Below are 69598 nucleotides of genomic sequence, written 5' to 3'. Positions count from 1 at the left end.
CGCGATCGGCTGTTAACCGAAAGGTTGGAGGTTCGAGCCCACCCGGTGGTGGTGCGGCGCTATTTTTCTTTGCGCTGATAGCTTTGAAGATATGTTCTGATGGTGGTGAGAGTGGAGCAAGACTGTCCCCGTGGAGCATTGGGTTAGCGCGATCGGCTGTTAACCGAAAGGTTGGAGGTTCGAGCCCACCCGGTGGTGGCGCGGCGCTTTTTTTCTTTGCGCTAATAGCTTTGAAGATATGTTCTGATGGTGGTGAGAGTGGAGCAGGACTGTCTCCGTGACGCAATTGGCTAGCGCGATTGGCTGTTAACCGAAAGGTTGGAGGTTCGAGCCCACCCGGTGGTGGTGCGGTGCTTTTTTTTCTTTGGGCTGATGGCTTTGAAGATATGTTCTGATGGTGGTGAGAGTGGAGCAGGACTGTCTCCATGGCGCAATTGGCTAGCGCGATCGGCTGTTAACCGAAAGGTTGGAGTTTCGAGCCTCCCCGGTGGTGGTGCGGCGCTTTTTTTCTTTGTGCTGATAGCTTTGAAGATATGTTCTGATGGTGGTGAGAGAGGAGCAGGACTGTTTCCGTGGCGCAATTGGCTAGCGCGATTGGCTGTTAAACGAAAGGTTGGAGGTTCGAGGCCACCCGGTGGTGGTGCGGTGCTTTTTTTTCTTTGGGCTGATAGCTTAAAGATATGTTCTGATGGTGGTGAGAGTGGAGCAGGACTGTCTCCCTGGCGCACTTGGCTAGCGCGATCGGCTGTTAACCGACAGGTTGGAGGTTCGAGCACACCCGGTGGTGGTGCGGCGCTTTTTTTTTTCTTTGCGCTGATAGCTTTGAAGATATGTTCTGATGGTGGTGAGGGTGGAGCAAGACTGTCCCCGTGGCGCAATGGGCAAGCGCGATCGGCTGTTAACCAAAAGGTTGGAATTTCGAGCCCACCCGGTGGTGGTGCTGCGCTTTTTTTCGCGCTGATAGTTTGAAGATATGTTCTGATGGTGGTGAGAGTAGAGCAAGGCTGTCTCCGTGGCGCAATGGGCTAGCGCGATCGGCTGTTAACCGAAAGGTTGGAATTTCGAGCCCTCCCGGGAGTGGTGTGTTGTTTTTTTCTTTGCGGTAGTAGCTTTGAAGATATGTTCTGATGGTGGTGAGAGTGCAGCAGGACTGTCTTCGTGGCGCAATTGGCTAGCGCGATCGGCTGTTAACCGAACGGTTGGAGGTTCGAGCCAACCCGGTGGTGTTGCGGCGCTTTTTTTTCTTTGTGGTAATAGCTTTGAAGATATGTTCTGATGGTGGTGAGAGTGGAGCAGGACTGTCTCCATGGCGCAATTGGCTAGCGCGATCGGCTGTTAACCGAAAGGTTGGAGTTTCGAGCCCACCCGGTGGTGGTGCGGCGCTTTTTTCTCTTTGTGCTGATAGCTTTAAGATATGTTCTGATGGTGGTGAGAGTGGAGCAGGACTGTCTCCGTGGCGCAATTGGCTAACGCGATTGGCTGTTAACCGAAAGGTTGGAGGTTCCAGCCCACCCGGTGGTGGTGCGGTGCTTTTTTTCTTTGGGCTGATAGCTTTGAAGATATGTTCTGATGGTGGTGAGAGTGGAGCAGGACTGTCTCTCTGGCGCAATTGGCTAGCGCGGTCGGCTGTTAACCGAAAAATTGGAGGTTCGAGCCCACCCGGTGGTGGTGCGGCGCTTTTTTTTCTTTGTGCTGATAGCTTTGAAGATATGTTCTGATGGTGGTGAGAGTGGAGCAAGACTGTCCCCGTGGCGCAATTGGCTAGCGCGATCGGCTGGTAACCGAAAGGTTGGAGGTTCGAGCCCGCCCGGTGGTGGTGCGGCGCTTTTTTTTCTTTGCACTTGTAGCTTTGAAGATATGTTCTGATGGTGTTGAGAGTGGAGCAAGACTGTCTCTGTGGCGCAACTGGCTAGCGCGATCGGCTGTTAACCGAAAGGTTGGAGGTTCAAGCCCACCCGGTGGTGGTGCGGCGCTTTTTTTCTTTGCGCTGATAGCTTTGAAGATATGTTCTGATAGTGGTGAGAGTGGAGCAAGACGGTCCCCGTGGCGCAATGGGTTAGCGCGATCGGCTGTTAACCGAAAGGTTGGAGGTTCGAGCCCACCCGGTGGTGGCGCTGCGCTTTTTTTCTTTGCGCTGATAGCTTTGAAGATATGTTCTGATGGTGGTGAGAGTGGAGCAGGACTGTCTCCGTGGCGCAATCGGCTAGCGCGATCGGCTGTTAACTGAAAGGTTGGAGGTTCGAGCCCACCCGGTGGGGTTGCAGCGCTTTTTTTTATTTGGGGTGATAGCTCTGAAGAAATGCTTTGACGGTGGTGAGTGTGGAGCAGGACTGTCTCCGTGGCGCAATTGGCTTGCGCGATCGGCTGTTAACCGAAAGGTTGGAGGTTCGAGCCCACCCGATGATGGTGTGGCGCTTTTTTTTCTTTGTGCTGATAGCTTTGAAGATATGTTCTGATGGTGGTGAGAGTGAAGCAGGACTGTCTCCGTGGCGCAATTGGCTAGCGCGATTGGCTGTTAACCGAAAGGTTGGAAGTTCGAGCCCACCCGGTGGTGTTGCGGTGCTTTTTTTCTTTAGGCTGATAGCTTTGAAGATATGTTCTGATGGTGGTGAGAGTGGAGCAGGACTGTCTCCATGGCGCAATTGGCTTGCGCAATCGGCTGTTAACCGAAAGGTTGGAGGTTCGAGCCCACCCGGTGGTGGTGCGGCGCTTTTTTTTCTTTGCGCTGATAGCTTTGAAGATATGTTCTGATAGTGGTGAGAGTGGAGCAAGACTGTCCCCGTGGCGCAATGGGTTAGCGCGATCGGCTGTTAACCGAAAGGTTGGAGGTTCGAGCCCACCCGTAGGTGGCGCGGCGCTTTTTTTCTTTGCGCTTATAGCTTTGAAGATATGTTCTGATGGTGGTGAGAGTGGAGCAGGACTGTCTCCCTGGCGCACTTGGCTAGCGCGATCGGCTGTTAACCGAAAGGTTGGAGGTTCCAGCCCACCCGGTGGTGGTGCGGTGCTTTTTTTCTTTGGGCTGATAGCTTTGAAGATAGGTTCTGATGGTGGTGAGAGTGGAGCAGGACTGTCTCCCTGGCGCAATTGGCTAGCGCGATCGGCTGTTAACCGAAAGGTTCGAGGTTCGAGCCCACCCGGTGGTGGTGCGGCGCTTTTTTTTCTTTGCGCTGATAGCTTTGAAAATATGTTCTGATGGTGGTGAGAGTGGAGCAAGACTGTTCCCGTGGCGCAATTGGCTAGCGCGATCGGCTTGTAACCGAAAGGTTGGAGGTTCGAGCCCACCCGGTGGTGGTGCGGCGCTTTTTTCTCTTTGTGCTGATAGCTTTGAAGATATGTTCTGATGGTGGTGAGAGTGGAGCAGGACTGTCTCTGTGGCGCTATTGGCTAGCGCGATCGGCTGTTAACCGAACGGTTGGAGGTTCGAGCCAACCCGGTGGTGTTGCGGCGCTTTTTTTTCTTTGTGGTAATAGCTTTGAAGATATGTTCTGATGGTGGTGAGAGTGGAGCAGGACTGTCTCCATGGCGCAATTGGCTAGCGCGATCGGCTGTTAACCGAAAGGTTGGAGTTTCGAGCCCACCCGGTGGTGGTGCGGCGCTTTTTTCTCTTTGTGCTGATAGCTTTAAGATATGTTCTGATGGTGGTGAGAGTGGAGCAGGACTGTCTCCGTGGCGCAATTGGCTAACGCGATTGGCTGTTAACCGAAAGGTTGGAGGTTCCAGCCCACCCGGTGGTGGTGCGGTGCTTTTTTTCTTTGGGCTGATAGCTTTGAAGATATGTTCTGATGGTGGTGAGAGTGGAGCAGGACTGTCTCTCTGGCGCAATTGGCTAGCGCGGTCGGCTGTTAACCGAAAAATTGGAGGTTCGAGCCCACCCGGTGGTGGTGCGGCGCTTTTTTTTCTTTGTGCTGATAGCTTTGAAGATATGTTCTGATGGTGGTGAGAGTGGAGCAAGACTGTCCCCGTGGCGCAATTGGCTAGCGCGATCGGCTGGTAACCGAAAGGTTGGAGGTTCGAGCCCGCCCGGTGGTGGTGCGGCGCTTTTTTTTCTTTGCACTTGTAGCTTTGAAGATATGTTCTGATGGTGTTGAGAGTGGAGCAAGACTGTCTCTGTGGCGCAACTGGCTAGCGCGATCGGCTGTTAACCGAAAGGTTGGAGGTTCAAGCCCACCCGGTGGTGGTGCGGCGCTTTTTTTCTTTGCGCTGATAGCTTTGAAGATATGTTCTGATAGTGGTGAGAGTGGAGCAAGACGGTCCCCGTGGCGCAATGGGTTAGCGCGATCGGCTGTTAACCGAAAGGTTGGAGGTTCGAGCCCACCCGGTGGTGGCGCTGCGCTTTTTTTCTTTGCGCTGATAGCTTTGAAGATATGTTCTGATGGTGGTGAGAGTGGAGCAGGACTGTCTCCGTGGCGCAATCGGCTAGCGCGATCGGCTGTTAACTGAAAGGTTGGAGGTTCGAGCCCACCCGGTGGGGTTGCAGCGCTTTTTTTTATTTGGGGTGATAGCTCTGAAGAAATGCTTTGACGGTGGTGAGTGTGGAGCAGGACTGTCTCCGTGGCGCAATTGGCTTGCGCGATCGGCTGTTAACCGAAAGGTTGGAGGTTCGAGCCCACCCGATGATGGTGTGGCGCTTTTTTTTCTTTGTGCTGATAGCTTTGAAGATATGTTCTGATGGTGGTGAGAGTGAAGCAGGACTGTCTCCGTGGCGCAATTGGCTAGCGCGATTGGCTGTTAACCGAAAGGTTGGAAGTTCGAGCCCACCCGGTGGTGTTGCGGTGCTTTTTTTCTTTAGGCTGATAGCTTTGAAGATATGTTCTGATGGTGGTGAGAGTGGAGCAGGACTGTCTCCATGGCGCAATTGGCTTGCGCAATCGGCTGTTAACCGAAAGGTTGGAGGTTCGAGCCCACCCGGTGGTGGTGCGGCGCTTTTTTTTCTTTGCGCTGATAGCTTTGAAGATATGTTCTGATAGTGGTGAGAGTGGAGCAAGACTGTCCCCGTGGCGCAATGGGTTAGCGCGATCGGCTGTTAACCGAAAGGTTGGAGGTTCGAGCCCACCCGTAGGTGGCGCGGCGCTTTTTTTCTTTGCGCTTATAGCTTTGAAGATATGTTCTGATGGTGGTGAGAGTGGAGCAGGACTGTCTCCCTGGCGCACTTGGCTAGCGCGATCGGCTGTTAACCGAAAGGTTGGAGGTTCCAGCCCACCCGGTGGTGGTGCGGTGCTTTTTTTCTTTGGGCTGATAGCTTTGAAGATAGGTTCTGATGGTGGTGAGAGTGGAGCAGGACTGTCTCCCTGGCGCAATTGGCTAGCGCGATCGGCTGTTAACCGAAAGGTTCGAGGTTCGAGCCCACCCGGTGGTGGTGCGGCGCTTTTTTTTCTTTGCGCTGATAGCTTTGAAAATATGTTCTGATGGTGGTGAGAGTGGAGCAAGACTGTTCCCGTGGCGCAATTGGCTAGCGCGATCGGCTTGTAACCGAAAGGTTGGAGGTTCGAGCCCACCCGGTGGTGGTGCGGCGCTTTTTTCTCTTTGTGCTGATAGCTTTGAAGATATGTTCTGATGGTGGTGAGAGTGGAGCAGGACTGTCTCTGTGGCGCTATTGGCTAACGCGATCGGCTGTTAACCGAAAGGTTGGAGGTTCGAGCCCACCCGGTGGTGGTGCGGCGCTTTTTTTTCTTTGCGCTTGTAGCTTTGAAGATATTATTAAAAACACAGCGCAAACAACGGCAGGAAGAAAGGAAGAGACAGGACAGAGCGCTGACTTACAACTGATCTTTATTAGGAAATGCGAACAAATATATATCATGGCAGGCAAATAACACGTGTCCACCACAATATCAAACAATTCGCACAAGCGTCACCATCACCATATCGCTACTGTCTCACCGCACACGTGTTCATCCTACAGATAAGAAGTCCATCTCTTTTTGAGAGAGGGTTACAGATGCCCTACTTACACATTGATCTTTCAGACGTGCAATTTCAGCCGCTTCCATTATCTCCCTAGTTTTTCTTTCTTTGTGCCTGGCTAGGATTTACAAGGGCAAACGTCGTTTACAAGGGCAAACGTCGACGGTGTCAAGACCCTCGGGGATGTGTCTCTTCCGGACGGCATTCGCAAAGTTCTGAACAAAGGACCGAAGTTCGCCATACAACCTGTAAAGACTGCGCCTGAACTGCTAACCTTGGTGAGACAAGTGTCTGAACTGGCTCCAGAGGCGGACGCTGACAGGTGCGTGTCTGAAGGTGTTGATGTATTGGTGAAGTGCGGTCAGAGGGAGAATGACTTTCGAGTTCGGCAGACGGTGTCCTTCTTGAGAACTAACGCTTTGGCTTTGTTACCGTCCGATAAAGAAGGTGGCTTCTTAGTTTTAAAGGAGGGCACGTTTATATCAAAAGCTGAGGTAGCGATATCTTCAGCTTTCACCTTAAAGGAAAATGTTTCCCTTCAGCAGGTTAAGTCAAAAGCCAAGAAGCTATGTAAAAAACTAAATCTTGAGAGCTTGGTGAAATCGATTGACAAAAGCAAAGGTGGGAGCTTGCATATGTTTTTCACTGCAAAAACCCATAAAGTGGACATGCCATTAAGGGTAATAGTATCGGAAAATGGTACGTGGCAGAAATGTTTGTCTTCGTTTCTGCAAGAAAAGTTAAGAAAATTGGAAGTAAATGACCCCTTTATTGTGCGAAAATCTGACGATGTGATTGCGTTTTTAGATACCTGTAACGACAAAAGCTACATGGCATGCTCATTGGATGTAAAGGACCTTTACTATTCTTTGCCTCATAGTCGACTTATGCTGTGTATTGAAGAGTGTATAGATAAGCATGGTGCAACCGCCTTTCAGAACGACACAGGGTTAGCGGTTGGCAGTTTTTTAGAGCTTTTAACCATGTACCTTAATTCGACTTTTACAACATGGAATGACAGGGTTTACATCCAGACAAATGGGGTCTGCATTGGATCTAGCATAGCTCCGATATTAAGTGATCTTTTCCTAGCGCATCTAGATAGGCAAGTGCACGACCACATGAATGTTTTAAGGCTGACCAAGGTCTTCCGCTACGTAGATGATTTCTTAGTTATTTTTCAGACGGACGAATCAGGCCTACAACCACTAATGTTAGAAGTGCTAAATGAATTTCGAAAGCATTTCCAGCCACTTGTTTTGACGCATGAATTACCAGTGGGGCAGGTCATTAGGTTTCTTGATCTAAAGCTTAAATTTGAAACAGATCACATTTGCTGGGAGTATGAGCCACGAGCCAGTAAACCATTGCTACCTTTTGATTCCTGCCATTCTAAATTGGTAAAGAGGTCTATTGCCACTACGTGCTTTACTAATGCCCTAAAGAAGTCTTGTCGCCACTTAATTTCAGAGAGCTTCAGTAAACAACTTGAACGCCTTAAGGCAGCAGCTTATCCATCACATCTGTTAATTTCTGTCGCAGAATCTATTTTAAAAAAGCTAAAGCATACCCAGGGCCGGCTATCGTTATCGGAGTGCAACAGAAATAAAAAGTGTACCGTTGTGCCGTATATGCATGGGATCGCACACAATTTGAAAAAGATAGGGAAGCATGCCAACGTCAGAGTGCTGTTCTCTGCGCCGATAAAGCTGTTGTCCATATGTGCGCAAGTGAATAAACCAGCAAGAGCACCGCAGCTCTGCGCAGTAAATCATAAATTTAGCTACATACTTTGCGCGGAAAATGTAGTTTATTCGATCCCGCTGTCCTGTGGAAGGATATACGTGGGCCAAACAGGAAGGTGCGTAAACACAAGATTGAAGGAGCACGAGTACAACGTGAAAAATACTATTAGCGGCCACCTTGGCATCCATTGTAGGGATTGTGGGTGCACACCGCAGTTTCGCGACACTAAAATCCTAGCCAGGCACAAAGAAAGAAAAACTAGGGAGATAATGGAAGCGGCTGAAATTGCACGTCTGAAAGATCAATGTGTAAGTAGGGCATCTGTAACCCTCTCTCAAAAAGAGATGGACTTCTTATCTGTAGGATGAACACGTGTGCGGTGAGACAGTAGCGATATGGTGATGGTGACGCTTGTGCGAATTGTTTGATATTGTGGTGGACACGTGTTATTTGCCTGCCATGATATATATTTGTTCGCATTTCCTAATAAAGATCAGTTGTAAGTCAGCGCTCTGTCCTGTCTCTTCCTTTCTTCCTGCCGTTGTTTGCGCTGTGTTTTTAATCATGTATTTGAACCAACTCGCCCAAGCTTTAACCTTTGAAGATATGTTCTGATGGTGTTGAGAGTGGAGCAAGACTGTCTCCGTGGCGCAATTGGCTAGCGCGATCGGCTGTTAACCGAAAGGTTGGAGGTTCGAGCCCACCCGGTGGTGGTGCGGCGCTATTTTTCTTTGCGCTGATAGCTTTGAAGATATGTTCTGATGGTGGTGAGAGTGGAGCAAGACTGTCGCCGTGGCGCATTGGGTTGGCGCGATCGGCTGTTAACCGAAAGGTTGGAGGTTCGAGCCCACCCGGTGGTGGCGCGGCGCTTTTTTTCTTTGCGCTAATAGCTTTGAAGATATGTTCTGATGGTGGTGAGAGTGGAGCAGGACTGTCTCCGTGGCGCAATTGGCTAGCGCGATTGGCTGTTAACCGAAAGGTTGGAGGTTCGAGCCCACCCGGTGGTGGTGCGGTGCTTTTTTTTCTTTGGGCTGATGGCTTTGAAGATATGTTCTGATGGTGGTGAGAGTGGAGCAGGACTGTCTCCATGGCGCAATTGGCTAGCGCGATCGGCTGTTAACCGAAAGGTTGGAGTTTCGAGCCTACCCGGTGGTGGTGCGGCGCTTTTTTTTCTTTGTGCTGATAGCTTTGAAGATATGTTCTGATGGTGGTGAGAGAGGAGCAGGACTGTTTCCGTGGCGCAATTGGCTAGCGCGATTGGCTGTTAAACGAAAGGTTGGAGGTTCGAGCCCACCCGGTGGTGGTGCGGTGCTTTTTTTTCTTTGGGCTGATAGCTTTGAAGATATGTTCTGATGGTGGTGAGAGTGGAGCAGGACTGTCTCCCTGGCGCACTTGGCTAGCGCGATCAGCTGTTAACCGAAAGGTTGGAGGTTCGAGCACACCCGGTGGTGGTGCGGCGCTTTTTTTTTCTTTGCGCTGATAGCTTTGAAGATATGTTCTGATTGTGGTGAGGGTGGAGCAAGACTGTCCCCGTGGCGCAATTGGCTAGCGCGATCGGCTGTTAACCGAAAGGTTGGAGGTTCGAGCCCACCCGGTGGTGGTGCAGCGCTTTTTTTTCATTGCGCTTGTAGCTTTGAAGATATGTTCTGATGGTGTTGAGAGTGGAGCAAGACTGTCTCTGTGGCGCAATTGGCTAACGCGATCGGCTGTTAACCGAAAGGTTGGAGGTTCGAGCCCACCCGGTGGTGGTGCGGCGCTTTTTTTTCTTTGCGCTGATAGCTTTGAAGATATGTTCTGATAGTGGTGAGAGTGGAGCAAGACTGTCCCCGTGGCGCAATGGGTTAGCGCGATCGGCTGTTAACCGAAAGGTTGGAGGTTCGAGCCCACCCGAAGGTGGCGCGGCGCTTTTTTTTGCGCTAATAGCTTTGAAGATATGTTCTGATGGTGGTGAGAGTGGAGCAGGACTGTCTCCATGGCGCAATTGGCCAGCGCGATCGGCTGTTAACCGAAAAGTTTGAGGTTCGAGCCCTCCCGGGAGTGGTGTGTTGCTTTTTTCTTTGTGCTGATAGCTTTGAAGATATGTTCTGATGGTGGTAAGAGTGGAGCACGACTGCCTCCGTGGCGCAGTTGGCTAGTGCGATCGGCTGTTAACCGAAAGGTTGAAGGTTCGAGCCCACCCGGTGGTGGTGCGGCGCTTTTTTTTCTTTGCGCTTGTAGGTTTGAAGATATGTTCTGATGGTGTTGAGAGTGGAGCAAGACTGTCTCTGTGGCGCAATTGGCTAGCGCGATCGGCTGTTAACCGAAAGGTTGGAGGTTCGAGCCCACCCGGTGGTGGTGCGGCGCTTTTTTTTCTTTGCGCTGATAGCTTTGAAGATATGTTCTGATAGTGGTGAGAGTGGAGCAAGACTGTCCCCGTGGCGCAATGGGTTAGCGCGATCGGCTGATAACCGAAAGGTTGGAGGTTCGAGCCCACCCGGTGGTGGCGCGGCGCTTTTTTTTCTTTGCGCTGATAGCTTTGAAGATATGTTCTGATGGTGGTGAGAGTGGAGCAGGACTGTCTCCCTGGCGCACTTGGCTAGCGCGATCGGCTGTTAACCGAAAGGTTGGAGGTTCCAGCCCACCCGGTGGTGGTGCGGTGCTTTTTTTCTTTGGGCTGATAGCTTTGAAGATAGGTTCTGATGGTGGTGAGAGTGGAGCAGGACTGTCTCCCTGGCGCAATTGGCTAGCGCGATCGGCTGTTAACCCAAAGGTTGGAGGTTCGAGCCCACCCGGTGGTGGTGCGGCGCTTTTTTTTCTTTGCGCTGATAGCTTTGAAGATATGTTCTGATGGTGGTGAGAGTAGAGCAAGACTGTCCCCGTGGCGCTATTGGCTAGCGCGATCGGCTTGTAACCGAAAGGTTGGAGGTTCGAGCCCACCCGGTGGTGGTGCGGCGCTTTTTTCTCTTTGTGCTGATAGCTTTGAAGATATGTTCTGATGGTGGTGAGAGTGGAGCAGGACTGTCTCTGTGGCGCTATTGGCTAACGCGATTGGCTGTTAACCGAAAGGTTGGAGGTTCGAGCCCACCCGGTGGTGGTGCGGCGCTTTTTTTTCTTTGCGCTTGTAGCTTTGAAGATATGTTCTGATGGTGTTGAGAGTGGAGCAAGACTGTCTCCGTGGCGCAATTGGCTAGCGCGATCGGCTGTTAACCGAAAGGTTGGAGGTTCGAGCCCACCCGGTGGTGGTGCGGCGCTATTTTTCTTTGCGCTGATAGCTTTGAAGATATGTTCTGATGGTGGTGAGAGTGGAGCAAGACTGTCCCCGTGGAGCATTGGGTTAGCGCGATCGGCTGTTAACCGAAAGGTTGGAGGTTCGAGCCCACCCGGTGGTGGCGCGGCGCTTTTTTTCTTTGCGCTAATAGCTTTGAAGATATGTTCTGATGGTGGTGAGAGTGGAGCAGGACTGTCTCCGTGACGCAATTGGCTAGCGCGATTGGCTGTTAACCGAAAGGTTGGAGGTTCGAGCCCACCCGGTGGTGGTGCGGTGCTTTTTTTTCTTTGGGCTGATGGCTTTGAAGATATGTTCTGATGGTGGTGAGAGTGGAGCAGGACTGTCTCCATGGCGCAATTGGCTAGCGCGATCGGCTGTTAACCGAAAGGTTGGAGTTTCGAGCCTCCCCGGTGGTGGTGCGGCGCTTTTTTTCTTTGTGCTGATAGCTTTGAAGATATGTTCTGATGGTGGTGAGAGAGGAGCAGGACTGTTTCCGTGGCGCAATTGGCTAGCGCGATTGGCTGTTAAACGAAAGGTTGGAGGTTCGAGGCCACCCGGTGGTGGTGCGGTGCTTTTTTTTCTTTGGGCTGATAGCTTAAAGATATGTTCTGATGGTGGTGAGAGTGGAGCAGGACTGTCTCCCTGGCGCACTTGGCTAGCGCGATCGGCTGTTAACCGACAGGTTGGAGGTTCGAGCACACCCGGTGGTGGTGCGGCGCTTTTTTTTTTCTTTGCGCTGATAGCTTTGAAGATATGTTCTGATGGTGGTGAGGGTGGAGCAAGACTGTCCCCGTGGTGCAATTGGCTAGCGCGATCGGCTGTTAACCGAAAGGTTGGAGGTTCGAGCCCACCCGGTGGTGGTGCAGCGCTTTTTTTTCTTTGCGCTTGTAGCTTTGAAGATATGTTCTGATGGTGTTGAGAGTGGAGCAAGACTGTCTCTGTGGCGCAATTGGCTAACGCGATCGGCTGTTAACCGAAAGGTTGGAGGTTCGAGCCCACCCGGTGGTGGTGCGGCGCTTTTTTTTCTTTGCGCTGATAGCTTTGAAGATATGTTCTGATAGTGGTGAGAGTGGAGCAAGACTGTCCCCGTGGCGCAATGGGTTAGCGCGATCGGCTGTTAACCGAAAGGTTGGAGGTTCGAGCCCACCCGAAGGTGGCGCGGCTCTTTTTTTTGCGCTAATAGCTTTGAAGATATGTTCTGATGGTGGTGAGAGTGGAGCAGGACTGTCTCCATGGCGCAATTGGCTAGCGCGATCGGCTGATAACCGAAAGGTTGGAGTTTCGAGCCCACCCGGTGGTGGTGCGGCGCTTTTTCTTCTTTGGGCTCATAGCTCTGAAGAAATGTTCTGACGGTGGTGAGAGTGGGGCAGGACTGTCTCCGTGGCGCAATTGGCTAGCGCGATCAACTTTACACCGAAAGGTTGGAGGTTCGAGCCCACCCGGTGGTGGTGCGGCGCTTTTTTTTCTTTGGGGCGATAGCTCTGAAGAAATGGTCTGACGGTGGTGAGAGTGAAGCACGACTGTCTCTGTGGCGCAATTGGCTAGCGCGATCGGCTGTTAACCGAAAGGTTGTAGGTTCGAGCCCACCCGGTGGTGGTGCGGCGCTTTTTTTTCTTTGCGCTGATAGCTTTGAAGATATGTTCTGATAGTGGTGAGAGTGGAGCAAGACTGTCCCCGTGGCGCAATGGGTTAGCGCGATCGGCTATTAACCAAAAAGTTGGAGGTTCGAGCCCTCCCGGGTGAGGTGTGTTGCTTTTTTCTTTGCGATGATAGCTTTGAAGATATTTTCTGATGGTGGTGAGCGTGGAGCACGATTGTCTCCGTGGCGCAATTGGCTAGCGCGATCGGCCGTTAACCAAAAGGTTGGAGGTTCGAGCCCATTCGGTGGTGGTGCGGCGCTTTTTTTTCTTTGGGCTGATAGCTTTAAAGATATGTTCTAATGGTGGTGAGAGTGGAGCAGGACTGTCTCCGTGGAGCAATTGGCCAGCGCGATCGGCTGTTAACCGAAACGTTTGAGGTTCGAGCCCTCCCGGGAGTGGTGTGTTGCTTTTTTCTTTGTGCTGATAGCTTTGAAGATATGTTCTGATGGTGGTAAGAGTGGAGCACGACTGCCTCCGTGGCGCAGTTGGCTAGTGCGATCGGCTGTTAACCGAAAGGTTGAAGGTTCGAGCCCACCCGATGATGGTGTGGCGCTTTTTTTTCTTTGTGCTGATAGCTTTGAAGATATGTTCTGATGGTGGTGAGAGTGAAGCAGGACTGTCTCCGTGGCGCAATTGGCTAGCGCGATTGGCTGTTAACCGAAAGGTTGGAAGTTCGAGCCCACCCGGTGGTGTTGCGGTGCTTTTTTTCTTTAGGCTGATAGCTTTGAAGATATGTTCTGATGGTGGTGAGAGTGGAGCAGGACTGTCTCCATGGCGCAATTGGCTTGCGCAATCGGCTGTTAACCGAAAGGTTGGAGGTTCGAGCCCACCCGGTGGTGGTGCGGCGCTTTTTTTTCTTTGCGCTGATAGCTTTGAAGATATGTTCTGATAGTGGTGAGAGTGGAGCAAGACTGTCCCCGTGGCGCAATGGGTTAGCGCGATCGGCTGTTAACCGAAAGGTTGGAGGTTCGAGCCCACCCGTAGGTGGCGCGGCGCTTTTTTTCTTTGCGCTAATAGCTTTGAAGATATGTTCTGATGGTGGTGAGAGTGGAGCAGGACTGTCTCCCTGGCGCACTTGGCTAGCGCGATCGGCTGTTAACCGAAAGGTTGGAGGTTCCAGCCCACCCGGTGGTGGTGCGGTGCTTTTTTTCTTTGGGCTGATAGCTTTGAAGATAGGTTCTGATGGTGGTGAGAGTGGAGCAGGACTGTCTCCCTGGCGCAATTGGCTAGCGCGATCGGCTGTTAACCGAAAGGTTCGAGGTTCGAGCCCACCCGGTGGTGGTGCGGCGCTTTTTTTTCTTTGCGCTGATAGCTTTGAAGATATGTTCTGATGGTGGTGAGAGTGGAGCAAGACTGTTCCCGTGGCGCAATTGGCTAGCGCGATCGGCTTGTAACCGAAAGGTTGGAGGTTCGAGCCCACCCGGTGGTGGTGCGGCGCTTTTTTCTCTTTGTGCTGATAGCTTTGAAGATATGTTCTGATGGTGGTGAGAGTGGAGCAGGACTGTCTCTGTGGCGCTATTGGCTAACGCGATTGGCTGTTAACCGAAAGGTTGGAGGTTCGAGCCCACCCGGTGGTGGTGCGGCGCTTTTTTTTCTTTGCGCTTGTAGCTTTGAAGATATGTTCTGATGGTGTTGAGAGTGGAGCAAGACTGTCTCCGTGGCGCAATTGGCTAGCGCGATCGGCTGTTAACCGAAAGGTTGGAGGTTCGAGCCCACCCGGTGGTGGTGCGGCGCTATTTTTCTTTGCGCTGATAGCTTTGAAGATATGTTCTGATGGTGGTGAGAGTGGAGCAAGACTGTCGCCGTGGCGCATTGGGTTGGCGCGATCGGCTGTTAACCGAAAGGTTGGAGGTTCGAGCCCACCCGGTGGTGGCGCGGCGCTTTTTTTCTTTGCGCTAATAGCTTTGAAGATATGTTCTGATGGTGGTGAGAGTGGAGCAGGACTGTCTCCGTGGCGCAATTGGCTAGCGCGATTGGCTGTTAACCGAAAGGTTGGAGGTGCGAGCCCACCCGGTGGTGGTGCGGTGCTTTTTTTTCTTTGGGCTGATGGCTTTGAAGATATGTTCTGATGGTGGTGAGAGTGGAGCAGGACTGTCTCCATGGCGCAATTGGCTAGCGCGATCGGCTGTTAACCGAAAGGTTGGAGTTTCGAGCCTACCCGGTGGTGGTGCGGCGCTTTTTTTTCTTTGTGCTGATAGCTTTGAAGATATGTTATGATGGTGGTGAGAGAGGAGCAGGACTGTTTCCGTGGCGCAATTGGCTAGCGCGATTGGCTGTTAAACGAAAGGTTGGAGGTTCGAGCCCACCCGGTGGTGGTGCGGTGCTTTTTTTTCTTTGGGCTGATAGCTTTGAAGATATGTTCTGATGGTGGTGAGAGTGGAGCAGGACTGTCTCCCTGGCGCACTTGGCTAGCGCGATCAGCTGTTAACCGAAAGGTTGGAGGTTCGAGCACACCCGGTGGTGGTGCGGCGCTTTTTTTTTCTTTGCGCTGATAGCTTTGAAGATATGTTCTGATTGTGGTGAGGGTGGAGCAAGACTGTCCCCGTGGCGCAATTGGCTAGCGCGATCGGCTGTTAACCGAAAGGTTGGAGGTTCGAGCCCACCCGGTGGTGGTGCAGCGCTTTTTTTTCGTTGCGCTTGTAGCTTTGAAGATATGTTCTGATGGTGTTGAGAGTGGAGCAAGACTGTCTCTGTGGCGCAATTGGCTAACGCGATCGGCTGTTAACCGAAAGGTTGGAGGTTCGAGCCCACCCGGTGGTGGTGCGGCGCTTTTTTTTCTTTGCGCTGATAGCTTTGAAGATATGTTCTGATAGTGGTGAGAGTGGAGCAAGACTGTCCCCGTGGCGCAATGGGTTAGCGCGATCGGCTGTTAACCGAAAGGTTGGAGGTTCGAGCCCACCCGAAGGTGGCGCGGCGCTTTTTTTTGCGCTAATAGCTTTGAAGATATGTTCTGATGGTGGTGAGAGTGGAGCTGGACTGTCTCCATGGCGCAATTGGCCAGCGCGATCGGCTGTTAACCGAAAAGTTTGAGGTTCGAGCCCTCCCGGGAGTGGTGTGTTGCTTTTTTCTTTGTGCTGATAGCTTTGAAGATATGTTCTGATGGTGGTAAGAGTGGAGCACGACTGCCTCCGTGGCGCAGTTGGCTAGTGCGATCGGCTGTTAACCGAAAGGTTGAAGGTTCGAGCCCACCCGGTGGTGGTGCGGCGCTTTTTTTTCTTTGCGCTTGTAGGTTTGAAGATATGTTCTGATGGTGTTGAGAGTGGAGCAAGACTGTCTCTGTGGCGCAATTGGCTAGCGCGATCGGCTGTGAACCGAAAGGTTGGAGGTTCGAGCCCACCCGGTGGTGGTGCGGCGCTTTTTTTTCTTTGCGCTGATAGCTTTGAAGATATGTTCTGATAGTGGTGAGAGTGGAGCAAGACTGTCCCCGTGGCGCAATGGGTTAGCGCGATCGGCTGATAACCGAAAGGTTGGAGGTTCGAGCCCACCCGGTGGTGGCGCGGCGCTTTTTTTTCTTTGCGCTGATAGCTTTGAAGATATGTTCTGATGGTGGTGAGAGTGGAGCAGGACTGTCTCCCTGGCGCACTTGGCTAGCGCGATCGGCTGTTAACCGAAAGGTTGGAGGTTCCAGCCCACCCGGTGGTGGTGCGGTGCTTTATTTCTTTGGGCTGATAGCTTTGAAGATAGGTTCTGATGGTGGTGAGAGTGGAGCAGGACTGTCTCCCTGGCGCAATTGGCTAGCGCGATCGGCTGTTAACCCAAAGGTTGGAGGTTCGAGCCCACCCGGTGGTGGTGCGGCGCTTTTTTTTCTTTGCGCTGATAGCTTTGAAGATATGTTCTGATGGTGGTGAGAGTGGAGCAAGACTGTCCCCGTGGCGCTATTGGCTAGCGCGATCGGCTTGTAACCGAAAGGTTGGAGGTTCGAGCCCACCCGGTGGTGGTGCGGCGCTTTTTTCTCTTTGTGCTGATAGCTTTGAAGATATGTTCTGATGGTGGTGAGAGTGGAGCAGGACTGTCTCTGTGGCGCTATTGGCTAACGCGATTGGCTGTTAACCGAAAGGTTGGAGGTTCGAGCCCACCCGGTGGTGGTGCGGCGCTTTTTTTTCTTTGCGCTTGTAGCTTTGAAGATATGTTCTGATGGTGTTGAGAGTGGAGCAAGACTGTCTCCGTGGCGCAATTGGCTAGCGCGATCGGCTGTTAACCGAAAGGTTGGAGGTTCGAGCCCACCCGGTGGTGGTGCGGCGCTATTTTTCTTTGCGCTGATAGCTTTGAAGATATGTTCTGATGGTGGTGAGAGTGGAGCAAGACTGTCCCCGTGGCGCATTGGGTTAGCGCGATCGGCTGTTAACCGAAAGGTTGGAGGTTCGAGCCCACCCGGTGGTGGCGCGGCGCTTTTTTTCTTTGCGCTAATAGCTTTGAAGATATGTTCTGATGGTGGTGAGAGTGGAGCAGGACTGTCTCCGTGACGCAATTGGCTAGCGCGATTGGCTGTTAACCGAAAGGTTGGAGGTTCGAGCCCACCCGGTGGTGGTGCGGTGCTTTTTTTTCTTTGGGCTGATGGCTTTGAAGATATGTTCTGATGGTGGTGAGAGTGGAGCAGGACTGTCTCCATGGCGCAATTGGCTAGCGCGATCGGCTGTTAACCGAAAGGTTGGAGTTTCGAGCCTCCCCGGTGGTGGTGCGGCGCTTTTTTTCTTTGTGCTGATAGCTTTGAAGATATGTTCTGATGGTGGTGAGAGAGGAGCAGGACTCTTTCCGTGGCGCAATTGGCTAGCGCGATTGGCTGTTAAACGAAAGGTTGGAGGTTCGAGGCCACCCGGTGGTGGTGCGGTGCTTTTTTTTCTTTGGGCTGATAGCTTTGAAGATATGTTCTGATGGTGGTGAGAGTGGAGCAGGACTGTCTCCCTGGCGCACTTGGCTAGCGCGATCGGCTGTTAACCGACAGGTTGGAGGTTCGAGCACACCCGGTGGTGGTGCGGCGCTTTTTTTTTCTTTGCGCTGATAGCTTTGAAGATATGTTCTGATGGTGGTGAGGGTGGAGCAAGACTGTCCCCGTGGTGCAATTGGCTAGCGCGATCGGCTGTTAACCGAAAGGTTGGAGGTTCGAGCCCACCCGGTGGTGGTGCAGCGCTTTTTTTTCTTTGCGCTTGTAGCTTTGAAGATATTGTTACGGAGCTCGCAAACACACGGAAGAGAGGAATGAGCGTATTTCCTATATTTACATGCCAAAGTGACGCTTCAGAGCTGCCAGTCTCTCGCGCGGCGAGTCCACTTCTTTTTCATCGAACTGTTGTCCACGACGGTAGAGCCATGCCCACTGCCTCGTAATATCACCCCCGGCGAACAAAGCGCCGTCACGGCGCCCCTAAGTCAATCAGGACTGGCAGTATAGTAGGGCTTTAGGCGCGACACATGAACAACATCAGTAGATGGTGTAGCAGAGGATGAGTGCGGTTGAACGGGAGTGATGAGGTAGTCGACGTCGGTGACCTTGCGGAGAACTTTGTAGGGTCCTGTGTATCGTGGGAGGAGCTTCTCGCACAAACCTTCACGTCGATACGGCGTCCAGAGTAGGACAAGAGAGTCATCAGGGTAGTCAACGTCGCGGTGCGAGTCATCGTAGCGGACTTTTTGTGCGGCCTGAGAAGCACTGAGCCGAGTGTGCGCGATTTGGCGAGCGACGCGGGCTCGAGAAGCAGCGTCCTGCGCATACACCGTTGGTTGGATAGTAGCAGAAGGAAGGAGTGTGTCGAATGGCAACGCAGGGTTGCAGCCGTACAAAAGAAAGAATGGAGAGTAGCCGGCGGTGTCATGTCTTGACGAATTATATGCAAATGTAACGTAGGGGAGCATTGCGTCCCAGTCACGGTGGTCAGCAGAGACGTACATAGACAACATGTCTGTAAGAGTTCGGTTGAGACGCTCCGTGAGACCGTTAGTCTGGGGATGGTAGGCAGTAGTAAGGTGATGTTCGGTAGAGCAGCTCCGGAGGATTTCGTCGATAACTTTTGCGAGGAAGCAGCGGCCCCGATCCGTCAAAAGCTGGCGCGGAGCTCCATGCCGCAGAATGACGTCATTTAGGAGAAAGTCTGCGACGTCTGTAGCGCAGCTAGTTGGCAATGCACGAGTTATCGCGTATCTGGTCGCATAGTCGGTTGCGACAGCGATCCACTTGTTGCCTGACACGGACGTCGGGAAAGGTCCGAGCAAGTCGAGGCCGATGCGGAAGAATGGTTCCGGGGGAATGTCGATAGGTTGGAGCAGGCCAGCCGGACGGAGAGCAGGACGTTTCCGACGCTGGCAGCGCTCGCAAGCAGCGACATAACGGCGCACAAATTTATACATGCCAGGCCAAAAGAACCGTTGCCGCACGCGGTGATAGGTGCGTGAAAAACCCAGGTGTCCCGCCGTCGGTGCGTCATGCAGATGTTGAAGAATAGTGGCACGCATGTGTTGGGGAATAACTAACAAATATTCCGGGCCATCAGACTTCATGTTGCGACGATACAGAATGTCGTTGCGAAGGACATATTGACGGAGAGAAGGGTCGGAATGTCCTGAAGATACTCGCTGAATGACCTTCTTGAGGGTTGCGTCCCGGCGCTGCTCTGTGCCGATGTCGTGCAAATCAGATATGGCGAGCACACAAGAATCGCCTTCATGGACAGCGAGGCTAGCAGGGTCCACCGGATAACGCGAGAGACAATCAGCATCTTGGTGCAACCTGCCCGACTTATAAATTACGTCGAAGTTATACTCCTGGAGACGTAGAGCCCAGCGACCTAGGCGACCAGTTGGGTCCTTGAGCGACGACAGCCAACACAGAGCGTGGTGGTCCGTAATAACTGAAAACTCGCGGCCATACAAGTAGGGGCGAAATTTCGCTACAGCCCAGACCAACGCAAGACACTCGCGCTCTGTTATCGAATAGTTTCGCTCAGATGTGGAGAGAAGGCGGCTGGCATACGCAATAACACGCGTTTGGCCTCCCTGGTGTTGAGCGAGGACGGCGCCGATTCCGTGAGCACTGGCGTCTGTGCGTACTTCAGTCGTCGCAGACGGGTCAAAGTGAGCCAGTATTGGTGGTGAAATGAGCAGGTCGATCAGCGTGGAAAACGCAGCTGCTTGGTCTTGGCCCCACGAGAAGGGCACGTTCTTTTTGAGAAGATCAGTTAGTGGTCGTGCAATTATAGCGAAATCGCGTATAAAGCGGCGGAAGTACGAGCATAAGCCCACAAAACTCCGAACATCTTTGGTTGAAGAAGGCAGAGGGAAATTCTTGACAGCGCTAATCTTGTCAGGGTCAGGTCGGACGCCAGCAGCACTTACAAGATGACCAAGGATCGTGATTTGTTGTCGGCCGAAATTGCACTTTTTCGAGTTCAGCTGGAGTCCTGCTCGACGAAAAACGGCTAAAATGGTCGACAAACGAGTTAAGTGAGTTTCAAATGTTGGGGAAAAAACAATCACATCGTCGAGGTAGCAAAGACAGATGGACCATTTATAACCACGAAGAAGAGAGTCCATCATGCGTTCGAACGTTGCCGGGGCGTTGCACAGCCCAAAAGGCATAACCTTGAACTGATAAAGGCCGTCCGGTGTGATGAAGGCAGTCTTTTCTCGGTCTAAGTCGTCGACAGAAATTTGCCAGTAGCCCGAACGCAGATCAATAGATGAGAAGTATCGCGCGCCATGAAGGCAATCAAGGGCGTCGTCGATTCGTGGCAGCGGATATACGTCTTTGCGGGTTATCTTGTTCAAGGCACGGTAGTCAACGCAAAATCTCCAGCTGCCATCCTTCTTTTTCACTAAAACAACAGGTGACGCCCATGGACTTGAAGAGGCCTCTATGACTCCTTTGGAGAGCATTTTCTCGACTTCTCGTTGTATGACCTGGCGTTCGGACTGGGAAACACGATACGGTCGCCGTCTAACAGGATTAGCATCGCCGGTATGTATTTGATGACGCACGAAGGACGTTTGCCCTAAAGGGCGGTCATCGAAGTCGAAAATATCTCGGTAGGTAGTCAGAACGTGGTGAAGTTGCGCCAACTGACAGGGCAGAAGATCAGGGGCGATCATCATCGTGATTTCGTCGCTAGGTGCGTTTGCTCGGCTGGCTGCAGTAGGGGACGAACAGTCTTCAGGGTCCAATGCCACGATGCTACATGCATCAAGTGGGGAAACGTGGGCTAACGAAATGCCTTGCGGGAGAACTTGGGTCGAACTACTGAAGTTAAGGAGCGGAAGCTGAACGTAGTTGTCCACAATAGTCACGATTGTATGCGGCACAGCAACACTTCGAGCCAAGAGCACATCCACCAATGGAGACACTATGTAGTCACCGTCAGGAAGAGCTGGTGATATCGTTAAGGCAACACACGTGGTGGCTTGCGGTGACAGCCGAACATAATCAACAGCGCACAAGCGGTGTGACGGTGAGGACGGCACAGGTCCAAGTCGAGGCAGTTCAAGTTGAAGAACGCCGGTTGCACAGTCGATGAGAGCAGCATGGGTGGACAAGAAATCTAAACCAAGAATTAGGTCATTTGGGCACTGCTCAATAACTGCAAAGAGAACAGATGTGGGGTGATCGGCGATAGTGATGCGTGCTGTGCACATTCCTGTGATGGCAAGACTTCTTCCGTCGGCGACACGAATAACGCCAGGGGCAGCCGGTGTGAGCACTTTCTTCAGGCGGCGACGAAGTCGGGCACTCATCACAGAAATATGCGCCCCAGTGTCAACAAGTGCAGAAACAGTCAGGCCGTCAACGTCGACGTCGATCAAATTTCGTCGTGTCGGCAGTACAAGGAGAGGATTTGAGGTCGGTACCGAGGATGCAGCTTCACCTCCAAGAGCTGCACCGCTTAGTTTCCCTGGTGAGAATTGAGCGGGGAGGTCGGGCGTCGTCGTAGAGGAGAAGGGGACGACGGGCGACGTCCTGGCGGCGAACGAGACTGGTGACGTCGAGGCGACGGTGAGCGGCTGTGCTGCGTATCAGGGGCATCGCAGGCGTAGGAATCGACGGGCAGAGGCCGGCGGTAGTTGTCGGCGATCGGCTCAGGAAGTTGGAAACGACGGTAGCTATCGGTGCGGCGAGCAGTGTTATACTGGTTTCGGGACGAAGACCAATGGTTGTGGCAATACCGTGCGACGTGACCTATGCGGCGGCAGTTAAAGCAGATCGGCCGATCATCCGCAGTTCTCCATTCGGCCGGATTGCGAGAGCGTGGATAAGACCTTTCTTGGGGTGGTGACCTGGGGCGAGGCGGCGACCTTGAACGGAAGCCAATTGGTCGAGACTGAGCAACGGCGCAGACATCGAAGCCCAAATTGCTCAGTTCTTCCCGCACAATCGACTGTACCAAGCAAACCTGAGGTACTTGCAAATCGACGTGGCCGTTGGCGGGAAGAGTAGGTGTAATTGCTTCGATTTCCCGCCGGACAATTCGCGTAATTTCAGACGCTGGTGAAGACTGCCGATGGGAGGACAGTCCATCTTCGCAGGAGGACGTCGCTGCGGTGTTCGGCAGTCGAGTAAATGATCTTGAAATCCGCCTGCTTTTGGCCAGTTCAAAACGCCGGCATTCCTCAATAATTTCGTCGACGGTCGCGCAGTTCCGGCACATTAGCAGGTTGAACGCGTCGTCCGCTATGCCCTTGAGGACGTGGCCAACCTTGTCAGACTCCGACATGTCGTTGTCAACTTTACGACATAGAGCCAGCACGTCCTGTATATATGAGATATACGGCTCTGTGGACGTCTGAGCACGTATAGACAACTCCTTCTTTGCAGCCGCCTTTCGACCGATGGGCTTCCCAAATAAGTCGCGAAGCTTTTCCTTGAAGGTGTCCCAACTGCCGATCTCCTCCTCATGGTTCTCGTACCAGACTTTGGCCGTGCCTTTCAGGTAAAACAGCACATTGGCCAGCATAAGAGTCGGATCATACCGGTTGAGAGCACTGGTGCGTTCGTAGTCGGCTATCCAGTCGTCGACATCAACTTGGTCCGTACCGCAGAACGTTCCAGGATGCTTCGGATGCGTCAGCACGTACGTGGGTGGGGGTGGGGCCAGTGGAGGCGTTGCCGTGGATGGTGCGGGCGTCGCCGAAGCCGATGGAGAGGTGGCCGTGGGATCAGTCCCGTGTTCCATCACGGAAACTCCGATTTGACGACCACTGCGGAGCTCCGTTGTATGGCGCTTCGTTACCCAGCACTCCCACCAATTTGTTACGGAGCTCGCAAACACACGGAAGAGAGGAATGAGCGTATTTCCTATATTTACATGCCAAAGTGACGCTTCAGAGCTGCCAGTCTCTCGCGCGGCGAGTCCACTTCTTTTTCATCGAACTGTTGTCCACGACGGTAGAGCCATGCCCACTGCCTCGTAATAATATGTTCTGATGGTGTTGAGAGTGGAGCAAGACTGTCTCTGTGGCGCAATTGGCTAACGCGATCGGCTGTTAACCGAAAGGTTGGAGGTTCGAGCCCACCCGGTGGTGGTGCGGCGCTTTTTTTTCTTTGCGCTGATAGCTTTGAAGATATGTTCTGATAGTGGTGAGAGTGGAGCAAGACTGTCCCCGTGGCGCAATGGGTTAGCGCGATCGGCTGTTAACCGAAAGGTTGGAGGTTCGAGCCCACCCGAAGGTGGCGCGGCTCTTTTTTTTGCGCTAATAGCTTTGAAGATATGTTCTGATGGTGGTGAGAGTGGAGCAGGACTGTCTCCATGGCGCAATTGGCTAGCGCGATCGGCTGATAACCGAAAGGTTGGAGTTTCGAGCCCACCCGGTGGTGGTGCGGCGCTTTTTCTTCTTTGGGCTCATAGCTCTGAAGAAATGTTCTGACGGTGGTGAGAGTGGGGCAGGACTGTCTCCGTGGCGCAATTGGCTAGCGCGATCAACTTTACACCGAAAGGTTGGAGGTTCGAGCCCACCCGGTGGTGGTGCGGCGCTTTTTTTTCTTTGGGGCGATAGCTCTGAAGAAATGGTCTGACGGTGGTGAGAGTGAAGCACGACTGTCTCTGTGGCGCAATTGGCTAGCGCGATCGGCTGTTAACCGAAAGGTTGTAGGTTCGAGCCCACCCGGTGGTGGTGCGGCGCTTTTTTTTCTTTGCGCTGATAGCTTTGAAGATATGTTCTGATAGTGGTGAGAGTGGAGCAAGACTGTCCCCGTGGCGCAATGGGTTAGCGCGATCGGCTGTTAACCAAAAAGTTGGAGGTTCGAGCCCTCCCGGGTGAGGTGTGTTGCTTTTTTCTTTGCGATGATAGCTTTGAAGATATTTTCTGATGGTGGTGAGCGTGGAGCACGATTGTCTCCGTGGCGCAATTGGCTAGCGCGATCGGCCGTTAACCAAAAGGTTGGAGGTTCGAGCCCATTCGGTGGTGGTGCGGCGCTTTTTTTTCTTTGGGCTGATAGCTTGAAAGATATGTTCTAATGGTGGTGAGAGTGGAGCAGGACTGTCTCCGTGGAGCAATTGGCCAGCGCGATCGGCTGTTAACCGAAACGTTTGAGGTTCGAGCCCTCCCGGGAGTGGTGTGTTGCTTTTTTCTTTGTGCTGATAGCTTTGAAGATATGTTCTGATGGTGGTAAGAGTGGAGCACGACTGCCTCCGTGGCGCAGTTGGCTAGTGCGATCGGCTGTTAACCGAAAGGTTGAAGGTTCGAGCCCACCCGGTGGTGGTGCGGCGCTTTTTTTTCTTTGGGCTGATAGCTTTGATGATATGTTCTGATGGTGGTGAGAGTGGAGCAAGACTGTCCCCGTGGCGCAATGGGCAAGCGCGATCGGCTGTTAACCAAAAGGTTGGAATTTCGAGCCCACCCGGTGGTGGTGCGGGGCTTTTTTTTGCGCTGATAGTTTGAAGATATGTTCTGATGGTGGTGAGAGTGGAGCAAGACTGTCTCCGTGGCGCAATGGGCTAGCGCGATCGGCTGTTAACCGAAAGGTTGGAATTTCGAGCCCTCCCGGGAGTGGTGTGTTGCTTTTTTCTTTGCGGTAATAGCTTTGAAGATATGTTCTGATGGTGGTGAGAGTGCAGCAGGACTGTCTTCGTGGCGCGATTCGCTAGCGCGATCGGCTGTTAACCGAAAGGTTGGAGTTTCGAGCCCACCCGGTGGTGGTGCGGCGCTTTTTTCTCTTTGTGCTGATAGCTTTGAAGATATGTTCTGATGGTGGTGAGAGTGGAGCAGGACTGTCTCCGTGGCGCAATTGGCTAACGCGATTGGCTGTTAACCGAAAGGTTGCCCAGGCAGCACAGAAGGTTGGCCCAATATTGGGGATAGATCGGCATTGCCTGGCCCATGAACGGCCCAGTTTTCACAACGTACCGCCAAGATTGGCTATGCCAGCCAAATAGAACGGCGACGTTGGACCAGCGTTGACAACGTACCCCCAATATTGGTTCTGCCAGCCGAATAGAACGGCTATGTTGGACCAGCATTAACAACATTCCGCCAATGATGGCTGTGCCAGTCTATTAGATTGGTTATATTGGGCCAGCTTTCAGAACTTTCCGCCCATATAGGCTGTGCCGGCCTATTAGAACGGACACATCGGGCCAGGTTGTACAAGTAGCAGCCAATATGGGCGGAGCCATCCAATAAGACCGGCATTATTGGCCCGCCGTTTGAACGTTATTGCCGGCGTCAGCTGAAAAGTCAACATCACGATGTCATAATATTAGAATATGAGCCAATTTCTGCGTGTGCTGCTTTTTGGTGCTGTTCTGGCCCCAATTCACGCGCCGATTTTTCAAGTTAGAGAGAGAGTAATATATGTGCCGGGCACAATATTAGAACTATCTTTTCGTCATTAAACCATGCCCCGCCGCGGCGGTCTAGTGGCTAAGGTACTCGGCTGCTGACCCGCAGGTTGCGGGTTCGAATCCCGGCTGCGGCGGCTGCATTTCCGATGGAGGCGGAAATGTTGTAGGCCCGTGTGCTCAGATTTGGGTGCACGTTAAAGAACCCCAGGTGGTCGAAATTTCCGGAGCCCTCCACTACGGCGTCTCTCATAATCATATATGGTGGTTTTGGGACGTTAAACCCCACATATCAATCAATAAATCATTAAACCATGCACAGCTCGTTGAAATGCATAATCTTTGGTTGAAGTTGTGCAAGGTAGACTTTTTAAGTGAGAAAAAATTACCGATCAAGTTTCTCTGTCAGACGTGACGTCCGATGCGGTGCTATCCGTACGTATGACGAAGCTGCTGCGGATACCGCTGTCTTACGCGTGCATGTAGACATCGAACATCTCACGCAAATCTTATCGTATCATGTGTCGGGCTAGCTATCTACGCGACCTATTCTAATCTGTTTTGCGTTCACAGCACAGTACGGTTAACGGCACTTGCTGCTGCTTGACGTGTGGGAAGAGCGGGGGTCGTCAGTTGCGTTATGGTGACTGAATCATACAACATATGCAGTTGCCGTGATCTAACACACAGACGCGCGTGCGCACGCACGCACGCGCTATATTCATGCAACGACCACACGAATTCCCAACAACATCGCAGCGAACGGTTGGTAAGGTGTTGCGGAGTGTGTGGGCGTCGTATAGGGCACCCTGTCGGTGCCCAGCTCGTTGCGAACGCGAATTTCGGCGTGGAACGCATCTTTTTTATGTACTTTTTTTACGTGTGCCCAAAACGGTAGGCTGCGCGATACGAGAAGTACGACACACAAAAAAGAAGAAACGTGAATGCATAGGGCAAATTGTTAATAACAAAAAAACCACGCACGCTCACGCCACTGCAGTGGCGTGAGCGTGCGTGTTTTTTTTCTTATTAACGAAGCACATGTGCTTCCATAAAACATGACAGCCAAGAATGATGAAGTATTCATTTACATACAAATTACTATGAGTTCCCAGTCAAAAAAAATCAATGGGTCCAATTGGACAAATACCAATTGCTACGAATTGGTTCTCGACCAATTGGAATTTCGCCACCAGTTGGGAGCGTACCAATTATATCCAATTGGTAGACCAGTTTACGTCCAATTGGTGAACCATTTGGACAGTGCCGGTGGCCAATTGGTTTTCCAATTATATTTAACTGGACGTAACCGAATCTTAATTGGTGCCCAGCTTTCTTTTCACTGCAACCAGTTAAAGCTAACTGGTGTCCAATTGGTCAACCAATTCTAGATAACTGGTGTCCACCTATTCAACCAGTCAATGTAAATTGGCGTCCAAATGGTTATCCAGTTAAAGCCAACTGGTTATCCAATAGAAGCTGATTGGCGCCCAATTGGTTAACCAGTTGAACACGTATGGTGATCCAGTTAAAGCCAACTGGTGCTCAACTGTTTAGCCAGTTGAACACATATGGTCATCCAATTAAAGATACTGGAGTGCAATTGGTCAACCAGTCAATGACAATTGGTGTTCAAATGGTTAACCAGTTGAAAACATGTGGTGATCCAGTTCATGCCAACTGGTGCCAACAGGTCATCCAATTGAAGCTGATTGGTGCGCCATTGGTCAGCCAGTCAAACACATAATGATCCAGTTAAAGCCAACCGGTTAACCAGCTCACGTGAATTGGTGTCCAACTGGTTAACCAGTTGAAAACGTATGGTCCCCCAGTTAGAGTGAACTGGCACCCAACAGGTCATCCAATAGAAGCTGACTGGTGCCCAAATGGTTAACCAGTTGAAAACATGTGGTGATCCAGTTCAAGCCAACTGGTGCCAACAGGTCATCCAATTGAAGCTGATTGGTGCGCCATTGGTCAGCCAGTTGAATGTACATGGTCATCCAGTTAGAGCTGGCTGGTGTGCAACTGGTCAACCATTTGAAGTGAACTTCTAGCTTGGTCTAGCTTGAACCTAACATTCTTCCATTACAAATTGGTGTTTGGCTGAAATACATGGGCAAAGAGCACACCAAATTGTTAAAGCAAAAATGTTCATCCTGACCAAAATGATCCGGTATGCTTGGTCGTGAGTGATGTGTATTGCACATGCATAAAATAAAAACCATAAAATGAAGGTACTTGATTTACAATAATTTATTACTTGTACAAGTATTGCAAAAGTTGACTGGAAAATGACTAGACCAAATTTGCAGGCACGGCTTACTCTTGACCTTGGAATTTGCTGGCCTTATTCACAGCTTTCCTGTGGCTTAAGGTTGTCCTTCTCCCTGAAAGTGTTGAAAAATACACAAGTGCATGAAAGTTACAAGTTCACATCGCTAATGTTACATATACACATGATGCAACGACATTGTGGTGCTTGAACCACACTACGACTTCAAGGCATGAGAGCTGGCCCTTTGCAACATTTTCAATGGTAGCCTGCTGCAGAACTATCCTTAGAAATGGACCTGTCAGAATATTAGGGATAGGTAATGACATTGCTTATTGCTGTAGGCAGAGTGTGTATCATATTTACGCAAATCTAGGCCAATAGTCTTTCTCAAACTCAAATACTGTCGGGTTGGTTTATATTTGAGTACTTAAAAAATTGTTACAGTTGAGTGATAGCAGTAATTGTTTCCACCAGCATAATAACCATGGATTGATCATGCCATCAAGGCTCATAAGCTTGTTGATTCAAGGTGCACCCCGCAACTCTAGGTGTGGCCAGTAGCATGCTGTACTGTGCAAAATATTTCACATTTTCATTTGGACGCACCGGCTGGCCATCGATTAAGACTTAAGCACATGTGGCGATGGCTGCAAATGTGATAGCAGCCACTGACAAACATGAGAGTGCAACGGATTGCCGACAGCCCTATTGCACTAGGCATTTTCGACTACCTGTTTAGCAGCATGTAAGGCACAGCGCCATTTAAACTTACTGCATACTGCTAATATGCAACAACCCAAATGCGTTGGTGCCATGGTGGAATAGCTAAAACCGCCTTAACTGCACAAAAAAGCATAGCCGCCACATTGGCCCAAAATGATGCACGCAACACCCGCTTATTGTCAGAAGTGAACGCTTACGCACAAGAAAATGTTACTGCACAGACACTGACATAGTAAACAAGCACGGAAAGGGGTCCCAGTGCAGTAATATTGTGACCATACATAGCAGGCTACACATTGTAGCAGGCGCCGGGTTTCAAGAGAACAGCACTGTTCAGCAGAGAATCATTGTACACACAAACACACACAGGAGAAAGCTGGACGAGTTGTCTGCTTTGCTGCCATATCAAACTATTTTGCAATCTCCTTTATGGCTCTATATATATATCTGGGTTCTACTGTATGTGTTTTGAGTTTTTTGCATACTGTAAACGTTTTCCTGCTGGGTCTACATTTGAGGTAACATTTTCTTTTCTTTTTTCTGGCTTCAAACCTTAGGGGGTCAGCCTAGAATTTGGGCCTGCTCAGATGTGAGTAAAGTGCTAACTTGATGTGCTAGGAGCTCAAGACTAGTTTTTACCACATGATCTCACACATACTTCACAGGTGTGAGTAAATGCACTGGCATGGCATTTAATCAGTATGATGCTTTGAACACTTTTTTTTACAAGGCTGCATGTCATTTAAAACTACATACAAGAACCTTCCTGAAATTCATCAAAACACATTTACAACTGCATCTCACCGTTTTGCCATCCTCTCAAGGTCTGCCAGCTTCTCCACCACAAAATGGTTTAGCTGCTTGAGTGCAGCAGGCACAAGGTTTTCAGGAATACCTTGGCGCTGCAGTCGCCGTCTGTAACAATCTAAAACAAAAGGTTCACAGGGCATCACTAACTGGCAAGAAGAAACAGTTCTTAAACAAAAATGGAGTCTATAAGAATATGGTCTGAGGCAGAATGAACAAAGACAGTCTACACCAAAATATCTTAAAAAGCATGGACACTTACCCCGCATCACTTCCACTTTCCAAGGCGTCAGTGGAGTTTTTGCAGGCCGATCCGGAAATCGTGGACACCGCTTTCCTGCAAGACACAAATGAACAGTGGTTAACTATAATACTGCTACTTCTAGTTCACAGCGCTAAAAAAAATTATGGCAGCTTCGCATTAGTGGTGCCAAGCCTGAAGAAACAGCGGAGCGGGGCAGCCTTCCTTGTTGCTCCTTTTAATTTCTCGGTTTCTTTCTTGCTCTTTCTTCCCTTCCTTTCTCTCTCTACTGATTACTTCCTCTATCTATGTCTCTCACTCTCTTCCTGTTTCTCTTTGTCTTGCTCTCTGCTTTTCTATCTCTTTCTCCGAGTCTAGTCTTTCGATCATTTTATGCCTTTACTCCTCTTAGTTCTCTTTCTTCCTCTCCCATGTTTGACATGCTCCACTCCGTCAAGCAGTTTTCATTTAACACTTGCACCTGCTGAACTTGCATTGGGGATTGGCCAATTCCTGTGGCACATACCCACCTAGGAATTTCTTTGCCTTGAACAGAATAAGGCTAGCCTAAAGAGCTTTGTCGTTATAAAAAAAAAAATCTATAGAACAGCAACATACCTTGCAAAGAGCGGTTTTTCAGCTGCTCCTTTGGCCAAATTCCAAGAAGCAGGTCTTTCACAAAAAGAGAATCCTTTTGATGGCCCTGGATGTGACTCCACGCACAAGAATTTATTCGAAGGCCACTGCCAATGTCCACCTGCATCAGAGGAATGTATTGCAAAAAAAAAATCATAACAACCATCTGAAAAAGCAGCATTTACAGTTAAGCAAGCACAAAAAAAATTTCACCTACAACGACAACTGTATGCAAAACTAAACATTCCTGAAGCTGCCCTTTAGATATGCACATTACCGTGGCATTCTCTTTTCTTGGGCAATCATCTGGTGGCGGTGTTGTCTCCCTTGGAATCACATCCATGTCAATATCTATGAGCTCCATCCTTGAGTGCTCCGGTTTGCTCTTAATTGAGCACGCAGCTCTACTGTTGCCTGCACCATCAACATGAAGCGAGGCTCACTACAAACAGCAGAACTCAAGTCACTTTAAGAAGACAGCATTGTCAGCAATCAACATTCAAAACATATGAGTTTCAATATCAAGGCTCTCACCCAAAATATAGCTACATCAAAGAAATTGTACCAAATGCAAGTATTGTATTAACTTGAGTTTTTTTCTTTTTTTTTTTTTTTGTAACTAACAATTTGAGAATGCACCTCATATTAGATGTGAAACCAGGCTACACATAAAACAGCAATTTTATTATTTTGTTTCAAAGCACCTTCAAAGAGCATTCTAAGTGACAATGGACGTGTTGGATCTATGCAATGTTTTGCACATGCAACCACTGCCTGGTAAAACATGAAGAAAATGCAAAAGGATTTGCTTAACAATAAAACAATAAACTGTCCAAAGATATTCGAAAATCATAGGCAGTGGCATCAAGGCGTAAATGAGCATATAGTTGTTGGGTGATGAAGAAGTGCGACAAATTCTTTCATGCTCCGCTGACTTGAAAAGCCTTTTGTGGTCCTATGCAAGGTCGTCACCACTGGTCAGAAGAGAAGCTCTCCAACATAGGATGGCGAGCTCATGTTATAACTGCAATACCCTATATTTTTTTGTAATTTTCTTAAATAAGCAAACTCGCTCCTTATCGTAAGAATGTGTAAACATGGTAGTATGCACAAACATCACTTCGTTCGATTTTGTGGTTTGAAATTGTAAGGAATAGCTTTAAATTTAAGGAAGCCCATAATTCCCCCCCCCTGAAATTTCAGTTTGGCATGTGTATAAACGCGCATACAAATGCATGCATAAACATACATAAAGCATAGCTGAGTGCCCCCTCCCCCCCAAACCTGAAAAAAAAAAAAAAAAATGTGTGACCATGCTACTGGCATACAAATTACAAATAAGTCTACGTACATAGCAGCCACAGAAGCCACAAAACTACGAAAAGCCGAATTCCATACCTTTGCCTTCATCTAAGGCTGTCAGAATTTTTTCCTGCAGCCTCACATTAAGCCGCCTCAGCTCCATGGCCTCCTTTTCTAATGTGTTATTCTTGTTTTGGAGCTGCTCTATTTTTTTGCTCTTTCTATCCATCAGTTGTTCAAGCCTCTGTAGCTTGTTCTTGAGCTCACTGACTAGGCTGCCCCTATCGTCATAGGTCTCCCTCTTTTTTTGTTTCTTTGTAGCTGTTTCCTCCTTTCGGCAGATGTCATCCTTTTTTCTCTTCAGCATGTCCAAGAGCTCCTGTTTTGGGCCAGAGGGCTTTTTCACGGGACGCTGTACACAAACAAAAAAATGTCTTATGAGGCTGTTTAAGTTGTGCAATGCATAAAGAATGATATGGCACTGCATAAACAAGTACCTCTGGCTGGACATCATCTTCATCCTCACTTCCGCCGTCAGGTGAATAAGCCATTTTTTCAAACCTAGGCCTCTGCCGGCTTCCTCCCTCCCCCTCCAAGTCGTCTTCAGATTCTGGAAAATATTGAGGTCGTACACATTGAAAAATGTTACGAGGAAATAATTTCATTATAAGCCATGGATGTGCGACTAGGCTGCACTGCAAGTATAAAGAAAAACACAGAAGAGTGACAACAGATTAAGTGGGAAGGAATATTATGCTAAGTGTACACTTAAATAAGCCTTCTACTTATATGAAAGGATCCTTGAAATTTCCGGTAGTCTTTGTTTCAATATTAAAAAAGTTCATGCTCTATATGCATGTAAGCCTTAAACAGAAGCAGGGAGAATATATATGTGTGTAGTATCACAACCATAAAACATGTGCTCATTAACTGTCTTTGCATAAGACTACTGTATATACTGTATAACTGAGCTCTAGATGTTTGCGTATATGCATTTGTGTAAGGAGAGGTCAAATACGCAATATATACATATATATATACACGCAAATCCTGGTTCCTTTTTTTTTTTTATTTCGGGGAGGGGGGATCTGACTGCTATGGTGAAGATAATGAATTAATGATTATTGCATGAACACAGATGATCAAAAATAATTATTTTATTTGACCTACATAATAGTTGAATGCACTTATGGAAGGGCGCCGCTATGAAGACTACTACAAAGAACGCAGTTTTACAGACTGAGCGCAAGCATCAACTAGCCTTATTATTCACTACGCATGAAAATAAGACCACTTGACGGTTGCACTCGTTCTGTTAAACTCTGTCCTGTGTTCTTTGTAGTCTGTTCTTTGTAGTCTATGCTTGTTTCTGGTGTATCACTGACTGATCAATAAATTCTCTTGCTGTCACAGCCTGAATTTAATTTATGAAATTACCTGCCACAAACATGTAGTATCACCTAGTTTGCGGGAACGAGTCCAGAGGTGGCTTCTCTGGGTTCTCCACACAGTGTGGAACAATGTCTTCATTCTAGCGCCTGCGCAATTTTTCAACTCCACTTAATACGAACAATTTTATAGTCCCATTCGAGTTCGAATTAACGAGCTTTTACTGTATTCTGAAAACATAAAGGCAGCTGGGAAGGACTCAACAAGTTTGCCACGTGCCGTACGCTGGAAGCTTCGCAGACAATAGCGTCAAAAGTTGGAGGAGAGGGGTCTATGATCTGGATCAGTGCATACATTTTAAGGAATATTATCGAGTTGTGCTGTACCGCATGAAGAATAGAAAGAAAGGCGATCCCTTAGATATCCATCTCACTTAGCAACAAGTTTTAGGCATATTAATTGCATTTGCAAGAGCGCAAAAGACAGTTGAGTATATATAGTAATTTTTATACACTAGCTTCATTAGGCCTATTTATAAATAACGGAAGTTGCAAGACTATATTTGAACTACGCTCATTTCAAGACAAAATTATGTTTCATTAATCAAATTATACCTGCCGACCGACCGCACGCACCGGATAGCATCAACGATAGGCATATGCGCACCGCGGAACACAAAAATGCACTTAATGTTGAACTTGACAAGGCAAAATAAATGTGTGCCAGGGTCGCAAACGAAGAGCTTACCTCCCAAAGCTAGGATCCGAGCCCGGTAGTAATCAGAGGTCCCGTCCGGATCGGTCCACTTTACAGAATAGAAGAACTTGGACTTGAAGTCCTTCGCGTGCTCTGGTTTGAAGTTTTCGATGTCGCCAACATCCACAATCGCAAGTTTCCGATCGTCTTCGTAACGTACTTTAGCGTGCGTGATCATTCTGCAGTACACTGTGCCGTTAGTGCACGAAAAAAACACAAAGAGGATACGCAGCCGAATGATCACTTCGCAGGATCGCACGCAAATCTGCGGCCAGCGGTCAGACTGCCGTTGCACGTGCTGAATGTAAACGTACGCGCGAGCCGCGAGCTCGTACTTCAAGCCGACTGGCAGATACAGGTTTCCACGTAAACACATCGTGCTACATAGACGCATATGACTTCAATATTAATATGTCCATTTTATTTAGGTTTTATGAGTATATATTGGTTTACCAGATGTACAGATATTACAGTAATAAATGAAATATTGAAATACGAAACTGGACATCTTTTGTGACGCTGACCAGTCAGGATGTGCCATGGTTGCCGTTGTGCTGAAGTGGTGTTCGGTTGTGCGCTCAACAACAATCTGAGGAGCATCCACACGTGCACCAACAAATCGTCTAATGCGGTCATAATGTATCAACTTCCAAAGAGAAAGAAGAGAGGCCCATATAAACGATATATCAACCATGGATCGGACTTTGTGCTACCGAGAAGTACTGAGAGGGGTTGCCAACAGCGTGTAAGTTTACCTTTGTTTTTGTTCTAACGCCTTCAATTGGCGCTGGTGTTCAAGACTCACACGAGACTGCATGTCTTGGTTCGCATAACACGCCTAGCGTATTAACAACAGTTTGTGTGGGCGAACAACCTGCGTTTGTCCGCACATGTAGTTGCCGAGGGTGAACGTAAATATTGACGGCAGATATCGCTCGCTTGGCGGTACCGAACCACGCTGTAAATTACTGTTTAGTGAACAACTGGTAGTGAGCAAACTGGTATTGCTGCGACATTTGAGTACAAATAAAGCGGCTGTGAATGGCAGCCGCTATTTGAGCGGGTCATTGTAACCGATTTTAACATTGACTTAAAATTTTTTTTAACAAATCTCTAATAGGGCATTGAAAGCAGTTGTAGCAGTTCAGTACATTGCATCTGTTAGAACATTTAAAGCGGACTTTTCTGTCTGAATTCACGGCTTACGTAAAATGGTAACAATGTTCGCAGGAGTTTTGCGAATATCTTGCCTACAGGTTAGTTATATTTTACATTAATGCGTAATTAATCGATTTTGCGTGCCTTGGGTTTGTTATTAGCAAAATTGTGATGTCACTTGTCATTGCTGAGTCAGTCATTGAGTTAAGTTTTTGTCTAAGTAAACCCAATATTATTATTAGCATTGGGTTTAAATGCAACAAACCCAATGAGAACTGATGCTGTCATTCTCAAAAACAAACAAAAACCTTTCTCTATTACGATACATTAGATAGGAGCTTACACAGTAAAGCTTCGACTTAAGGCGTGCACATATGTCTAAGATACTTCTTCGCATTCAGGAGGTGCCTATGGACACATCCTCGTCTGATGATGAAGCAGCAGGACAAGCTTCAGTCTCGACAGATATAAATGGCATACTTCGAACTGATACGTTGAGTAGTGAGGATGAACAGGTGAGGTAGTATGTTCGAGACGTTAAGTGCATTTTTATTAATAAGCTGTTTTCTTGCAGGAAACTTCAAGCGATGCTTGTAGCACAGCAGCCTCCAGGGTGACATCTGCTCCGGTCAGTCCCACTACTCCAGAACTGCAAGCAACCAATGATAGGCCACAGCATGCCAACCCGATGGTTTCCCATGACACATTGCTAAATGATGAAGAGGTATGCACACATATCTATATTTATGTGGGTATTTTTTTGTATAACAGAAGTGGTTGTTCGGAGTATTTAGTAATATGCGGTGACATCGCAGAGGCATGACAGCACTTGTGCCTGTTGTGTCTCCATATGTGGTGTCATTGCAGATTTTGCACTAAAAATCGAACATGGCTTTGTCACACGTCGAGGTGGTGCCGATCTCTGACGAGTTCCCTTTTCTCTTGGTTTCATCGTTTTTGTGTTTTCTCTGCTCTATTTGTTTTGCAGCTGTCCATGTCTGATGAGGATGGTTCAGAGCAACATGATCCTGGAGAGCTGCCTTCAGAAGATGACATGGTAGGTCCATCGGAAGTTGCAAAAATTACACAAACATGGCTGATGTCATTAACTGCTGGGGGATCACTTAGCTTGTTTAGGCATTGGAAATGCAGAATTTATGAACGGTAAGAGCTCACTGAAAACGAAGACACAATGAAGGCTCACACACACACAGCGCTATGTTTGTGAAAGCAGTGCAGGGAGGGGGATGACAAGGGGGCAAGAACATGTGCCCCTTTATCATTGTGCATCATGACCTTGAGCACCTTCTTGTTTTTCTTCAAATGCGTGGCTTACTGTCAGTGTAATCACAAGTGCACGGAGGGAGGGGGGTACATGGCGGCATCCCGCGGCGGCCACGGTAACTATATGCAGCAAATCAGCCAACCGTCATGGACGTGGGTATGTGGCACAGAAATTGGGATATATGGCATCATTTGTCGAGAAAAGAGGGATCGATTTCTAGCTGACTTGGATAATTAATTGTGAAGTCTCAGTCGAGTGCTGCCATTTTGAACAATTATTTCTTTTCTCCTTTCAGCAGCAAATGCCTAACAGTCCCACGGGGCCGAGTCATGGTGGCAAGTCGCAGTTTGGAGAGTTATTTACTGATGTTATCACTGAAAGAGTGGTTTTGTCCAGAGGTGACATTCTCCTCATGGTGCTGAAGCACGCTGTGAAAAATAATTTGTCATTCACTGGGCTGACCAGCATGTTGGACCTTATTAACAGAATTTTCGAACATCCAATATTGCCTGATTCACGGTACCAGCTCTCCAAACTTTTGAGCAAAACTGGCACAACCATGACATATTATTGTTTTTGCCCCAAATGCTTCACACATATAGAAAATGCTGAAACAAATGCCTCTTTTCAGTGCATACAGTGTGGGCACAGAACGAGTGTTTCCAGTCTATCTGATATGCCTTTTTTTGTGACTCTTGATGTGGAATCACAGTTGCAAAGATTGTTGAAAGACTGTGCACTCCTTGACCTAACAAAGCCACTTCACCATGATGGCTCACTGGGTGATCTATGTGATGGTGAAATGTACCACAAATTCGCAGCTTCAACACAGCAGTGTGGGCCCAGAATCACCTTCACCCTAAATGCCGATGGCACACCGCTGTTCAAATCAAGTGGCACGTCCATTTGGCCTATTCAGTTAATTGTTAATGAGATCCCAGCTGAACAGAGAATGTCAAAACTCGTCCTTGCGGCATTGTGGTTTTGGAAGGAGAAACCAAATATGGAGCTTTTTCAGAACACATTTGTAAAGGAAATGAGCCACCTCAGTGAAAATGGCTTTGTGTTGGAGCGGAAGGGTCAACTGCAGACATACAAAGCTTATTGCATTTGTTGTGCAGTTGACTCTGTTGCCAGGGCACCTATGCAAGGTGTCACACAATTTAATGGTTATTTCGGATGTAACTGGTGTCTGCAGAAAGGTGAACGAGCTGGTGGTTCTACTAAGTACCCTGTTCAACCATTGAACCCCACTGAGCGCACTGAAAGCCAGATGGTCGAAGATATGATGACTGCAGTTAGGGAAGGTGTGACTGTTAATGGTGTTAAAACAGCATCTCCGTTGATCGGCCTGCCCTATTTTAATATCGTATCAGGCTTTGTCCCTGACTACATGCACTGTATTTTACTCGGTGTAGCACGGCAGTTTTTAGACTTGTGGTTTGAGTCATCAGGTTATGCCTACTCCCTCAGTCGCAAGCAAAACATGGTCGATGAGAGGCTTTTGGCTATCAGGCCACCGAGAGACGTGAAAAGATTGCCGCGAGCAACAAAAGAGCGGAGATGGTGGAAAGCTAAAGAGCTGGAGAATTGGATACTATATTACAGCATCCCAGTGCTCCATGGTATTCTGGAGAGAAGATACCTTGAGCATTGGGCATGCTTGGTGGAAGCTTTACATATTATGCTGCAGCGCAGTATCGAAACTGCTGAAGTTAACAGAGCAGAGAAACTCTTGTTAGAGTTTCATGTGCGCTCAGAAATGCTTTTTGGAAAAGCTTTCATGACATATAACATGCACCAGCTGACACATATTGTCAAGAGTATCCACGACTGGGGACCCCTGTGGGCACATTCCGCATTTCCATTTGAATCGGGAAATGGGAGCCTCAAAGAGGCCATCAAAGCTGCAAATGGAATTCCACACCAGCTGTGTAGAGTTCTGCAGATTGAAAACACTGTAATGGAGCTGCAGGATCTGACTGCCAGCCCTAGCGTGGTGCTGTATTGCAATTCTTTTGATGCCAAGGTCACTCACAAAAGCAAAAGCAGCAGTGATGGCACCCGTTTTTTTGGAAGTGGTTCTTGTATTCCACCAGCCTGTTCATCACCTGAGCAAGAAATTCTGCCACCCTCTGTAAAGTACAGAAGAATGATGGTAAACGGTTCAATCCTGACAGACTGCTTGTACGCGTCAAAGAAAAAGACTAATACTTCAGTTGTTCAACTCTTGGATGGATCATTTGCCATTATTGAAAAGATCATTTCAAGTGGTGATAACACATGCATATGTGTCTGGAAACTTCGGTGCCGACCAGTAAAGTATGACTTGGTGACCGTTAACCATGTGCACAAAGTGTTATTCAAACAGTCTCCTACAGTAATTATTCAGCCTCTAGAAATAAGAAGTGTTAGTGTATTAATCAATGTGGAAAATGTTTCATATGTATGTGCACCTCCCAGCACTCTTTCTCTGTAGTCTTCTTCGACAATTCTATGTTCCCTAATTCATCATCATCATCATCATCATTGATTGATATTTGGGGTTCAACGTCCCAAAACCACCATATGATTATGAGACGCCGTAGTGGAGGGCTCCGGAAATTTCGACCACCTGGGGTTCTTGAACGTGCACCCAAATCTGAGCACACGGGCCTACAGCATTTTCGCCTCCATCGAAAATGCAGCCGCCGCAGCCGGGATTTGATCCCGCGACCTGCGGGTCAGCAGCTGAGTACCTTAGTCACTAGACCACCGCGGCGGGGCATCATCATCATTCTCAGCCTGTGTTAGTCCACTGCAGGTTGAAGGCCTCTCCCAATGATCTCCAGTTTACCATATCCTGTGCGAGCTAATTCCATTTTATTCCTGGGAACCTCCGAATTATGTCGCTCTGTCTAACTCCCTGCCTTCCCCAACTGTGTTGACCATCGCTTGGTAACCATTCTGTTGCTCTTATTGTTCACCAGTTGTCTGGTGAACACTTTTCTCTTTAATGATAGTGGCAGATTTCCTGACATTATTTGAGAGTGCCTGACGAATGTGCTCCAGCCCATTACAAGACCAGCCCAGGTCCATTTTTTTCGCTTGATGTCAGCTAGGACATCTGCAACTCCTGTCTGTTCTCTTAGCCATGCTACCATCCTCCGGTCTCTCATTGTTATTCCTACCATTCTACGTTTCATTGCACGCTGCGTGGTCCTCAGCTTTCGCTCTAGCTGTTTCATTATTCTCCATGGTTTATCACCATACATCCGAATTGGCAGTATGCCATGGTTGTATACTTTTCTCTTTAATGATAGTGGCAGATTTCCTGACATTATTTGAGAGTGCCTGACGAATGTGCTCCAGCCCATTCTTATTCTTCAGTGAATTTCTTTTTTGTGGTTAGGTTCTCCCATGAGTAGTTGTCCTAGGTATACATATTCTTGTGTACTCTCGAATGTATCGTTTTCGATCGTAAATTCTTTCTGTTTTGCCAGGCCATTCAAAATTAAGCAAGCTATTTTAGGTGTTTTAGCCCTTTTTGAGTAAGCCATAGGTGTAATCACTAAGAGATTATGGGGCACTGCTTTCTCCATTTGCTCATTTTCCTTGGAAGAGTGCTAGTGATAGTGCAAAACAACTGGTGCATTTGTTTGCATAAGCAGGTACAGTGGCTGCTCATTGTACTCTTGATACATATATAATGAAAGCCATGCTTCTGTGGCATCATTATGTGAAATAATAGCACTACAAGCTGGGTTTGTGCACATGAGCAGCATTGCAGCTCTAGTGACACTGGTGTGAGTGACCGTACATTGAAACTTGGTGCGAACACGACATCTCGCAGGACGAGGACACAGTATGAGCGCCGCCTAACAATTGAACTTTATTGAAACTAAATTAAACGTAGGAAAAACTAAGATCATGCATGCTCAGAAACTGCAGGTCACGTAAAGGAAATTGCTAACCAGCAAATTTTACGGAAATCCATTGACCTCTTAAAATTGTCTGAGTTGCCTAAATGCAAGCACGTCATGGCCAGTGTGCAGTGGGTATTCGGCACTCAGTTTTGTCAGAGTGGCATATGTCATTCAAGTTGCTATACCTTGTGAAATTTTATGTGCACTGTTAATTTGTAATTTAATTTCAGATGCAACTATGTGCAAATTTTGTGCATTTGTGTATTATTTTTTACATATGTACATATATTTCATGCATATTATTATTTTTGTGTTTTGTTTGAGTGTTCTTATGCCTGGACTTGTTGTATTTTTGCCCATTTTAATAAACATATTGTGGTGGAATGCCACGAGCTTTTCTCGGAAATGCGTGGTTGTCTTCTGTTGTACAAACAGCACCAAGGTTATACTGCTGTGATTTCATTAATTTCAAAAGCACTACTGTGCAGAAAGAGGTTGCATAGTCTATCCATTAAGATATATCAAGACCTATAATTAGGCAAGAAATGCTGCCATTTTTGGGCATGAAGCACTTGGAACGATGAAGGACAACAGTATTATTATAGGACAATTTGTTGTCATTCGGCAGCATTCACTTACTGCGTTATGTGCTTGAGGATACAAGCTGACTTCATTAATTTGTTCTTCCTTTCAATTTTCAATAAAATGTTACGTATTCTATATTTTGGCCACTATTCGGCGTCATTAGAATCAAAGATGAAATTTCACTATTCACACACCACTAGCTGTGAGTGATTCACAGGCTATATCAGCCCAGACATTGGAAATCTTAACACAACAGTGTGAATGAGCTCATGTCGCGAAATATCCAGATGGCAGCAAAAAATAAAAATCGTGGGTGAAGCCAGAATCAAACCCTGGAATTCTGCATGGCAGCCTCCACTCAGTCACTGCTTCAAACTACTTTAGAAAGATACCTTGTACAATGAAAAATACCTTGTCAGGACAAAGTAGTTGCAGAGTTGGCTTTCCTGTTTTATATCAATGTGATAAGCTTTACATATGTGCACTTAGGACTGTGCGAGCAATATTCAAGGGTTGCACTTGTCTGTATATAAGCACATCATCACTCGATAGCATGCACTTCATGGTAATATAACTGAAGTGCAAGCTCCAATGGGAACACTGATGTTATGTTGTGCCATAAGCTACCTTTCACGCGTCAGTGTACTTGATGTGCCTGGAAAGTCTACAATATGCACAGAGCTAATCAATTGGGACAAAGATGTCTATCCACCTCGTAACGCTGAAGGCTCAAAATGAAATTTCCAGCATTGGCTGACGCATGCTGACTGCTTCGCATATGACTAATTCCCACAACATGTGTGCTGTGCTGGATTTTTACACTCCGTTTGCACTACAGCTTTCGTGCACCAACTTCAACCTTTAATTTTATACCCACATCAGTGACTATTACTTCGTCTACACAAAATATCCAAGAAAAAAAAATGACAAAAACAAGTGATGAGGCTTGCATGTAGCAATGGGCCTATTTTTGTCCAGGCAATCACCCAGCAGGAGACTGAAAGTACTGCTTCTATGAGCACAGCTATAGGTCACAAACCAGCAGAACTAGCTGCATTTTTAATTGTACCATATTCAAACTCATGTTAACTGTTAATGCTATAACTGTCCCACTGTTTTGAGTTAAAATGTACCTTATAGTAAACGCCACAGCTCTAGAAAAAAAAGTTGCTTATAAGGAACATAAATGACTGAAGAACATAACCTAATGCACACTACAATGAAGTTTTCAATTCAAAATATGTATACATGGCTCAATTGACTCCAATATATAAGAATCATGACAATTAATTGAGCCTGGAATTCTGCCCTGGCCTATAGCAAATTAAGTTGCCATGTAAATAACAAATATCAACTTTTATGTATATGAAACAAATTTTAATTGAAAGAACAATGTTCCAACACTCTCCCAAATTGTAGTTGTACAACCAATTGGACCAACAAGCACACCATTTGGGATGCCAATTGGGAGGCCAATTGGAATGCACTGTTCCAATAGTTTTCCAATTGGAATGTGGGCAGCCAATTGGACTAACAAGCATTCCAATTGGAGATCAAATGGTCAGCGGTGAACCAATTGGACTGGCCAATTGGAACTATAAGGTCCAATTGGTCTTTCCTATTGAAGTTCAGCATTCCAGTTGGCTTCCAATTAATGCCATTTGGGACCAATTCATGGGAACTGGTATGACCAGTTGGACCCATTCACTTTTTTTGACTGGGTTGCTGAAACTCACGCAAAAGAACATAATTTTCTTCCTTGGATATTGATCGAGTGCCTTGGAATTATGCTATGTGAATTTGACACATCAACAGTGCATTATGATTCCCACCATAAGGGGCCACAATCTTGGCAAGTAATAGAAGTACTCTTCCCACCTTATGTGCACCTAACGTAAAGAGACCTTGTTTCTCAAGTTAGCAATATATATTATATATATATGTATATATAACCACTGGAAAAATATACCAGATGTAACCAGAAAAAGGTGCACCTGCAGTTTTAAAGTTTAAAAGAAGCAATGACATGCCAACCATCCAAAATAGAACGCCTGAGAAAGGAGCATCAATCAGTATTACAGCAGCTAAAAGCCAGCTATTCAGCAGCAGCTATTCAACAGCTAACAGCTGAAGGTAGTCATGCTGCTCTTCCATTCAAGTATAGTGTACACTGAGAAAAGATACTGAAGATACACCATCAGCAAATGACAAAAGCAATACAGACCGAGCTTTCTCTTATAATACAAAAAGTCTTTAGCTGAGGAGGCAAATAAGTCATTGGCACACAATAAGTGCACAAAAAAAAAAAGCTGTCGCACGAGACTGTCAGCGCTTAGACAACACAAGCAAAAATACAGTAGACTGAAGAAGGGAAAACCCATAGCAAAAGTTACCATACTCCTGAGTTCTTGCTTTGCGTGCAAATGAAGCTAGCGTGAAGTTGAACACTAGATTAAAGCACCACAATCAAAATCTGGAAGTCAATGCTTTAGGAATAATACAAAGTACTGAAGAAGCATGCAAGGAGCATTCCTGTGAAGGAAAATATAAAAAAAGACTGAAAGCTCTGTGGCCCTGAACAAGACAACACCACAATCAATCGAAGAGTCGTTCGGACACACCAGCAGTTCTGGCCAACACTAAAAAGTCACAAAAACATACCTTTAATGCCTTTTTTACAAGAGAACTTCAAAAGAAATGTGCATACACCAATGACAGAAGTATCGATGGAAGCTATTACTCATATTCAGCTCTTCATTGAAACACTGACAGAAGATACTTGTACCTGGATGCTTAATTACTTTGGTACAACTCAAGAGCGTCGACGCAAAGTGGCAAAAAAATTATGATGGAAGACTACAATGTGATCAAATGCACACGTCAACCACCAACCAAGGTCCTATGCTAGAGTGAATATCGCAAAAAGTCTTGAACGCCTAATGTCACTGGCTCATACTCAGCGTTCTCAATCAAAATCTTGACCTCCCACACAGCATATTATTTCAACAACCTGCCACCTCTCACCATGTCATGAAACAAGCTCGAGTATACACAAACCCTCCTCACCATTAGGTAGTTAGATAGCTCCACTAGGGCTTCACTCTCGGAACACATAGACCAGGGCCGTAACTAGACGGGTAGTGAGGAGGTTCTGAGCCCCTCAAGTATTTTTATGCTCTGACTTTTCGTCAACAATAGCTTAATCTGGGCAAGTTGGTTCATCGTGGTTGTGTTCTAGTAACAGTGAGAAAAGTTGAGGAAGAGACAAAAAGGACAGGAAAGAGCGCTGACTGCCAACTAAATTTTATTGAAGGTACTATGCCCACTTTTTTACAGAGTACAAGAACAGTGCTCATGCACAACGACACATGTGAGACCATAATAATATAATCTTAACTGAGAAAAGAATACTCTCTCTCCAAATGGATGAGTGAAGGTATACAGATGCACTGATCCATGGCCTTCCTGACAAGAAAATGCTTTCACAGTCTCTCTTTCATTTCTTGTTCTTGCTTTTTTCAAAAACAGTGTTTTATGAAACATAGAACTGCACTTACATTCTTTACAGTGTATGGCCATGCGACTACCATAGTCATTCTTAACATTTTAAGCATGCTGTCTTGCTCAAACATTGGGGCATTGCCCAGTTTGTCTTATGTTTACGTTTCCACATGTCAATAGTATCTCATACACAACATTATATTGGCATTCAGTATACCTATTCTCGTGACGAATGGCTATTCCTGTTGCTTTTTAGTACACACACTTTTGAAAACTTGCAAGGGATGGCAAATAACAAGATAAAATCATATCGGCTCGCTATTTTCTTTATATTGTGAAACACCTTATGTACGTACGGTATAGCATGCAAAGATCTTTGGTCATTCTGTTTTTATTTTGGTCCTGTTTTGTTTAACTTGACTTTCTGCAGGAGGGTTTAGCACACGGGTGTGATGGTGCTGTTGGGATATCCAGCATCCTTTAGTCTTTTAATCTGGTTTTTAAGGCTTACCTCATCCTTGTGCTCACATGACTTCTGAAGGGTGGCCTCAATGCACGTGGTGACAATTCCTCTGTGTAAATTGTGTAAATGTGTAATTATGTCTTATGATGTACTAAAAAAGATGTCCCAAGAATCAGAATAAGTGACAGTAGTCAAAGTTTTTGTCACTGCCTTTATACAAATACCAGTTTATTTGTTGCCTCCTGCAGTATTTTAGGGCCTCTTATATAGATAGGATGTTTTCTCACTTTTATTACATTTTTGTATTGATGATGCCATATGCTCAGGAGGTAGAATGTCGTTATGTTCTTTTTGATAACTTCTAGCTTCTGAGCAAAGATAATGTTTCAGAAAAATGAAAAAAGGCTAGCATAATATTAAGACATGGGAAGAAAGCAGAGTTTATCAAAAATGAATGCATTAGTTGGGAATGAGAAAAAAAGATGGATGACAGGTCAGTAATGTCAATTAATTTATATTAGGACACATGAAATGTAGCAGAGGGTGGCAGGTGATTAGTTCCAATGTGATCGAGAAATTATCAGCCATAATATGAAATTGACTCATACAGGACAGGGAACATTGATTGGGCTTCCACCCTGCAGTGGACATAATATAGGCTTAACGCTAACAATGAGCAAAGCCTGTGAAATTAATGCTCCATGAAATGAGCAGTACTGCACAGATTGCTGTGCTAGACTTCCCATTTTGCATGTTTTTACCAGCTTATCCTGCTCGCTGTTCAGACACAAAGCTTCACCAGAAAAACAATGTTAAACTTGGTGAGGATAATGCCAGTGAATCCAGTGTTTTATCTACACCTTTCCTTGCTTAAGTCCTCCTCCAAACTATACGATTTTTCTTGGAAATGTTCTGCTTACAGCACACCAACCGATCAAGTGAAACAACTTTATTAGGGTCCTGCAGGACGCGCCCTAGTATGCAATCACCATTTCACTTCACGTTACAACATACTGGTGGTAAAAATATTCTCTGGCAGGGTACAGAAGTGCATGCACTGAGCTAGCTTGTGCAGCGCGGTCTATTCCAGAAAGCTGAACCTATGTTTGGTACAGAATTTGTAACCACACGATGCTTGCACAGATTAAATGTGGCCACACATAGCAACTTCTTAGCTTTTTTATGAAATGATCTCGCAGTATCTGAAAACATTTGTTTTTTTGTTTACTTCATAGTTCCCAGTGAAATATTTCTCTTGTTCCTCTCATTGAATAATGGCATTTGGTGTGACTAATGTGTTCCTAATGCCTCACTATGAGATCAGAAAAACGATTCTCCTTGAAATTGCTTCACAAGCATTTCCTAAGATATTGAATGACACTGCTTGCACATGTACAAACATTTGCTAGTTTTATTGAGGGTTGATGATAAAGGGAATCAGTTGGTGCATCCAAGCCGGACAGAGATTGACTGGCCCTGAAAAGGGCCGTTTAGTTATATATCTTGCAGCTTGTTCCAGGTAGACAGGGCTTCATTCTGTAGAAATGGTAACTCATCACACTGGTTCCCCAGCATGAAGAACATAACTTGATGCTAACACTGACTCAGATGTTCTGAAATGTCATAGAGGGTACATGAAGGCTGGGTACATGAAGGTTGCAGTTATACTAACTGTGCAGTCAGCATGCTTGTGTGATATGTGTAAGCTGCATCAAAGCCACGTGTGAGAATTGCGTGAACAGCTGAAAATCTCAATGGCAGCATGGCTTAAGAAGTCTGTCATCCCTTTTTTGCCAGTTTCCAATATCATCCTTCCCTTTTCATGCATCTTCTTTCAATATATCTGGGGTTTTAATTCCCTAAAGCACGATATATTAATGAGAAGCAAATTTTGACCATCTGGTGTTCTTTAACATCTTCACTTGTTTGCAGCGCAACACCAGAAACACAGGACAGGGAAGGAGCAAAAAGAGAAAGAAAAGACGGCGCCGACTCTGAAAAAGACGGTACTGACATCATGACACGCACATGTCGTGATGTAAGCTGCCCAAAGAGTGGCCTCCCGTGAGAATAGTGAAGAATTGGGAATAGGATCTACCAGTAAGGGCTTTGTGTGCAATTCACAAACAGTGAAAAAGATCCACCAGGCGTGAACCACAGGTACATGGTGCACTCTGGTTGAGAGAGAGCAGAGTAAAACAGATGCGCCAGACAGGAGATTATAAATGGTTTTGTCTGGAGCTGGTGCCAGACCGAGCTCTGATTAAGCGTAAGGGAGTATTGAGCGCCAGGCCAATCTGATCCCATTCCTGTGATGGGGTGCAATGTGATGACAGGTGCGAATACCATTTTCTTTTTTTTCCATGGGTTTAGGGAAATAATTTTTCAGGGATCAGATGAAAATACCTCCGACATACATAATAACATGCTTATTCTTGGGCGTAGTCATGCCTAGCCACCAGATTGGGAGAAAAAGGAATGTTTCCCGAAATGTGCGATAAAGTGTTTGGTGCTACGCCTTGACGGAAGTATTGATAGGTGCTTTGGAAATCGATACGCCATTTCTGTAATCGTTAAATATGCAACTGCATGTGCCACTGCTAGGGATAGCGTGACACTCCCAGCCATTTCGGGGTAAGCCGTTTTAATCTACATGAAGATGTTAATGAGCCCGTTCTTTATCACAGCAGTAGCTGTGGCCATTCCTTCAACTAGGCCTCCTGCAGCGCCAACTAAACGTCTGCATGAATTTAGCGCTAGTACCGTACATAATAATCAGCACGTGCCTTGGGTTCACTTCGACGGTGTTGTGAATTCATCTTGCATGACAATGGTTTAAGTTGCATGCATGCCTTAATCATTATTGCAATAGGAGACCATGATTTATCGTCACGCATGGTATTGCTTAGCTCGGTCCTCAGTGTTCGAAGCAGGTTCCGCCTTGTGAGTGCATGAGAGAGGCACAAGAGTTGATCTCTGCTCTGTGTTTCTATAATTCCCTAGCCTGTAGTATACAGGAAGCGGATAGTGCTGGTGTGCGTCAGCTGCCTCGGTGCGCTCTCAACCGCCTGCCTGGTAAGACTGATAGCTCATTCTATCAGCGCCTTGTCGTACTCCCTCCTCACACTGCGACATGTCCTCCACTTGGAGGACACGATGACGGAACAAGATGATACGAAGCCCAAAACCGCAATGTTTGCAAGCCACAACCCGAGCAAACAATTCAACGGTGAGGCCAGAAAATCTACCTGACTAGGCCTGGAGCAACAAGCCAGAGAGCATATTCTTGGCTGAATAGATGGATGGATGTGGCCGTACCCTTTAGATCGGGCGGCGGCTAACATCACCTAGCCGTAATGCTTAGTGAACTAACCACTAGATTTTTTTTTTCCCCTTTAAATAGTAAAGTTGGACGGGTACATTGAAGTGAAGGGTTTAATTTTCAATCGTGCCTTGACTTTAGCCACCAATCAGATAACCTCCTTCTAGTTAAGTCTACCCGCTTAAAGACTATTTTGCCCTCCCTGTCCCTAAACACCAGTGCTTTGAAAAACTCTGCGCCATCATCTTGAACTATAAGGTGAAGCCCTTTACAGAGCATTGTCAAGTGTTCGGCAGTTTTTTCTTTCTCTTCGCACGCACTGCATATTGTGTCTACCTCTTCATATTTGGCCCGCTATGTCTTGGTTCGCAATACTCCCGTCCTGGCCTCAAACAGTGAAGAACTACCCTTAGTATTATCATAGATTCTTTCTTTGGCAATTTCCTGCTTAAAAGTTCGATAGATCTCTAGTGCGGACTTCTTAATCATGCCAATTCTCCACATGTCAGTCTCCGTTTCCTGCAGTTCCTTTTTAACCGATAGTTCTTTCTGGTTTGGCCACCTGCTGTTTTCTAAGTATTTACCAGTCAATTTCCTGGTTCGCTTCCTCCATTGTGTATTGACATTCTTCATGTACAAGTAGCTGAAAACCTTCATAGCCCAACGCTCCTCCCCCATTTCTCTCAATCGCTTCTCAAATTTTATCTTGCTGCTAGCTTCCCTGCCATCAAATGATGTCCATCTCATATCACCTTGTACTCCCTAATTTGGTGTATTCCCGTGAGCTCCTAAAGCTAGCCTACATATTTCACGTTGCCTAATTTCTAATCTTGCTTGAACTTCTGACCTCGTGCACAAGACCGCGTTGCCGAACGTCAGCCCAGGAACCATGACCCCTTTCCATATTCCTCTCACAACATTATACCTATTGTAATTCCACAGTGCCCTATTTTTCTTCACTGCTGCATTCCTGTTATCTTTAGTCGTCATGCATATTTCGTGTTCCCTCAGATACTCGGTCCCATTTCTTATCCATACGCCCAGTTATTTGTATTTATCTGTTATCTCTAGCATGACTTCCTGTATTCTAAGCTTACTACCTTTGTTATCATTAAAAATCATGACTACTGATTTTTCCTAACTGAATCTAAAATCTAACCTATCTCCCTCATTACCGCAGATGTCCATCAACCTCTGCAAATCTTCCTTGTTGTCGGCCATTAGCACTATATCATCTGCGTAGATTAATGCTGGTAGTGCCTGATCAATGAGTTTTCCTTGTTTGACTAAAAAGAGGTTGAAGCCAAGTCCCCTTGCCTCTAATTTGGCCTCTAATCCTTGTAGGTACATCATGAATAAGAAGGGTGACAGTGGGCACGCCTGCCTAAGTCCACGTTTCACCACTGTGGGCTTGGATACCTGTTTTTCCCACTTTTTAACTACCTTGTTAGTTTTATAGATTTCCTTTAAACGATTAGTGACTCCATCTTTTACACCCAGTGTGTCTAGTATTCCCCACAAGTCCTCTTGAACCACGCTATTGTACGCTCCCTTGAATTTCTGCAGGCCGGTAAGAAGCTTCACAGTGCAGCGCCTGATCTTGTGAAACGGCGCAGCCATGCAGGCAGGGCATTCAATTCCCTCCCTATTTTTTGTATACTACTGTCCTTGTGTACATCGTAGAACACATAACAGTAATGATAGCAAACAGATCATTGATTCGGGTAGGCTTGGTGTTTTTATTTAAAATGGAACAACGAGGAAGCTGCTGAAGCTCGTGCCTGTATACAGCTGCTTTATATGGAGATGAAACTTTAACGAAAAAAAAAAAAAGTAATGATAAACAGTAGGCTCATAACAAACAACATTTCTCTGAGGGTGCATGGAATATATGTCCCATGCAAGGCTATGCATTGCAGTCCTTACTGCATTAATTATGTACACGTACTGCAGGGCATGCAAGTGTATGCAGACACACGCTGACGAAATGACATTTTTTGCTACATACAAACGTGCACCGCACCAAATAAGACGCACGTGTTTGTATAGTCAGGGAACACTCGTGAATATTGATGAAATCACACAGCTCGCTTACAGTATAAAACAAACACAATTGCGAACAATAAAATTCGACGCTGTTTAAAGAGGCGGACCCAGGTTACGAGGAGAATTATCAGTATGGCATACACACCACGTGTCAAGCTTTTGCAACATCTAAAGAGACTAAATATGGAAAGTTGCCTTTGTAAGTTAACATGACAGTACCAAATGGAGAAGCCACACGAGAGAACAATTCATCGTGGGCTAAAGAATGTGTTTTAAATATTATACACAGCTTTGCAAGATAATATCGACGAGTTTTACTCGTCTAGGTGTGGGAGGTGTAGGCCTGATAAAATGCGATGTTGCTTCAGAGCCTTTCTTTCGTAATATTGCAATTTTATTCAACTCTTTCAAACGCGGCACCGTAAATTTCTACTGGGTGCTCGAACACGGCAAGCAGGTCGCGGGGCAAAATCTTTGTAACATTTTATTACCGAAACAGCAATACTAGCAATGCTTGAGCTGCACTTCCTGTTTTCTAAATTGTAACCTCCTCAATCTCATCACTGTGATCATGAAACAGAGAGGAAAAGTACAGCAGTAGTACGTAGAGAAATATTCAATTTCAAGCCCTTTAGCAATATCATCTAAACAAATTGCCAGTTCACTGTTGAATTCTCGATGGAAACAAACAGCTGATCAGGGACGCAAGCTTGGCTTGGCACTGGCTTGGCCGTTCATACAGAGCCAAAAGCCGCTGCAGGAAACTGGATTGCGGATCGTATTGAGACAAAATATTTTATACATTTTTGTTTTCTTTGTTTTATTTCTCTAATTGCTCTTGTGATGGCGTGGACCGCGCTTCGTGATCTCATGTACCGGCGCACTGTTTTTAAGTTTAGTATGGTGCACGATAATACATGATTGCGCGCTTTAATTTAAAAAGGTTCGCGAGTATGGCAGCAACACTGCAATGTCGGGAAGAGGCACGGGGAAGAGGATAGTAGTAGAACCAGTAGCAGCTGCATGCCCGGGTGGAGCGACTGATGCCCATATGGAGGAATGTCAACCCGATGCCTTTTGTGTTGGCCGTTCTGGCAGTTCCGCCGACTTTATAGGAAGAGACGACACCGTCGCTTGTCCTCTTCTCTTTTCCTTCGGGCATCAGTGACAACATTGACGGACGACGTGTTCGACTTCACCGTGCACGTGAGTATAGGTTGGTTTTTCATTCGAGTGAATTCTTGTTCAGATTTGCAACTTGTCGACTTCATCCTGATCACCTGTCACCGGCAATAAGTCACATACGTGTGATATTTAGGTGAAATAAATGTTAATGCACATTTTCTGCTCCATTTGCGTGGCTTAGCTACACCAGGACATGAGGTAAAGCCTTTGTCGCCTAGCCACTAGCAGGCAAGATCGACCACTCGCATCATTCAGTTCACGAATCAACGCGCCTGCCTTAGAATTAGTAAGCTGCTCGCAAAGAAATCTTACCGAGGCAATTTTGTTTTCTGTGAACAATGCACCGTAGATTTGTCTTGAATAACAAAAAAAAAACTTGAAAAATAAATGTCGCGACCTTTTAGAAAACGCCGTGTCTAAGAGCTAGACGCGGCATTTTGTAAAAGGCTCATCAAATTCAGTATGTTTTCGTAGTTTCTGCTTGAAATTATTATTGTCTATGAATTTCATGGCCCAATCTTTTGCTTTGGCTGAAAATCTCGGTGGCAAAAACTTTGTTCAGTGTCCCTTTAAGGGCAGGTGTAGATGCCATCATTTCAGTCGCAAATCTTTTTGCTAGTCGGTCGGCTGGTTAACAATAAGGGTACTAACTAGAGTTCCAGATTTCATCAGCAACACATCGTCATGGCTTCATCAGATGCTGCATTATATACATTCTATCCTCGTTTTTAAATAGGTGTACCGTATGGTCCACTGTTACAGGAAACAAGCGAGCTCATAAACAGTTAGCCATGTGGTGCTAACTGGCAGCGAGGCTTGTGAATGGGACGCATGCGCATAGAATCGGGGTGCGCCCAGTTTTGTCTGCCATTTCTTCGCCTGTACGCATGACAGCATTGGAAAGCGCATCCGTATTTTAGCTGCGCAATTTATCAAGCCCAGTGCCTCCTGCTTCAGGGATTTCCTGTGAGCACAAAAAATGCATGATTTTAATCGTTGCTGCAGTGTTTTGCAAGTTGTCACCGTAAAGCACATCATATTTTTCGCATAATGCTCGCTGCAACTAGCAAGTTTCGATGACTCAAAATGCTGTTCAGGTCTGATGTAGCAAACATTTTAAGCTCGTCCTCGTGACCATGAAATATTGGTTTATTAAATAATGGAAGGCAGAGTTGGTATCAGTTGATTTACAGTGTGAAAATGAGAAGTGCGAAAGACCGTGCCTTGCAAGTAAGCCCCGAGAGCATGAGCAGAGAAGTAGCAGATAAGGATGCTCATGCGCTGCATTTCCAAATCTCACCAGCACTAATGCTTGACGGACTGCTGGCCACGCACTAGCGTGTTCTTTCTGAAACAGGACTTTGGCCCTGTAAGCAAGTTCTTGAAGGGCATAAGTAAAACGTAGAATGGGCCCCCTAAATGCACCCATCCTTGAACCATTGGGCTTATGAATTAGTGCCCTTTTCAAAATACAACTATTCTGAGCTATAAATTGTGACAGAACAGTGCACGAAGTTTAAAAATAGGAAAAAAGTCTTTAAATGTCCCCTTTATACATAGTGTTCTTGTGATGTCACTTCTGCCGTTGTCGCCCTCTCCCGCCATGCCCGGGTAACTCCCTGGGTACCTACGGCAGTTCACGTGCTGCAGTGCGGTTTGTTGGGGGCTCGTCATCTGTTGCTGTGAACGATGTGGAAGCATTGTGGTTTTTTGTTGTCTTACTTTAACGAGCTCATTGGATTAGGAAGGCCTCGCTCGTTCACTCGATACAAGACCAGATAATCAAGATGTGCGACACATATACCAGCCACGGCGTACACCGGCTGCCCGCCACAACCTATGAGGGCATATTATCTTGCTTTCACTACAAATTGCCTGGCCCAAAAACAAGTGAAAGCTCAAAATCTCTCGAGCCGCAATTTCAAGAGTGGATGTGCGAAGCGCAGCTGCTCCCATCGAAAACTAGTCGTGCAGAGCTAGGCAAGTTTGCAAGAGATAATATTATGAATATATTGTCACGGCCTACGCCACCAAAGTAGCAATGCCCCCCCCCCTCCCCCCCCCCCCCCCCAAGTGTTTTAAACAGTGCTGATGTTGAGCTTGAGCCTCTTTGATTGCAATTTGTGGAAATAGTCGAGGAAAATATTATACAAGGCAGATAGAGACTTTGCGTGGTGTGTGCCGCGGTAACGCCAGTCATCACTTTATTTTTCGCGTATGCTTTAACACACTTTTCACTTTGTATTTTGCTTTTGTTGTACGCTAATGTACAGTGGAGTCACTGAACATGATAGAGACCGTGTATAGAATTAATTGACTAATTAAAAAAAATCCTGACGCCCAACTTGAACCGATCGGCTATACTTCAAAGTGAACTAATATTGTTTCCCATTCTTTATAGTTTGTTTCAATGCAATACCAAATCTCCGCGATCGCCATCACGATTTTAAACGCCTTCCTCGCCATCATGATTTTAACTGCGGACAAGTTTGTATGTACAGTATCTTGGTAAGCTATATCTGTTTGCAGGTAAATACTTGGCTATGGCACTTACCCATAATGAAGTTGCACCTGAAGATGCAAATATTGCAAAGTTTCTTCAAGTAGCTTTTGTTAATCTGCACCAGCCAAATACGCTGGTACTTTTAGGAAAATCGGAATGTGCGTTCTCAATTTCAGGTTATAACTTTCAGCGAAGAAACACCCTAAGCTCTGCTCCCTCTGCGTGGACTACTAAATCAACTTGCCTCACTAGCAGTTCATAATTTCTCAAACTTGCATCGTGAGGCAAAACTAAACGGGTGCAAGCATGAGGAGACAACATGGCAGTTGTAGGCAATAGATTCGGTTGGTGCCCGGGCATGTTGGTGGCACATTTCGGAAGTGATGAAAAGGCGCTGCGAGATGCACGTGCACACTTTGTATAGTTGCTGTATTGGACAGCAAACTTTTTTTCTTATCTGAGCAGTTTTACCAAAGGAAGCTTCATCATATGGCGTGATAAATGAAGCGAATCCACAGGTTGAACCACATCATAGCCTCGCTGTGCTTTTGTACTTTTTTTAGCTCGCGAAATTTATTTGTACATATAAGTGACAACTTGCCAGTAATAAGGCAGCACTTGTTTCTTTACCATATGATCATCTCCGGTGTGCTGCTGCCTCAATATTTCAAATTCTAAGCATTTACACCATTGTATGCTAACTTTTCCTTCAAAGTGAGCCAAGCCACATGTGTATCGTAGATCAAGAAGCATGCCAGTTTTACGTACTTGCAAGGTAAACATCAGAAATGCACAGTTGATCAAAAATACTAGTTTAATGGTGCATCTACATAGCAGAGCACCTGTGGCACCTCGGGAACAAGATAATGCCACATATGTTACAAGAGATAATTAAAAAAGACAGGGGACGTTCCGTGAACAAATAGAAACAAAAATAAAATAAAATGGCACGTGGCAGCGAGCGAAGGCGACAAGGGGGGGGGGGGGGGAGCCCGTGGGACTTCAGCGGATGAACGTAAGGTGTGTGTGTTTAATATGTGGAAGAAAAAAAAAATTCAAAATTTTGGCGACTGAAATGAGGGTGACTTAGTGAGTGCGCTCATGACGAGAGTAAACACGGTTATTATTTTTTTTTCAAATCTCTTTTGAAAGCCACAAAAAATCTGTATGTGGTGCAGCCTAACAGAAGGTCCGTGAAGGCAAATTATGAATTCGTCGTTGTACAAAGGCCAATTTGTTTTTTTTTTGTTTTTGTTTTTTTTTTTTCATGCGCACCATCCCCGCCGCGGTGGTCTAGTGGCTAAGGTACTCGGCTGCTGACCCGCAGGGCGCGGGCTCGAATCCCGGCTGCGGCGGCTGCATTTCCGATGGAGGCGGGAATGTTGTAGGCCCGTGTGCTCAGATTTAGGTGCACGTTAAAGAACCCCAGGTGGTCTAAATTTCCGGAGCCCTCCACTACGGCGTCTATCATAATCATATAGTGGTTTTGGGACGTTAAACCCCACATATCAATCAATCAATCATGCGCACCATAAATAGTGCTCAAAATTTAATTGCATATGTTGTTTTCATCCTCGCTGTATTCCGTGCTGTTTATGATGTAAAAAAAAAAAAAGTAGCACGCTGAAGTGGTGCTGCTTTTGGGCAACAGTTGAAAATGGCGGGGTGCATGAATGCGGAATACTGCCGCTTGCACTCAAATCACTCTTGTGGTCACCTCCCACTGTTTGCAGCATGTGTTGTGTATACACAGCTGCATGTTTCCTAGCTAGAAAAATTTGATTTTAGGTGTTTCACGCCATTTTCCATGTAACTATTCCACAATTGCACACACTGATCAGCAGGCTTTCAATTGCGCTGAAGGACACAGGTGCCATAAAATTCATAGTCGATTCTTTCAAGAAACCGTATGTAAAGGCTGAAGCTTCATGTGTACATACACACACACATACCATATTGTTTTTTGTACTTATGAAAGCTGCGAAGGTCTCATGTGCCTCCAAGCGTAACCTGTCTTATTTATTCTCCATCACCGCAAAAGTTTTGTGAGTTTCAAATAAAAGTACTTTGCGCATGGCCACTTTTGGGTAATTTTTTGGTGTAGGTGTTATTTGAGCAGCCTACAGTGTTTACCTTATAAGCCTGTATGTATATGTTGCATTATAAGGATGCAGAATGTGTGTAGCTGTACAATATAGATGAAGTGTAAAAATTAAGTGTGTCTATTGTAGTGTTCTTGCAACCAATCTTACCCCCGTATTCTAGAACGTCCCTCCACTCAACGCTTCACCTTCACTTGAGATGGCTGATGGGAGCGCCGTCTTTAAGCAGAGAAAATTGCTGCATGTCAGCAATAATCTGCTGTGATTCTCGAGTAGCGCAGCGTCACTTTCAAACGAGCAGCGGCACAGTGCTCAACTCTGTCAAGTGAAGGGTGAAAGTCGAGTCGGGGAGCGTTTATGAATATGGGGGTTAGTTTTGTTGTCTTGTTAGCCTGCCATTAACACTGGATTGATGCTACTTTGCTCTAGCTGTACAGTGCTCTCCAATGCTCAAGGAAGCACCGCACGGGGAAGGCTCGGAGCAAACCATGCGTGAGTTTCCTTTCATTGTTACACTATGCACGTATTAAGTGATAGACTTTAATGTATGCTATTTGTATTGTGCAAGTTTTTGGGGACATACAACTTCCAACACTTATATGTTCTGACGAAAATCACGCAAGAATGAGAGAAGCTTGTGCAAAAATTATGCAAGAGTGTAAGAAGCTTTTGCAGAAGTCTGTGAAATGAAGTTTTGAAATTTTGTGGCAATGTGTCATTGTACAGTGGTCAACAGTCTTGCTCAGCATGCTTGACTGCAGGGCTCCCGGCTGCACAGGCGCATCTACGGAGTGCCTGATGCATGATGGGCCAAATGTCAGCCTGCACACTGGTGCCTCTTATCCCCGTTTGTCTGTTACATCAGTGTCTCTTGTAAAGGGGATCAACTGTGCTGCCTTTTTTTTTTTAGAATGTAATGAGTTTTTTTCCAGATTATTGTTGATTTAAGGTAGAGCCTCACATTTCTATCAAATACTGAAGATTCTATTTTTCCTTCTAGATGCTATGAAGTCACTCCTTGTGTTACAATAGAGTGAACACTGTTATGAGAAAAGCTACTTTATGGAGTTAACTCACTCCATATTGACTTAACAAACAGAATTGGTGAAAACTACACTCCATTCCAGCTGCATTAGGAATAATATTCATTTGCATACTTCTGTTTCTTTTGTTTGTTTGTTGGCTGGAGGTTTGGAGTATAGGGTGGCCAGAGGGCACTGTGTAGTCTTTTTTCATCTTCCCAATTTTGTGAACATCAATTGATAGCCGTATGGGAAGCAGCCAGCATGCTGAAACAGCGGTGCAAGCATGCAAGATGTTCACCATTGCATGCAGTCAGTTGCTGTGAGCAACCTACTGCATACAATTAACTGCGAGTGGTGAACTAATGCTGCACTATGTGTGCCTCCTGGAAAGCTGCAATGGTAAAGTGCCACAATCGTATAGTAACATGGATAACATCGCAATTTGTTTGTTGAATAATTTTGCAACAGAATCAATGGAGTTTTGGATAAATTTGTGTATCTGCCTGGTTCATCAAAGCTACAGAGTCAAATGCGGTATATACTCGCGTATTATGTGTACTTTTTTTGTCAATCCGGTCATGTGCGAAGCTAGTAGGAATCGCTGGCCTAAAAGCTCAACTGGGAATATATGTTGCAGGCGCTGTCACAGCTGTCTCAAAGCGGATTGTCATTTGTTTGCTAAGCCTGTTCAAATGCCCCCATTTTCTTGAAGTTCTTCCGAACAGTGCTCACAAAAACCAGTTCCCACGACAGGGTTATACCAGAGAACATAAGTACTCTCCAATAATTGTCGGGAACCCAACGTAAAGTAAGATGCAGACAAGGAAGCACGATGCCAACACAGTGCTGTGTGTGTCGCCCTTCATGTGTGTGTGTGTGTCCATTCCTTGTCCCAGTCTTCTATTGCGTTGTGTTCCCTCCGATATCTAACCAACACACCCAAGCTTCTATGCTAAGTCTTATTCAACGCACTCTTCTGCTGGCTCCCATACTGAATATTGCATGTAGAAGAACTCCACGCTGATGTGCTTAGCGGTAGCACGGTTTCAGTTTTCTTCGGTAAGCTTTATAACAGCAATCTGCCTCATATATAATTATTGTAGCCTATCACAAGGAACGGTAAAAACGCAATGGCCAGATGGCGAAACGAAAAAAAAAAAAAACGAGTGCGAAAACCTGCCTCATCTTGTTGATGTGACAGGTCCTTGCACGCGTTCAACATCTGTGCTGTGTCTCGGGAATACATTCTTGCCGTGGAAAAGGTGGGAAGATAGGAGACAAACCTTTAGGAATTTCGGACTACACATAAACAGGTTTCAGTTTTCAAGTTCAATATTCTAGGGAAAGCATAAAAGTTCATGGAAGAAGGGACCTTGCACTCAGTCCATTTTGTGTAAGACTGCACTCGCCTGCTCGACAAGAGATGTGCCTGACCAGAGCATCATGAAGTCAAATATGTCTGTGTGTGTGCTGGCAAGGTGGCTCGGCTGGTTGGGGAGGGCAAAGTATGCGAGCAAAAAGTTTCTTGTAGTAAAGCAGGCTGGCTAATTATACTGGTGAGCAAATTATGTGAGGATGCAAATTGTGCGAGTAAATATGGTATGTACTCTTGTATGTTTCAGCTCTATTGCTACGGATCCTGCGGATCCAACTTGGCATCCGGCAGCAACAAAGAGAGGTTCTGCAGGAGGTGCGACAGCTGAAGCACAAGGTACGGCTCTTGTCCGTGCCTCAGCACGCCCAGCCAGCAAAGCGCCCCTCTGACCTTCCCCGGCTGCCTGCTGGTACAATTGGAGAAGTGGAGGCAGCAGAGGCAGCTGTGCAGAGTAAAGCTGTGGCTGCGGCTTTGGTGTATATTTCTTGATTTTTAATATGCCTATGTAACATGCAGAAATTTAGTACTGCTTTAAGATACTGTGTTTCGGGAAACAAACTAGTCAGGTTATCTCATGAGCCAATGTACTACAGTCGAATATGAATAATTCGTACCCAAAGAGGCCAGAAAATTTGTTCGAATTAAAAGAAGTTCAAAATAATGAAAGTTACCGTAATTACTTGAATCTAACACGCACCTTTTTTCTGGTTAAGAGAGTTCATAAATCGCATGTGCGTTAGAATCAAGTACGAAAAAAAAATGAATATGGTCATTCTATTGCCATCGCCACTTACAAAATGGCCGCCCCCTACGTGCGTCGGCATGGCGCGTCGGTCATTTATGCCTATGTGTTTCCCATGCGCAGCACTTCATACGTGTGCTGAGGAGTTCGTCGTCATCTTGTAGCACATTAGCATCGACGGCATGGTAGGGCCGACTCCAAAAACTCGACGAGTGCACCACAATGCTGCTTCTAAAAGAAAAGTTGTCGCGTGTGCCGGAACGGACAGAAATCGGGCCGCATCGCGGTCATTCGGAGTTCCCGAAACGTGCGTGCGGGACTGGCGGAAACAAAAGCAGAATATTGTCGACAGCAAAGATTCACGCAAAGGCTTCAGTGGACCACAGCAGGGTCGGTTTCCAGAAATTGAAGAGCTGCTCGGCGAGTATGTGATTAAGCAGTGAGCGGCACAGCGGCCCGTGACGACAGAACTGCTCCAAGTGCAGGCTATGAGTTAGCCTTAGAAAAAGGGCTAATGCAGAGCCATTTTAAAGCGAGCAGGTGCTGGCTAACGAACTTTATGAAGAGAAAAGGCTTTTCCCTCCGAAGGCGAACGGGCATATGCCGGAAGTTGCCGGAGGAGTACGAAGAAAAGCTTCAGAGTCTTCAGAGGTTCCTCCTAAACTTGCGGCACAACAACGGCTACCTGCTTGGGCAAATCCGGAATGCCGATCACACGCCTCTTTACTTTGACATGCCTGGCACCACAACCGTCTAGGAGAAGGGGGCGAAGCAAGTTTGTGTACTGACATCGGGCCACGGTAAAACTAGAGTGACAGCAATGCTTTGTTGCACGTCAGATAGGCATAAGCTTCCCCCGTACTTCATATTTAAACGGAAGACGCTCTCAAAAAGAGTCGTTTTCGCGAGTGGTGTGATCAAGCGGGCCAACGAGAAAAAAGGGGGTGCGCGTTGCAACCGATGTCTTAGTTTTTTTTTTTTTTTTTTTCGTGGAAACCGGGCGCGCGGTAGAATAGAGTAAATACGGTAAACGAGCGGAGGGCTCAACATGCAGTGATGCATGTGCATGGAGAAGTTTTATTCACAAATTACAGGACATCCGTGATTAATTAAAGTAGTCAATACATGTCTGTACACGTTGGCCTTGCAACGAGTCAACAAGTTTTGCGTGCAGTTTGCAAAGCATTTGTACTTCGGCTTCAGTATTTTCCTGGCAAAAGAAGTTGAGCGCGGCAATGTCCAGTGCTGACACTCTTCGAAGACAACTGTGTTTCCACTGTTACCATCTGCGCTGCAGCCGGAGCGTGGCCAGCACATGATGAGAATGGAGGAGTGTCTCCACCTGGAGAAAAGCTGATCGGCATTCGAGAGAGAAACACTCCGCGGCAGCTTTTTTTTTTCTCTCTCTCTTCATGCGCGGTGTTGAAAGGAGAAGAGTCTCTACATAGCAGGAACGAAAAACAGGGGAGCGTGACACCGGCGCGTTGCAGATCGGCATGAGAGAGCCAACTCTCTGCGACAGCTTTTTTTCCCCTCTTTCTCTTCATGCGCAGTGTTAAGAGGAGAAGGGTCTCTACGTGGCAGGGACAGAAAAAGCCGAAGCGGGGCACAGGAATGTCGCAGATTGGCATTTGGCAAACATTCCACCGCAGTCTTTTCTTTCCTTTTCTTCATTTTCTTCTTCAAGCACAGCGATGAGGTGTCTGAAGTGCCACCGCAGGATTGGGCGGGGTGCTGAGAGCATTTTCGGAGCGCGGTATAGCTTTGATAGGACCACAGCGTCAGTTCGAATTAAGTGTGTTGGAATTAATGAGATTCGACTGTATTTACTATAGTCTGTGAAGTCCGAGTGAACTGTCCTAAGCTAGCAGACGATGTAGGCGGCATCGTGTGTTTGATGGGCAGTGACTAGCAATAGCCTGCTTAAAACAGACATTCAGTAATTTTGTTTATTTATCACCCTATTTCGTGTCCGCTGCGGCTCTCTCTACTTTGAGCTACAGTTCACCCTGCCTTGTGTTAGCCGATTTCTTACTTTTTTAAAAATCTAACATGCACCCAATTTCGTAGTGTGAAGAAAAATGCATCTTTGTTTATTGTGATGAGATTTCTATAGCGACATGCCTCTTTGTTGGCTATCACAGAAAAAGATAATGGTGCGACCATCTAGTGCGACCTTTATTTTTCTATCAGTTTCATCTATGACCAAGATTTGGTCGCTCTAAGGTTGCCTCTTAGTACGCCTTGATCATGTTCATTTATCTTGTTGTGCTCTGCTTACAATGCATTGATTAAAAACATGTCCAAGCTTCTTTTTGAATTCCACATATTTTATCGTTTTTCACCTGTAGAAGCTACTCCTGGTCAACATTCAGGCAAAGACATTGTAACCTCGAAGAAACGTGGTACAAAGTAATTATACTATTTCATAGCTAGAATCAATATTTATTAAGGGTTATAACAGTGTTGTATTTGATTTCATAACAGCGAAACTGCATTCAGAGAAGGACTCTGAAAGGTTCTCACACTGAGTGTGAGAGGGCTGATGTGGAAACCATTTTAGGTCAAGTGAGTTGAAGTTAGCGTAAAAAAACAATGAAATGTGATGCCCGAAAATTCAAGTTGTTGTTTTCAGTGTCCTCTTCTTGCAGAATTTTATCATGAAAACATTTCGATGTGCTGTAGCGTTTACCCCATCTATGCTTCTTGCATTTTTTTACAGCGCAAGCACCTCCTGCAGATTGGGGGACGTGGCCTCCGAAAAATTGGTGTGAATGCCATGAAGGCTGTATTGGCACATGACGTGCAAGTGCTGTACAGCCTTCATGGCAGAAAAGGGAAAAGGGCCTTTGTGAACCTGAGGCTCTGTAGATTAGTGACAGGTTAGACTTGTTCATTGTTTTATGTGTGTGTACCCTTGTGTATTCTCTGTACTGCAGTGCTTCATGTGTACTATGGTATTTCTGTTCTTGTTTGCAGATGTCATCTGCCAAAAAGCTGGGTGCGACCAGGCGGAGGCCCTCAACTTTATTAAGAGTTGGCTGCCAAGGTCTGGTGATCGCTGTGGGGGCAGGAAGCGGCGCTTCAGAGAAGAATTTGTTGTGGAGCAGCCCGATGATCCCCACTCTCAGAGTGCAGATTATCGGCTGCTCGCGGCAGCTGGGTTCCTGCCCAGCCACAGCAGCCAGGGCCTTGACAGCACCACTGTCACTGTGCCCCCAACGCAACCTGACCTGCAGTAGAGCGGGCCTTTTTTAGTTGTGTATATATATTTTTCAATGTATACATTTTTTGTTGTACCAAATAAATAAAAAAAACAAAGAATAAATAGTCTGCAGACTGTCGGTGGTGCACTGTTCGGCTAGCTTATGCTGATTCGGAAGCACCATCACCATGCTTTTTTCTGCCTATTATATATATTGCCTCGTTCTTGCAATAAAGCGTCAGTTGATAGTCTGCGCTTGTCTGTCCTTTTTCTCTCCTTCTTGTTTCCGTCAGTTTTTTGCGCAGTTACATACCTTATGGACCATCACCATGTTTTAGTTACAAAAAAAATGCTCTAAACTATGAATACTCTCGATTACCATGTGGGGGACATATGTGGGGATTGCAAGTGGGGGACATACGCTTTCAACATTTACTTCCTAACGACTTTTTTCGATCTGCTGTACCAAATACCAGCACTAGCTATTGCAAAAGATAAATTGGTAAAAAAATAAACTACACTTCTAGTGTTAGCAAAGGGAATGAGGTATAAAAGATGAAATAGATCGAGTAACTGCTTTCAGTTCTCAGCATTCAATTTTCTGTTGCCCCAAGTATACAGGGCTGCAAAGCTGCAAGAGCGGGTCATCGAGGCATATTGTTTAAATCTTCCGGTAAGAAAAATTCCCTACTAATAATGGTTACATAATGGCAAGCCAATCAGTAGCCAATATTCGTCGTGCAGGAAACATCGGTGTAATAACGGCATTTGATGGGCTGCAATGTGGCCCTGGATTGGTCCAATGTCGGTCGTACATCCGTAGCCAATATTCGTCGTGCAGCAAACATCGGCGTAAAAATGGCATGTGATTGGCTGAAATATGGCCCAATGTTGGCCGAACATTGGCAGCTTTGTCGGCAATACGATGGGCCTTCGTCGGCCCAATGTTGGTTGCATACTGGCTAAAACATCGGCAAAACGTCGGCCCATCATTGGCTTGAACGTCGGCCCGACATTGGAAGAAGTTGCACTTCCGACGTCGGCCCGACGTCAGTGCCGATGTTAGCCGATGTTGGTCCAAGATTGGTCCAACGGCGGCGTGCTGCCTGGGTGGAGGTTCCAGCCCACCCGGTGGTGGTGGGGTGCTTTTTTTCTTTGGACTGATAGCTTTGAAGATATGTTCTGATGGTGGTGAGAGTGGAGCAAGACTGTCTTCCTGGCGCAATTGGCTAGCGCGATCGGCTTGTAACCGAAAGGTTGGAGGTTCGAGCCCACCCGGTGGTGGTGCGGCGCTTTTTTCTCTTTGTGCTGATAGCTTTGAAGATATGTTCTGATGGTGGTGAGAGTGGAGCAGGACTGTCTCTGTGGCGCTATTGGCTAACGCGATTGGCTGTTAACCGAAAGGTTGGAGGTTCGAGCCCACCCGGTGGGGGTGCGGCGCTTTTTTTTCTTTGCGCTTGTAGCTTTGAAGATATGTTCTGATGGTGTTGAGAGTGGAGCAAGACTGTCTCCGTGGCGCAATTGGCTAGCGCGATCGGCTGTTAACCGAAAGGTTGGAGGTTCGAGCCCACCCGGTGGTGGTGCGGCGCTATTTTTCTTTACGCTGATAGCTTTGAAGATATGTTCTGATGGTGGTGAGAGTGGAGCAAGACTGTCCCCGTGGCGCATTGGGTTAGCGCGATCGGCTGTTAACCGAAAGGTTGGAGGTTCGAGCCCACCCGGTGGTGGCGCGGCGCTTTTTTTCTTTGCGCTAATAGCTTTGAAGATATGTTCTGATGGTGGTGAGAGTGGAGCAGGACTGTCTCCGTGGCGCAATTGGCTAGCGCGATTGGCTGTTAACCGAAAGGTTGGAGGTTCGAGCCCACCCGGTGGTGGTGCGGTGCTTTTTTTTCTTTGGGCTGATGGCTTTGAAGATATGTTCTGATGGTGGTGAGAGTGGAGCAGGACTGTCTCCATGGCGCAATTGGCTAGCGCGATCGGCTGTTAACCGAAAGGTTGGAGTTTCGAGCCTCCCCGGTGGTGGTGCGGCGCTTTTTTTTCTTTGTGCTGATAGCTTTGAAGATATGTTCTGATGGTGGTGAGAGAGGAGCAGGACTGTTTCCGTGGCGCAATTGGCTAGCGCGATTGGCTGTTAAACGAAAGGTTGGAGGTTCGAGCCCACCCGGTGGTGGTGCGGTGCTTTTTTTTCTTTGGGCTGATAGCTTTGAAGATATGTTCTGATGGTGGTGAGAGTGGAGCAGGACTGTCTCCCTGGCGCACTTGGCTAGCGCGATCGGCTGTTAACCGACAGGTTGGAGGTTCGAGCACACCCGGTGGTGGTGCGGCGCTTTTTTTTTCTTTGCGCTGATAGCTTTGAAGATATGTTCTGATGGTGGTGAGGGTGGAGCAAGACTGTCCCCGTGGTGCAATTGGCTAGCGCGATCGGCTGTTAACCGAAAGGTTGGAGGTTCGAGCCCACCCGGTGGTGGTGCAGCGCTTTTTTTTCTTTGCGCTTGTAGCTTTGAAGATATGTTCTGATGGTGTTGAGAGTGGAGCAAGACTGTCTCTGTGGCGCAATTGGCTAACGCGATCGGCTGTTAACCGAAAGGTTGGAGGTTCGAGCCCACCCGGTGGTGGTGCGGCGCTTTTTTTTCTTTGCGCTGATAGCTTTGAAGATATGTTCTGATAGTGGTGAGAGTGGAGCAAGACTGTCCCCGTGGCGCAATGGGTTAGCGCGATCGGCTGTTAACCGAACGGTTGGAGGTTCGAGCCCACCCGAAGGTGGCGCGGCGCTTTTTTTTGCGCTAATAGCTTTGAAGATATGTTCTGATGGTGGTGAGAGTGGAGCAGGACTGTCTCCATGGCGCAATTGGCTAGCGCGATCGGCTGATAACCGAAAGGTTGGAGTTTCGAGCCCACCCGGTGGTGGTGCGGCGCTTTTTCTTCTTTGGGCTCATAGCTCTGAAGAAATGTTCTGACGGTGGTGAGAGTGGGGCAGGACTGTCTCCGTGGCGCAATTGGCTAGCGCGATCGACTTTACACCGAAAGGTTGGAGGTTCGAGCCCACCCGGTGGTGGTGCGGCGCTTTTTTTTCTTTGGGGCGATAGCTCTGAAGAAATGGTCTGACGGTGGTGAGAGTGAAGCACGACTGTCTCTGTGGCGCAATTGGCTAGCGCGATCGGCTGTTAACCGAAAGGTTGTTGGTTCGAGCCCACCCGGTGGTGGTGCGGTGCTTTTTTTTCTTTGCGCTGATAGCTTTGAAGATATGTTCTGATAGTGGTGAGAGTGGAGCAAGACTGTCCCCGTGGCGCAATGGGTTAGCGCGATCGGCTGTTAACCAAAAAGTTGGAGGTTCGAGCCCTCCCGGGTGGGGTGTGTTGCTTTTTTCTTTGCGATGATAGCTTTGAAGATATTTTCTGATGGTGGTGAGCGTGGAGCACGATTGTCTCCGTGGCGCAATTGGCTAGCGCGATCGGCCGTTAACCAAAAGGTTGGAGGTTCGAGCCCACCCGGTGGTGGTGCGGCGCTTTTTTTTTCTTTGGGCTGATAGCTTGAAAGATATGTTCTAATGGTGGTGAGAGTGGAGCAGGACTGTCTCCGTGGAGCAATTGGCCAGCGCGATCGGCTGTTAACCGAAAAGTCTGAGGTTCGAGCCCTCCCGGGAGTGGTGTGTTGCTTTTTTCTTTGTGCTGATAGCTATGAAGATATGTTCTGATGGTGGTAAGAGTGGAGCACGACTGCCTCCGTGGCGCAGTTGGCTAGTGCGATCGGCTGTTAACCGAAAGGTTGAAGGTTCGAGCCCACCCGGTGGTGGTGCGGCGCTTTTTTTTCTTTGGGCTGATAGCTTTGATGATATGTTCTGATGGTGGTTAGAGTGGAGCAAGACTGTCCCCGTGGCGCAATGGGCAAGCGCGATCGGCTGTTAACCAAAAGGTTGGAATTTCGAGCCCACCCGGTGGTGGTGCGGGGCTTTTTTTTGCGCTGATAGTTTGAAGATATGTTCTGATGGTGGTGAGAGTGGAGCAAGACTGTCTCCGTGGCGCAATGGGCTAGCGCGATCGGCTGTTAACCGAAAGGTTGGAAATTCGAGCCCTCCCGGGAGTGGTGTGTTGCTTTTTTCTTTGCGGTAATAGCTTTGAAGATATGTTCTGATGGTGGTGAGAGTGCAGCAGGACTGTCTTCGTGGCGCAATTGGCTAGCGCGATCAGCTGTTAACCGAAAGTTTGGAGGTTCGAGCCCACCCAGTGGTGTTGCGGCGCTTTTTTATTCTTTGTGGTAATAGCTTTGAAGATATGTTCTGATGGTGGTGAGAGTGGAGCAGGACTGTCTCCATGGCGCAATTCGCTAGCGCGATCGGCTGTTAACCGAAAGGTTGGAGTTTCGAGCCCACCCGGCGGTGGTGCGGCGCTTTTTTCTCTTTGTGCTGATAGCTTTGAAGATATGTTCTGATGGTGGTGAGAGTGGAGCAGGACTGTCTCCGTGGCGCAATTGGCTAACGCGATTGGCTGTTAACCGAAAGGTTGGAGGTTCCAGCCCACCCGGTGGTGGTGGGGTGCTTTTTTTCTTTGGGCTGATAGCTTTGAAGATATGTTCTGATGGTGGTGAGAGTGGAGCAAGACTGTCTTCCTGGCGCAATTGGCTAGCGCGATCGGCTGGTAACCGAAAGGTTGGAGGTTCGAGCCCACCCGGTGGTGGTGCGGCACTTTTTTTTCTTTGCGCTGATAGCTTTGAAGATATGTTCTGATGGTGGTGAGAGTGGAGCAAGACTGTCCCCGTGGCGCGATTGGCTAGCGCGATCGGCTGTTAACCGAAAGGTTGGAGGTTCGAGCCCACCCGGTGGTGGTGCGGCGCTTTTTTTTCTTTGCGCTTGTAGGTTTGAAGATATGTTCTGATGGTGTTGAGAGTGGAGCAAGACTGTCTCTGTGGCGCAATTGGCTAGCGCGATCGGCTGTTAACCGAAAGGTTGGAGGTTCGAGCCCACCTGGTGGTGGTGCGGCGCTTTTTTTTCTTTGCGCTGATAGCTTTGAAGATATGTTCTGATAGTGGTGAGAGTGGAGCAAGACTGTCCCCGTGGCGCAATGGGTTAGCGCGATCGGCTGATAACCGAAAGGTTGGAGGTTCGAGCCCACCCGGTGGTGGCGCGGCGCTTTTTTTTCTTTGCGCTGATAGCTTTGAAGATATGTTCTGATGGTGGTGAGAGTGGAGCAGGACTGTCTCCCTGGCGCACTTGGCTAGCGCGATCGGCTGTTAACCGAAAGGTTGGAGGTTCCAGCCCACCCGGTGGTGGTGCGGTGCTTTTTTTCTTTGGGCTGATAGCTTTGAAGATATGTTCTGATGGTGGTGAGAGTGGAGCAAGACTGTCCCCGTGGCGCTATTGGCTAGCGCGATCGGCTTGTAACCGAAAGGTTGGAGGTTCGAGCCCACCCGGTGGTGGTGCGGCGCTTTTTTCTCTTTGTGCTGATAGCTTTGAAGATATGTTCTGATGGTGGTGAGAGTGGAGCAGGACTGTCTCTGTGGCGCTATTGGCTAACGCGATTGGCTGTTAACCGAAAGGTTGGAGGTTCGAGCCCACCCGGTGGTGGTGCGGCGCTTTTTTTTCTTTGCGCTTGTAGCTTTGAAGATATGTTCTGATGGTGTTGAGAGTGGAGCAAGACTGTCTCCGTGGCGCAATTGGCTAGCGCGATCGGCTGTTAACCGAAAGGTTGGAGGTTCGAGCCCACCCGGTGGTGGTGCGGCGCTATTTTTCTTTGCGCTGATAGCTTTGAAGATATGTTCTGATGGTGGTGAGAGTGGAGCAAGACTGTCCCCGTGGCGCATTGGGTTAGCGCGATCGGCTGTTAACCGAAAGGTTGGAGGTTCGAGCCCACCCGGTGGTGGCGCGGCGCTTTTTTTCTTTGCGCTAATAGCTTTGAAGATATGTTCTGATGGTGGTGAGAGTGGAGCAGGACTGTCTCCGTGGCGCAATTGGCTAGCGCGATTGGCTGTTAACCGAAAGGTTGGAGGTTCGAGCCCACCCGGTGGTGGTGCGGTGCTTTTTTTTCTTTGGGCTGATGGCTTTGAAGATATGTTCTGATGGTGGTGAGAGTGGAGCAGGACTGTCTCCATGGCGCAATTGGCTAGCGCGATCGGCTGTTAACCGAAAGGTTGGAGTTTCGAGCCTCCCCGGTGGTGGTGCGGCGCTTTTTTTTCTTTGTGCTGATAGCTTTGAAGATATGTTCTGATGGTGGTGAGAGAGGAGCAGGACTGTTTCCGTGGCACAATTGGCTAGCGCGATTGGCTGTTAAACGAAAGGTTGGAGGTTCGAGCCCACCCGGTGGTGGTGCGGTGCTTTTTTTTCTTTGGGCTGATAGCTTTGAAGATATGTTCTGATGGTGGTGAGAGTGGAGCAGGACTGTCTCCCTGGCGCACTTGGCTAGCGCGATCGGCTGTTAACCGACAGGTTGGAGGTTCGAGCACACCCGGTGGTGGTGCGGCGCTTTTTTTTTCTTTGCGCTGATAGCTTTGAAGATATGTTCTGATGGTGGTGAGGGTGGAGCAAGACTGTCCCCGTGGTGCAGTTGGCTAGTGCGATCGGCTGTTAACCGAAAGGTTGGAGGTTCGAGCCCACCCGGTGGTGGTGCAGCGCTTTTTTTTCTTTGCGCTTGTAGCTTTGAAGATATGTTCTGATGGTGTTGAGAGTGGAGCAAGACTGTCTCTGTGGCGCAATTGGCTAACGCGATCGGCTGTTAACCGAAAGGTTGGAGGTTCGAGCCCACCCGGTGGTGGTGCGGCGCTTTTTTTTCTTTGCGCTGATAGCTTTGAAGATATGTTCTGATAGTGGTGAGAGTGGAGCAAGACTGTCCCCGTGGCGCAATGGGTTAGCGCGATCGGCTGTTAACCGAAAGGTAGGAGGTTCGAGCCCACCCGAAGGTGGCGCGGCGCTTTTTTTTGCGCTAATAGCTTTGAAGATATGTTCTGATGGTGGTGAGAGTGGAGCAGGACTGTCTCCATGGCGCAATTGGCTAGCGCGATCGGCTGATAACCGAAAGGTTGGAGTTTCGAGCCCACCCGGTGGTGGTGCGGCGCTTTTTCTTCTTTGGGCTCATAGCTCTGAAGAAATGTTCTGACGGTGGTGAGAGTGGGGCAGGACTGTCTCCGTGGCGCAATTGGCTAGCGCGATCAACTTTTAACCGAAAGGTTGGAGGTTCGAGCCCACCCGGTGGTGGTGCGGCGCTTTTTTTTCTTTGGGGCGATAGCTCTGAAGAAATGGTCTGACGGTGGTGAGAGTGAAGCACGACTGTCTCTGTGGCGCAATTGGCTAGCGCGATCGGCTGTTAACCGAAAGGTTGTAGGTTCGAGCCCACCCGGTGGTGGTGCGGCGCTTTTTTTTCTTTGCGCTGATAGCTTTGAAGATATGTTCTGATAGTGGTGAGAGTGGAGCAAGACTGTCCCCGTGGCGCAATGGGTTAGCGCGATCGGCTGTTAACCAAAAAGTTGGAGGTTCGAGCCCTCCCGGTTGGGGTGTGTTGCTTTTTTCTTTGCGATGATAGCTTTGAAGATATTTTCTGATGGTGGTGAGCGTGGAGCACGATTGTCTCCGTGGCGCAATTGGCTAGCGCGATCGGTCGTTAACCAAAAGGTTGGAGGTTCGAGCCCACCCGGTGGTGGTGCGGCGCTTTTTTTTTTCTTTGGGCTGATAGCTTGAAAGATATGTTCTAATGGTGGTGAGAGTGGAGCAGGACTGTCTCCGTGGAGCAATTGGCCAGCGCGATCGGCTGTTAACCGAAAAGTTTGAGGTTCGAGCCTTCCCG

At 47.4% G+C, this 69598-nt stretch overlaps 3 protein-coding genes across 7 annotated transcripts; 2 read left to right on the top strand and 1 right to left on the bottom strand.

Moving 5' to 3' along the window:
* Nucleotides 1-27527: 27527 nt before the first annotated feature.
* LOC119167528 (uncharacterized) lies at nucleotides 27528-33821 on the bottom strand. Its single transcript, XM_037419020.2, has 8 exons — nucleotides 33419-33821; nucleotides 31780-31892; nucleotides 31379-31694; nucleotides 30258-30394; nucleotides 29963-30101; nucleotides 29366-29440; nucleotides 29101-29221; nucleotides 27528-27685 (listed from the first exon to the last, which is right to left on the bottom strand). The coding sequence occupies exons 1-8, from the start codon at nucleotides 33819-33821 to the stop codon at nucleotides 27646-27648; spliced, it is 1344 nt and encodes a 447-aa protein (XP_037274917.1). The 3' UTR covers nucleotides 27528-27645.
* A 136-nt stretch (nucleotides 33822-33957) lies between these two features.
* On the top strand, nucleotides 33958-38799 carry LOC119167527 (uncharacterized). Of its 3 annotated transcripts, none has more exons than XM_037419018.2 (5): nucleotides 33958-34172; nucleotides 34987-35100; nucleotides 35160-35309; nucleotides 35574-35642; nucleotides 36169-38799. In XM_037419018.2, exons 1-5 carry the CDS (start codon nucleotides 33960-33962, stop codon nucleotides 38347-38349), a joined length of 2727 nt encoding a protein of 908 aa, XP_037274915.1. In that variant the 5' UTR covers nucleotides 33958-33959; the 3' UTR covers nucleotides 38350-38799. The 3 variants fall into 3 exon arrangements, with proteins under 3 accessions (XP_037274915.1, XP_037274914.1, XP_037274916.1); XM_037419017.2 differs by having other exon boundaries at nucleotides 36166-38799; XM_037419019.2 differs by lacking the exon at nucleotides 36169-38799 and having other exon boundaries at nucleotides 35574-35886.
* An 11618-nt stretch (nucleotides 38800-50417) lies between these two features.
* Nucleotides 50418-61952, top strand: LOC142814788 (uncharacterized). Of its 3 annotated transcripts, none has more exons than XM_075894091.1 (5): nucleotides 50418-50898; nucleotides 55920-55974; nucleotides 58130-58356; nucleotides 61347-61506; nucleotides 61604-61952. In XM_075894091.1, exons 1-5 carry the CDS (start codon nucleotides 50752-50754, stop codon nucleotides 61864-61866), a joined length of 852 nt encoding a protein of 283 aa, XP_075750206.1. In that variant the 5' UTR covers nucleotides 50418-50751; the 3' UTR covers nucleotides 61867-61952. The 3 variants fall into 3 exon arrangements, with proteins under 3 accessions (XP_075750206.1, XP_075750207.1, XP_075750208.1); XM_075894092.1 differs by having other exon boundaries at nucleotides 50430-50898; nucleotides 58130-58218; XM_075894093.1 differs by having other exon boundaries at nucleotides 50767-50898; nucleotides 55912-55974.
* Nucleotides 61953-69598: the final 7646 nt, after the last annotated feature.

The sequence above is a fragment of the Rhipicephalus microplus genome, chromosome 4, assembly GCF_043290135.1.
Source record: "Rhipicephalus microplus isolate Deutch F79 chromosome 4, USDA_Rmic, whole genome shotgun sequence".
Lineage (NCBI taxonomy): Eukaryota > Metazoa > Arthropoda > Arachnida > Ixodida > Ixodidae > Rhipicephalus > Rhipicephalus microplus.
The sequence above is the reverse complement of the archived record's forward strand: the minus strand, read 5'-3'. Positions and strand labels throughout refer to the sequence as shown.

What these genes read in the sequence shown, in the direction of transcription:
- LOC119167527 (XM_037419017.2), top strand. Translation starts at nt 33,960, where the DNA reads ATGTGCCATGGTTGCCGTTGTGCTGAAGTGGTGTTCGGTTGTGCGCTC. An exon ending in AGAGGGGTTGCCAACAGCGT is followed by an intron (nt 34,173 to 34,986) that starts GTAAGTTTACCT and finishes CTTCGCATTCAG; the next exon opens with GAGGTGCCTATGGACACATC. An exon ending in TGAGTAGTGAGGATGAACAG is followed by an intron (nt 35,101 to 35,159) that starts GTGAGGTAGTAT and finishes GTTTTCTTGCAG; the next exon opens with GAAACTTCAAGCGATGCTTG.
- LOC142814788 (XM_075894091.1), top strand. Translation starts at nt 50,752, where the DNA reads ATGTCAACCCGATGCCTTTTGTGTTGGCCGTTCTGGCAGTTCCGCCGA. An exon ending in AGGCTCGGAGCAAACCATGC is followed by an intron (nt 55,975 to 58,129) that starts GTGAGTTTCCTT and finishes TGTATGTTTCAG; the next exon opens with CTCTATTGCTACGGATCCTG. An exon ending in GCTCTGTAGATTAGTGACAG is followed by an intron (nt 61,507 to 61,603) that starts GTTAGACTTGTT and finishes TCTTGTTTGCAG; the next exon opens with ATGTCATCTGCCAAAAAGCT.
- LOC119167528 (XM_037419020.2), bottom strand. Translation starts at nt 33,821, where the DNA reads ATGCGTCTATGTAGCACGATGTGTTTACGTGGAAACCTGTATCTGCCA. An exon ending in AAGATGATGTCCAGCCAGAG is followed by an intron (nt 31,695 to 31,779) that starts GTACTTGTTTAT and finishes GTTTGTGTACAG; the next exon opens with CGTCCCGTGAAAAAGCCCTC. An exon ending in GAAAGTGGAAGTGATGCGGG is followed by an intron (nt 29,222 to 29,365) that starts GTAAGTGTCCAT and finishes CTTTTGTTTTAG; the next exon opens with ATTGTTACAGACGGCGACTG.